Here is a 72,089-nt window from a genome sequence, read left to right as displayed (position 1 = left end):
ATGTACTAAACAGGTGTCCCACCAAAGCATTACAGGTTGTCACTCCATATGAGGCATGGCATGGCCGCAAGCCATCTGTTGGCCATTTACGTGTTTTTGGTTGCCTGGCATATGCATTAGTGCCTGTGCAACATCGCAGAAAATTGGATGACAAAGCTGTCAAATGTATTTTTGTTGGATATAGTGCTGAGAGCAAAGGCTATCGTTTGTATCATCCACAGACAAAGCGCATTTTGGTTAGCCGTGATGTTGTATTTGTGGAAGATGCAGTTCAGCTGGTATCAGAGCACGTGATGTCTATGATACATTGTTGCCTCTTTTCAGTGGTGCACAGTCAAGTGCAATACCTCATGAGGCAGTTTTTCAGCCTATGCAGGTTTTAAATGATGGCACAGATCAGCCTATATCTGATGCAGATGTGCATGATGCACTTGAGGATGAGAGACAAGAGATTCAGGGCTCTAGGAATATGCCTAGATGGCTGGTGCAGACTTTGCGTGACAGCAAGTTGGATGCCCCTTTGTCTAGTCGCACTCGTTCTGGCTCTCATGGTGCCTCTTATGCGTCAGATTGTTATGCATTGGCTGTTTCTAGTATGTGCGATGAAAGTGAGCCTGTTTCATTTGATGAGGCACAAAGTTCAGAAAATTGGATGGCTGCTATGCAAGCAGAATACGATGCTATTATGAAGAATGGTACATGGTCTTTATGTGACTTGCCCCCTGGCAAGAAGGCCATTGGCACTAAGTGGGTATACAAATTGAAGCGTAAGCCTGATGGCACAGTGGATCGCCATAAGGCTAGGCTTGTTGCAAAAGGTTATGCTCAAGAGAAGGGCATTGATTTTGATGAGACTTTTGCTCCCACATGTCGTATGACCACTGTTCGTAGCATCTGTGCATTAGCAGCTCATAATGGTTGGAATGTACATCAGCTGGACATAAAGACTGCGTTCTTAAATGGAGATTTGCATGAGGAGGTGTATGTATCGCAGCCTCGTGGTTTTGTTCAAAGAGGGCAAAAAAACAAAGTGTGCAGGTTAAAAAAGGCTTTATATGGTTTAAAGCAAGCTCCACGAGCTTGGTATGAAAAAATACATGCATATTTAACTGCACATGGGTTTCAGAATAGTCCAACAGAAAGCACTTTGTATGCTAAACGTGTGGATGGTGTACATCTAATCATTACTCTCTATGTCGATGACATGCTGCTCACAGGACCAAATGAGAGTCATATTGCTGATTTTAAGGCTGATTTGAATGCCTCTTTTGAGATGTCAGATTTGGGGCATTTGCATCATTATTTGGGGATACAATTTAAGCAGTGTGATGGAGGTATTGCTTTGTGTCAGACAAAGTATATTGAAACATTGTTGCGGAGATTTGGCCTTGAAGACTGCAAGCCTATTGCTACTCCAATGGAGACAGGTTTGAAGTTGAGTCTTCATGATGCTGGAGATCACTTTGATGTCACACTCTATCAGACAGCTGTTGGTTGCCTCATTTATGTATGCATTACGAGGCCAGACATTCAGTTTGCAGTCTCACAGGTGAGCAGATTTATGCATAGCCCAGGCATTAAGCATTGGCAGGCAGTGAAGCGTATCTTTCGCTATTTGAGTGGTACTCGGCATCTTGGGTTGTTTTATCCCAAGGGGGGATCATTGCCGCCAGATTTACATGCTTTTTCAGATTCTGACTGGGCTGGTTGTTATGACACACGCGTGTCCACGAGTGGTTTTTGCTTCATGCTTGGAAGCTCATGCATATCATGGTTGAGCAAGAAGCAGCCTACTGTGGCCACTTCTAGTTGTGAAGCTGAGTACAGGGCAGCTTTCACAGCTACGGTTGAGTGTGTGTGGCTCAGACGCCTTATGGCTGATTTGGGTGCTGGGCAGCCATCTGCCACCACCATCTTCACTGACAGTCAGAGCGCATTGGCAGTTGCGCGGAACCCAGTGTTCCATGCTCGTACGAAGCACATTGAGGTGCACTACCATTATGTCAGGGAGAGACTCTCTGCAGGAGAGATCAGTTTGGCTTATGTGCCAACACAGGATAACCTTGCAGACCTTTTCACAAAGGCTCTGCCTCGTGAGAAGTTCGAAGCTTTTCGCAAAGCTTTGGGCTTACTCCCTTTTGTGGATTCGTCCACATAGCTAGACACTTCCCTATACATGAGTGCTAGCTCTTGTTCACCGCATCACTCCAGGGGGGATTTGTTACCATATTATAGTAGTGATGTGTGTGAACACACTTAGGACCGCCGGGGCACTTTTTCCCTCACTAGGAGGTTTTTTCCCCCGTGCATTGTATATACGCCCATTATCTTCTAGGGCTTGTTATCTTTCATTTTTGGCACTCATAATACACTACTGTGTTGTGCTCAAGCTTCCTCATCTTCTTGAAGTTGTGTGTGCATTCCTGCAACCCTAATTCCAACACATACTTGGCCAAGATATTTCTCCTTGCTCTGGTGAATGGAGGACTCCAATGCTTGACTTTAGTGGGCTCCTCTGGGTTTGCGAGGCTTTCTTGAATGGACCACCACACCATCCAAACCTTCTCGATATTTGGCAATCTAGAATCCAACTGGCGCAAAGCAAGCATAACTGGCATCATAACATGATAACAATCTGCTGCTTCCTCCCATAAACTACGATCCGATATCAAAGATCGCATGTACCTCACCTTTTCTTTAACCTTTTCGGACTGGTCAGCCTACTCAGAGAAGCCAGCACACACAAAGGTTTCCATGACTGCATTCCTATTTCTTAGGAGAGATTGAAGCATATAAAAATTAGTGCAAAATCTGGTTTCACAAGGCAACTTTAGCATAGTTTCCATGCGTTGACGATACATATCTAAAACACGTTGCCGTTTGAGCACAAATTTGACAATCTTACTTGCACTATCGATAATCTCCTTGAACCACTCTGTATCAGCATTTTTGTACCAATCTTGTAACACCAAGTTAAGGCTATGAGTGTTACAACCAAATGTATAGATATTGGAAAATCGAGATTCCAACATACGACCTGCTGCTCGACAATTAGCTGCATTATCCATAATCACTTGAAGCACATTTTCAGACCCAACTTGGTCGATAGCATCACCAATGATATCGGCGATAAATTGACCAGATTTAATTTCCCCGGAGCTATCAACAGCTTTAATAAAGCATTCCCCACGAGGACATACCAACATTACATTTATCAATGGACGTCTTTGGGCATTCGACCAACCATCACTGACAATTGTGCATCCAGACTGATTTGTGGTGTCAATTATGTGTCTTTGAACGCTTTCCCGTGTGTTGTCATAGCACTTGTCAAGTAATTGATTTCGCATGTGGTGATAAGTTGGTGGACAAAACCCAGGTCCATATTCTCCAATCTTCTTCCAAGCCATCTTCCATGAATCTTTCGTGACCATAGACAATGAAGAACCAGTAAAGAAGATCGCTTTCGCTAAAGCAAGTTGAGCATCCTCTAAAGCAGTGGCACGAAAGCTGTCAACTAGATTAGTTTGTCTGGTACGAGACATACCCACCTGAAACTCAGGAGATGCATCCATCGGTATTGAGACATCTGGACCTTGGGTGTCATTTTGGCAAGTAGTATGTGTTGGAGTCACTCCTTGGTTGGAGATCCCTCCACTTGATGCTGCCAAATTCGGCGATTGGTGATTTCTTGCACAGAGATTGGGCCTCTTGTTTTGTGATGCTTGTTTACTCATCAAAGCTCTAAGGCGCTTTGCAGCATCATCAGCTCCTGCACCCTTGCATTTACCTCCGGGATTTTTTGTGCTAGTGCCAAGCAAATGCTCCCTTATTCTGGGAGCACCCCCAGATTTTACCAAGCCACAAAAATTACACTTCCATTCGACAAATCTAGAAAGATTGGAAGCAAATTGCCATTCAGGTCCCGGTGATTTTCCTCCGCTCCTCCTCTCTTGCCACTTTGAGACGCAACATTCAAAGTTTGTGCTGTCATATCTCGTTGCAAGGAAACTCCACTAGTTTCTAATGGTCTGTTGCTTCGTTGGGTTGATGTGCCGCAATTAGAAGCAACCATTGTAACACCTAAACAACAATCATGCAAGATTTGAGATCCAAAACAGCCTGAGTAAAACTAAAATATGCAATTATAAAGTCTAAAACCCACTTCTTGCCAATGCAACCGAACGTTTGGTGAGATGCATTTGAGGCAATCCATCCCTAAATAGAGATGATGTCCCGAACATCTCACCACCTATATCCTCCTCTAGAGAAGCTCCTACCCAGACCAAATGGCACTCGAGTAGACCACCCAAGAGGAGGTATTGCTAGTCGACCTAAAGAAACCAAACGTTTGGTGAGATGCATTTGAGACAATCCATCCCTAAATAGAGATGATGTCCCGAACATCTCACCACCTATATCCTCCTCTAGAGAAGCTTCTACCCAGACCAAATGGCACTCGAGTAGACCACCCAAGAGGAGGTATTGCTAGTCGACCTAAAGAAACCAAACGTTTGGTGAGATGCATTTGAGGCAATCCATCCCTAGCTAGAGATGATGTCCCGAACATCTCACCACCTATACCCTCCTCTAGGGAAGCTCCTACCCAGACCAATTGGCACTCGAGTAGACCACCCAAGAGGAGACATTGCTAGTCCACGTAACAAATACGATAAACCATTTACAATCAAAATCTTATAAAATACAAAATATTATTAACAAGCTTCAAACAAAAATCCAGAATATTTATACTCACATCTTGTGTCTTTTAGCCTGAGGTGAGCCACCCAAGTGCTTTGGTAAAGCACATTTGGAAGTGAGGGGAAACCCTTTATATAGGTCCCTCCAAAACAGCCAAGTTTTTGGCGCAAAAAAAAAGGCCCCGGGGCCCGCCGGGCTAGATAAGTAACCCGCCGGGCTAAACAGTGGCCCGCCGGGCCAAGCTAGTAGCCCGCCGGGAAAACCGGGATAGCAAGTTTCTCCCGGTTGTGTGAATATCTATGATATTAACAAGTGTGTGAGAGTGTTATTAACTAGTGTTATTACCACTTCGCGATTAACGTGATCACGTGAATGAAATCCCTGGATGGTGATAATGATTCAGAAAACCTGCCCTCCAAGAGGGTGGGTTGATGCACCCTCATGGAGGGTAGTTTTTTATATATAATGTTGATCATGGTCCACACATAGGAAGAGGATATAGGTGATAACAATTAAAAAAACCCTCCAGAAGGGTGCGCCGATGCACCCTCAGGGGTGTAATTTTTATATATAACATTAATCATGGTCCACACATAGGAAGAGGGTTTAGGTGATAATGATTCAAAAAAAAAACTACCCTCTTGAAGGGTGTGCTAGCGGAACCTGTTTTTTTTAAAGGCATTATCACCATCTCCCTCTTCCTATGTGTGGACCATGATAATATTTATGAAAAAAAAAAACTACCCTCTAGGAGGATGCGCCAATGCACCTTCCCGAAGGGTAGTTTTTTTTATAACATTTAATGTTGTTGTGCGAGAGACGGTGGTGTGAGTATTGTTATGGTGGGATGGTGAGCTTGATCATGATGGTGATTGTCTGCGGTCTTGCTTCCAGAGGGGGAGTAGAGTCCATGATACTGAATTGCAATAGCAAGAGGAATTGGGTGATGAGGTAAATAGCTAGACATTTGATACTAGCGTGACAGGTACTATGCATGAGATTGATGAAGAGCTAGCTCCAAGAGAAGCTTGTATGCAGATTGTTTGCGATCTTGCTTCCAGAGGGGGAATAGAGTCCATGATATTGAATTGCAATAGCAAGAGGAATTGGGTGATGAGGTAAATAGCTAGACATTTGATACTGCAGATTGTCCCCTATGTTATGAGATCAGAGGTACCCCCCCCTTGAGGAGAAACACCATCTATATGGATCATGGTGTGGACATAATGCAACGAATCAGAATATATAGTTGCTATGAATGTCCTAGGATTCCTCTTTGGAGATTAATTCCCTGCACAAAAGTACACGGATTAAGGGATGACATCTCAAGATTGAAGATTGCTTTTGGTAAAGAGGGATATGTGCCCAAGAAGGGGGACTTCATCATATCTATGTGGACCTATGATAAAGAGAGCACTATGGTGAATGAAGAGATAATGGCACAATGGGATCCCATTTGGGTGGACATCAACAAAGATTTAAGGTGAAGATTCAAAGAAGGCCAGATATCCACATGCTCCTTAGTCATATGTTTTACATGTGGGAGGGTAATCATTGCATAGTGGCATGGACTGTAGCCACATGAAAGAAAGATTATCGAACAAAAGGGTTTATAAAGCATCACCGTGTTTTATGTACCTAACCCGACTAGGGTTAGTGAAATTGCCCTACTGTCGAGCTTACAGAAGATGAACTAATAAGTGTGTTTTTGGCTTTTCTTCATTTATTATTTATAGTTCTCAATGTTCAATTATTTGGTGCATTCTATTTCTAAGTTATTTTTGGGATTTCATGCACAAACCAAATAGACTATAACAATTTTTTTCAGATTCCTATAGTTGTGGTTTTGATTTTCCTTCATTAAGTGTTTTCTAGTTCTCAATGGTCAATTTTTTAGTGCATTGTATTCCCAAGTTATTTTGAGAATTTCATGCACACACAAACAAAACTATGGTAAATTTTCCAGATGTCTAATTGTTTTTGACTTGTTTGTTGCTTTTGGTAGTTTGAATACTCATGCTCTTGTAAGCAATACACTGCGTGATGAGATAGTGAACTGTGCCAACATAAGTGCGGCTAATCATGAGGATTACATGAAAGATCTACAAGAGAAGGACAGAAGGCTGCTGTGACTGTGCAAATTAGAAAGAAGTACACGAAGGGTATGGAGCAATGGTGCCCTCTTACATGGTGATACTTGTGAAAGATTATGTACAATGTGAGTTTCTTTATTCTTTCTTTGTTAATAGTATTGAAGGCCTTATTGGATTGAAAGGTTGCTTATGCTTTTCACTTTACATTTTGCAAGGTGCAAATCACTCAGACACTTAACAAGAAGATGGAGAAGGCCCGTTTGACTTTGTAAGAGGAGGAGCTGCGAGTCTTAGAGGAGAAGGAGACCACTGATTTGGCATAGAATTGGAAAGGTTGGGTAAATGGATTGTGGTTTCTTCCTTTTTGGTCTTGTCAATGTTTTTTGATGGATGCATATGATGACTATATGTTTTAGATCCTCAACATCGTTGACCCCAAGCATGGTGATGCTTGGTAGTCTAAGGTTTGGTCTCTCAAATAGGGAGTTAAAAGATATGCTACCTTAGAGAATATTAATTCAATTGCTCTTTGTGATGTCCCAAAGGAGTCAAAAATCTATTGGTTGTCTTTGTTGGAGGCAAACAAGACAACTAAGGCCATGTTTAGCCTTTCACAAAGAGACCACCTCTGCAGACATTACATTCTGTCGTTCTTTTAATATTTCCTTGCTCCTATGGAATAAAGTGATATCTTCAATAGGGCTATCATGAAATCTTTGATTGATGTAGGTTATGCATGTTTTCAATTTGTAGTTAGCTAAGAAGAGAAGTAGCACTCAAGAAAATATATCACAAAGTGAAGGATGTGCTTCGTGATTTTTTGGATGCTCCTAGTGGCATTGTTGTCCCGAGGATTACACATTGTTTGCTTACTTTGATGAGGTGAGGTTTGAGAAAAGGAAACACTTGTTTCCTTTAGAGACATGTCGAGAGCTAAAGGAGAAGAGAAGTGAAGTCAAGGCACAGAAGAAGGTTGATTTGACCCAGCTCTCGTATACAGGTTTACTTCGAGTACATAAAATTCATTGATGTGACATAAATTGTGTTGTTTTTTCCAAATGATTTGTTTTTTTAATATCATTATGTTCATTTGCAGATACTTTATTTGCTTGAGGGACAGGGGTATTTTACATTTTATGCCTTTGATAGCAAAGCAATGGCTAGTGACTACAAAGGATGATACTTGCATGTATCCTCCACAAATGCATTGATGTTCAAAATGGGAAATGGATAATTATGCATGGTGGATAGACCTTGAAGGAGGCCATGTGTTGGAGAGAGAGAAGGAGCTCCATGTGCAGGTCTCTTGGGATACTCCCGTGGTGACTAAGAAGGAAGTGGAGAAAGCAGATGTTGAACGAGGACAAGGTTTGAAGCACTTATATTTCAATGGTTCCTTTTTTAGGTCTTTGAGGTTCGATTATGTCTAACATCCCGATTGTTGTGTTGACAAAGTGCATCATGGGGAGGATAATGCAACGATTCACAAGAGGAAACAATAGGCTGTCATGGTAAGTGCCATCTATGGCCTTTCTGAACTGTTTCAACATTGTTTGTTTTGCATGGTAATGTAGGGGGTGGTGTGAATAATGCGAAGGTCCTTAAAAAACGGACGGCAATCTTTGTATACAACCACAATCTACACTTGGAGAGGTTTTCCTTGGGGATGAGCTGGAGTGTCTGGCTAAGGAGGAGTACATAGCTATTGGGAGGCTTTTTTCTGATGAGAAGCAACATCCAATATTCATGACCATTTATGAGCACATGCAAGGATCTACACCACATGGTCGGGAGTACACTAGGAAGGCAAAGTCAGTGTATTGGGTAGCTGACTTTGTGTTTTTAGACCTTTCATTTAGAGGTGTGCTACACAGTCTCATCCCTAGGCCCCTTGATGGGATTCTACCTCTGAGGAGCATGTGTGGTATGGAGTTTCTTTGGTGGCATCGACACTCTTAGATTCAGGTTGGTTGCTAGTTATGGCATCCATGGGAGGTAATCCAAAACTAAAACAAGCCTCTTTAGAGTTTCTAACAATTTGTCTTCTTGCAGAGACACGATTGGTTGGGTGGATCGTTACTATCGTGTCTCAGATTTAGAGATCCATTGGCGGATTATTGTCTTGCATCACTCCCCTTTTGGTTTCTTTGAGAGTGGGGGGGCTCCAGGATCGAGGTATTATTGTCAAGCTTTTTGTTGGGTAGTAGTGATGCTATTAGATAGGGCAATATCCAAAGTCTGCTATGCTTGTTGTTTCTTTACCATAATACTCTACGTCCATATTCATTATGGTCCGAAGGCATGGGTTTTACTATACACTCAATGCCCGCCTCTCAGCATGTATCTCACTTTGATGTATAATGCACATTTGTTAGGCCCCCATTATGCAGAGTAGCCATGGTGCATATGTCTTTAGTGGGAACCCTGGCTTAGACGACACCGATGGAGTCATTATTGTGACCATTGATGATGGTTAGGAGATGGTTAGGGGTAGAGGCATTAGCTCGGGCTTGGGGGGACTAGCAGCCCCCTTTGGTGGGGGTTCGTGGGCGGAAGCCCCCTCATGCGAAGGTATGAGGAATATTCCCTATAATATTCCCTTCGATACCAGGTCCATCATTAGTGGGTGGTGGTCAATGGGCCGCGTTTTAATACGCGAGCGGTGACCGTGTCTATGCAGTGTAACCGCCCTTGTTGTATATGCATCTATCACACTGCCTATAGTACTATATATGGACATGGTTGCCATGAGCTAAGACAGTGCTTGTGAGTATCCACCCCCTTCTACACTTTGTACATGTTCCATCTAGAGTCTGTCTAGATCGCTATCTAAGCTCTACTTGAGAGCACACGGGTAGACAACACCATCACTTGCACCTCTTTGGTATAATCAAAATTTCTGATTTCTCTCCATTGTGTATCTATTGCATTGTCTATTGTCTTTTGTCTTGATATCTCTTTCCGTTTATCTCTTTCCGTTGTGCCATATTCTTATAGTAGCAGGATGGTGCCTCTTATATTTTACTTGGAGAGTGCACCTCTATTTGAGGTTCTCTGTATGCGCCCTACAGATTTGATAGCTTACCATCACTTGGCGGAGGTTTCACGTGCCAGGTCACCTATAGGGGATGAGATTCGTGGTGGTATGTAGTGTAGCCAGACATTTATAGCTTGCTTTGTGCAGTTGCTGTGTTTGAGGGATGCCATTTGCCTTGAGTTAGAGTGTGGTACTCTCCCTATTCTCAAGGAATGTATGAGGATAGGACACATATGTGCATCAGGACAGTGAGACGAGAGACTGTTGTCCTTGTACATGCAGCCCTTCCTTCTAGATAGGAAGCAGGGAAGATAAGGAGAGACCAATTCTTCACAGGTTATTGACGAGATGAGATTGATACACATGCGGGAGAGAATCCGTACAAGTGAGCAACCACACCTTCTATTCTATATGCTTACATTGTTGTTGACTATACATTTGGGTTGTTTTTTGCACTTGCGTGACACTACTATGTTATTGGTTCTTATTTCGCGATGGTTTGTTTTGTTTATAGGCGATAGTCTAGTACTACTTTGATTATGGTTTTGGTGGTGCCATAAATGTCTTATTAATGAGGATAATATGTTTTTCATTGGAGTTTATGTAGTGAAGGAGAGACAATCCTATGTGATGGATTTTTTCTGGATACAATGCATAAGTGTGGTTGTGGGAGGTGTGGATTGGAAAGTGCATGTATGATTGTTGGGCCTAAAAAGCTATTCTTGTTTTTTGTTCCATCATGCAAGTAGGTTGCCCATGTATGCCAAAGTGATGGCAATGGCTAGAGACTTATGATTTGATGTGGGACCGACTTCGTGCTGGGACACTTGTTTATAGATGATGAATGTGACTCTGTATGACTTATTGTATGTTTTTTGGTTTGTTGTGGACTCTATCAAGTAAATTTTTTTGCTTATTCACAATCTTGAGAGGCCCTTTTAGAGTGGCTTCATATTCTTGTGAATCTCTTTCATGATCGTGATGTCCTTTTCATTTAATATGTGAATATCTTTCAGGATAGTGATGTCCTTTTCATTTATGTATTGATGTTTGAAGAGGGTCTTTGTGTTTATGTGTCCATGGTGATGTCAATGATGATGGTAATGATGATGTCTATGTGTGTATGGATGCCCTTTGTGTATGCTATGTGTCCTTGAATGGGCATTAAACTTAGTGTTCTCATTTGAAAATCTAGCAAAAGTTTTGTTTCTTTTCTCACTAGCACTTGTTTTATTTTAAGCCAGGACTCGTAGCACATGGTAAGTGCCTTCTTTTAAGGACGCCATATGGCACGCACTACTCGGGGGCATCATGCTCTCACAGAGAAGATACATTGAGGACTCTTCTGAGCCTTTTGATGTTGTCACTTATCAGCAAACTATTGTGGGTGCCATATATATCTATGCACTACCTGTCTTGACATTCAATATGCAGTGTCACGGTTGAGCAGATTTATGCATTGCCCCAGCACTCAGCATTGGCAAGCAGTGAAACGTGTCTTTTATTACATTGAAGGCACTTAGAACTTTGCATTGTTTTATAGCAATGCGTCTTCTTTTATGCTTGTTTGCCTACACTGACAGTGATTGGGCATGATGTTATGCCACTAGGGTGTCAACCAGTGGTAACTGTTTGCTTCTTGGCAATTCATGTATTTCATGGCTCAGCACAAGAAGCAGCCAATAGTGGCCACTTAAAGTTGTGAAGCTGAGTATAGGGTAGCATTCACAACTACTATGGAGTGTGTATGGCTTCGTTGTCTATTGGCAAATCTTGGTGTTAGACAACCGTCTTCTACCACCATTTTCACTGACAGTCTGAGCACATTAGCAGTAGCACGGAATTTGGTATTTCATGTGTGAACAAGGCACATTGAGGTGCATTATCAAAATGTTAGGGAAAGGCTCCATGCAGGAGAGATTACCTTGACTTATATGCCTACATAAGCCAATGTGGTAGATGGGTTTACCAAGTCCCTTTCTAGGGAAAAGTTTGAGGCTTTGAACTTATTACCTCTACCAGGCTAGTTTGCTACACCTTGTACATGTTTACACCATTCACTTCAGGGGGGTTTGTTAGCCTTAGAAGTCTTGATGTGAACAACCCTACATACGGGCACTTTTTGCATGGGTTTTTTCCTTGTGTGAACACACTTTAGTGTGTTAGCCATGTCAGCCCTAGGGCTAGGGCTACTAGTACTTTGTACTACATATATTCATGATCTATCTCTATCGAGTACGTCTAGCTATCGCTTCTGATCTCTCTCTTGCACTCTGTGCTTGATATGTATGTGTATGTCTCCGTGTGTGCAAAGCATCTACTCCCCCATCCAACAGTCTTCATGGGGACACCTTCATAGGACATTTATGACGAGAGTGTTCAGATATCTGATAGTTCTATGGTTCTCAGAGAGGGAAGGTATTTTTTATATCCCCTAGGTGGTACGAGGAATTATCCAATCTTGATAGGATAGATAATATGATTGGCTACGATAATTATCTCTGTGATGCTAGATTATCTGATTTCTTGGGAGTTGGATTGAGGGATTGTTGTGTTCCTCATGACTCTGGTTTGAGTTGGTCTAGTTTTAGTTCCACTAAGATAGTTGTAGGAACAATGATTGCATATTTAGTTAGTTCATATTGTTGAGTTATAAGTGGAAAGTGCATAAGGGAGACAATTGCTAGTTTACAACATAGGTTTCCCAATTTTCTTTCTTAGATAGATTTTCTTTCCAAGAGTGGAAACAACTGAGGAGGGGAAGTGTGTTATGTATCTAGTGCTGAGATTAATGGCCTAATTCGACAGGGTTAGGGGAGCCCTGGAGAAAGCACGCTAATGTGGTTGGCCAAGGTTATTGTTAATAAATCCATGTGTACTAGCTATTTATAATAGAATGGTTATTTATAGCGATAGTGGGCAACATGGGTTATTGTTGTCATAGAGTTCGACCAAGACTCCAGTTATGTGTGTGGCAGAGTATAGATTGGTATAATGAAGGATTGGCATGGAACAGTGGGAGTCAGACCTTAGTCCCTAGCTTGGGGGTTGTTTGAAGCATAGAACCTATGGTTGGGAGGTGAGCTATGTGTGTGCTAGAATATAGATTGGTATGCTGAAGTACTGGCATGGATCTGTGGGAGTTAGACCTTAGCCCCTGGCTTGGGGGTGGTTCGAAGCATAGAAGCTACGGTCAGGAGGTGAGCTAGCCTGCACCCCTTTCAACAGGGGGTTGTGTTATGCATTTAGGAGATCCACGAGGTTGTAACATCTACCTAGCCGCTTCATCAAGTCATCTTGAAGGTCATTCAACAGTGCATGGCTCCTCCTCCATACCCTCCCAAAACCACCTTAAAACCCATGCTTCCCCATGCCTTAGAGAGCATGAACCCTAAAAGGATAAAGACAAGCACATGTTGGTACATACTGTGAAGGATTTAAAGAAATTGAGATGTGTCTTTGGAGATTATGGAAGCGAGGCATCGATGCTTCTCGAATGAATGACATATTCTCACCCGTACTTTCTTTGATTCCTTTCCATTCGAAAGCAGGATGACGGACTTGTGATTTTCTTGCTTTCGAAGTATGATGGCTTTCCTTCTATTTTCTTATCAACAAAAATTATGAAAAAATATAATTAAACAAAACGAAATTGGTCATGGATAGCCCCCGAACCACAAATTTACGATCTTCCATTTAAGGGCACATTTCTTCTTTTTGGAGAGGAAGTGTGCCGACTCTCCATCCACATGAAAGTGTGGTGGTTATAATATGCATATTTGTACATGTACACTTATACTAAATGCATGTTTACAAGAGTGTGTGGGCACTTTTGCTACTCATTAATCAAATCCATATATTACAAAGCTCTGAAATCAATTTGCTAGAACTAAACAATACATGCAGATTACAAAATGTTTGGAGACTTGTTTTATTGAAGGGTCTTCTCTTGAAGTGGGAAATATGATCCACGCAGTCTTGGTGTTGAACACCCAAGGAAAGCCTCGCCTCACCAAATTCTACGACCCTATCGTAAGTGCTCAGTTCACCTCCTTTTCGTATCTGCTTTCATCGCCCTCTGTCTGTCTAACGGACCACCGATGCTACCTTGAATGGCAGCGTGTGGACAAGCAGCAAGAAATAATTCGAAGTGTTTACACAGGTCTCACCCGCTCAATCTTTGACATGTTTTCCCTCATATCTAGATGTATGCTTAGATGATAAATCTGATGTAGAATGCTTTAGGGTCTTTATTGACATCTCTCCTGCCCCCGCCTGTTGGATGGGAGGGTCGAGGGGGGAGGGGGGGGGACAGGGACGGGGGGTCTCTGCCCCCACCATGAGGGGAGGGTGTCTCTCCCCACCCCTGCCTATGAGGGACGGTGGGGCCACCATGAGGGGAGGGTGTCTCTCCCCTGCCCGCGAGGGACGGTGGGTCTCCCCACCCACCAGGAGGGATGGGCAGGTGAGATTCTATCCTTTTCACGGGGCGGGGATTATGTCTTAACGTGGTTCAATTTGGAGAGAGTATCTCTATGCACCTAAGGGCTTTTTTTTTTTGTTTTTTGTTTTTTTGTTTGTTTGTTTGTTTGTTGGTGTTGGCAGTTCTGGCTAGCAGGGCTGAGCACCTGTGCAGTTTTGTAGAAGCTGATGACATTTTTGGTCCCGTGAGTACATGCCCCTTCGTGAATTTTCCTAACACAAATCATGGTGATTTTAGTGGATCCAATCATGGGGCGCAAATTTCACCTTTGCTGCCATTGATTTGCAATAAAGAAGATTATAATTTTCTAGGGCTTTTTGATGTTTAACAGGAGACAAAACTGGTGTATAAACATTATGCCACATTATACTTTGTATTTGTTATCGACAATGCTGAAAGCGAGCTGGGCATTCTTGACCTAATCCAAGGTGAATTCTTCATATTAGTGCTTTGAAGCATTTGATATTTGGAAGACAGCCGCTGATGTGTGATAATTTGTTCAGTTTTTGTGGAGTCATTGGACACGTGCTTCAAGAATGTGTGTGAACTGGATATAGTGTACAACTTCAATAAGGTTTGTCTACCATATGCACGTGGTCTCATATTGTGTGTAAAACCTTGTGGGTCGTGTATGTGCACAAGAAATTGAGCTTTTTTGAGTAAATGTGACTTCTTAACCAAAAAAATCTAAAATCCCCCCCACCCCCCCAACACACACATCTGTATGGGCAGGCTAAAATGCTTGATACATATTATAGGTGAATGCACTTGAGTACCTTGTAGTACTAGGAATCCAAATAAAGTTTCTTGCAGTCATAAACTAGTGAAGATTCTAGCATGAAGTCTCAAGATAGGATGTGCCCTTGATCTTGTCTGTAAGGACGATGGGAAGGGAGAAACACCCACATTAGTTGCCCAACTCATGGCCTCCACGACCAAAATATGAGAAAGGGGCAAGGGGCAGCCCTATCTTGCTGACGTAGACATTTGATAACTTTCGCTTTTGCTCCCTGTGCAAGCACTTGCTTGTGAGCGGTACAATGTGAACTACCTTATATGCATTGGAGATTTGGTGAAGAGCAACACAAGTGAACTCTATGTGAAAGAACCCCTGCGTGTGGAGACAAGTAATGCTATGTCTCGCGGGATAAAGTCTTATGTGCACAAAGATGAGGCTTCTGTGACTTCCAAGCAAGCCTCCATCCCGCATGGGTCGGGAAAAGAAAGGGATGTACATGGCAAAGAGGGTGATAAACATGATATAAATGTACATGTGATGTAGGCTTCCCATGGGGAAAGTGATAGACATGTTAGCTGCCATGCTTTGTTTATGGAATCGGCTAGAGATAAGATCTGTCATGGGTTGAAAGTTGTGCGTTGGGACAGCCAAAGCTGATTATGTATCACCTGCCACTCATGCCACCGAGTACACCCATGATGAATGAGTCTCATGCAAGGATCCTTGTAGGGTCTTATACATGCACCTACTGCTGTCCCATTGGATAAGGGGAAGAGAAAGCTGGAAGATGAGGGTCACCATGCTAAGACGCTTAAGGAATTCAATGCAGGTGGTAAGTCTATAAAGTTTGAAACTTATCATGGTGATTATGATGCAAGCAAGGCAATGGCTTTTATAGCCCAGTTTGACCTTGCCTTCGGTAGGAATTTCAAAGATTCGCCATGTGAGCATATTTCTAATGGGCTTGGCTGCCCATTGGTGGATCACAAAAAAGTTCTCTAGTAGCCTCGTTCGGACATGGGAGGACTTTAAAGAGAGATTTTATGTACAATTTTTGCCTCCCAATGTCGTGGAGAAGATCATGAGTAAGTGAGATAAGACAATGAGTTCGTGCAAATAAGTAAACAAGTTGTGGAAGATCTACTTGGAGGTCTCACCATTCTTGTTGTGGAGGTGAATCCAAGAAGAAAAGGAAGTTCAAGTTTGGACTTCAACCAATCTACAAGTCTGGTCTTGATACTCACCATGATGCTACCTTGCCGGACTATATAGCAGCCGCTTTTGCCACTGAGCAATTGGATCATGAATTACAGACTTTTCTCAAAGGAGACTGTTAAAACCCTAAGATCTCTCTAGATAATTGTCATGCATAAACATGCATAAACCAGGCATAACTCATCCACCCAACCACCCTCGAGCCCAAGGGATGCACGCATGAATATAATGAAGTACCTCATACCTTAACCTTGATGTTCCATTCCACCAAAAGGTATGACTCCAATCCAGCAGCATGTAGCTGTAGTGTGAAATGGCATGAGAGTAGATATAATCCTCTACACAAGAGAACATAACATAACCTAGCCTCCCTTTAGTGTGTCCCATGTCCCTATTATATAAGAGGGTCCTCAAGTGACTCTTGACTCTCCATTTTCCATGTGTGATCCTTGGATTCTTAATCCTAACCTCAACTCTTAAGATTAGTCCTAACCCATGCTTCACTAGAGCTTGTTTCCATGCTTCCATGCTCACAAGCCTGGTTAGCCTCGGAATGTGAAAGGTTAAAAGTTTCCAGAATCCGAAAGGTCAAAAGATCCCTGGAATTCGGAAGGTCAATAGATTTTCTGGAAATTGGAAAGCCAAAAGGCTTCAAGAGAAAAAAAAATTCAGAAAATTTTAGAGAAGATTTTTTATAAACTTTATTAAGCTTATCCTTCAAAGCTTAAAAAAAAAACGATTTTATGGGAGAGGAGGGGAGCGATTTTCGCTCGGTAGGCTGCAGCGCAGTCCCTCTTCCGCGCGTTACGAAATAACATGGAGATGGAGGAGCCCTCTCCTCTCTTCTTTACTATTTCATCTTTTCTTCTCTCTTCATCCCCTTCTTCTTTGTTAACTGAGAGAAAGATGATTAAAATCTTAATTAAATCATAATTATAATTTAATTATGATTAAAGCTTAATTAAACTGTTTCTATTAAGAGGCATTCCCACACGTGAGAGAGAAAAAGAAGAAAATTTCAGTTTTGAGAGAAAAAGAGAATCCCATGCACACGGGAGAGCATTCAATGCATCAATTGACTGTCCCATATTGCATTTCAGCAGAAATTTACAGAAAATTGATAGCATCTCTACGAAAAATCCGTCAAAATGTATAATTTTTTTAAATAAAAATACTCTAAATTTTTTAAATAATTAGGAAGAATTCTAAAAAATTATAGAAATTCAGGGAATTCACTCTACCACAAATATCCACAGTAAAATGTGTGGTATTTTGGTAAAAGTTTTATAAATGCTTATTTTAAATCAATTTTTTTTGAAAAAAATAGCATTGAACTCACGAAATTCCCCCCAACGTCGATTTGTCCATTGAATAGAAGAAACACGCATTTCAACTGCCATATCGACGATCTACGTGCGTAATCACCAAAACGAACCAACAAAATAACATTTTTATTTAGTAAATATTAAAATTTATCTTAAAAAAATGCTAAAAATTGAAATAAGAAAGCAAAAAACAACAACAATTAACTAGAGATTGCTCTGATACCACTGTTAAAACCCTAAGATCTCTCTAGATAATTGTCATGCATAAACATGCATAAACTAGGCATAACTCATCCACCCAATCACCCCCAAGCCCAAGGGATACGCACATGATTATAATGAAGTACCTTATATCTTAACCTTGATGTCCCATACCACATTGTTGCTTTGTGGATTTCCGCAAGGCATTTGATACTGTGCCTAGAGAGCGCCTCTTTCGACGACTACAGACACTAGGCATACCCTCAGACATGATGTGGGGCATATACAGGCTATATGAGCAGGTCTTTGGGAGAGTCCGATGCCTAAGAGGCTTGTCCGACACAGTTGCTAGCACCATTGGTGTGAAGCAGGGGTGTCCGCTCTCCCCCTGCTCTTTGGGCTCTATATTGATGAGGTGGTCGACTACATCACACAGGGAGGAGGCTCTGGGGTTGAGCTATTAGGTATTACTGTCCATGTTATGCTTTATGCTGATGACATCGCCTTGGTATCCGACACGCAGGTTGGGCTTCAAAGACACCTTGTGGCTCTTGATGACTTCTGCGCACAGCAGGGTCTCACAGTGAACCTTGGGAAAACCAAGGTTATAATCTTCCACACCTCACCCGCAGTCAGGAGCCACACTACTCTCAGATTAGCAGGAGGGCGGGTCGAGGTGGTGAGCTCTTATGTTTACCTTGGCATCACATTTACTAGCTAAGCTGGACGCTTCTCCATGGCTCAGGCAGTCCGAGACAGAGTGACTTGGGGGTATGTAGCTCTTGCTGGCCTTGAGTGTCAGTGTCATCAGGCACATTTTCAGGAACCCCGTACGAAGGGGTGGCTCTTTGATACATTAGTGACACCAGCCTTGATGTATGCAGCAGCGGTTTGGGCACCAGGTCTTGCAGCCTCCACATGGGTACAGCTAGAGAGAGCACAGATCTTGATGCTCTCGAGGATGATACGCAGCAAACCATCCATCCGCACGACATTGTTCGAGCTGAGTTTGCTGCACCACCTATGGCAGTGGAGGCATTGTTCCAGACGATCTCCTTTATATACAGGATGAGGGAGATGCCCATGGAGAGATTATCCCGCGGAGCTTTTGAGGCATCTAGACAGCTGGCCGAGGCTGGACACACTGGATCTTGGTATGCACAGATGCTACAGTGGTTCTCACATCATGGGATAGACATTGAGCGGTTGCCACCTTTTCAGTATGATCAGTCTGCTCCACGGGGTCACCTCTCTCTCAATGAGAGGAACAGAGTGACGAGACAGGACATATGACAGCGCTACATATAGGAGACATGGACAGCACCAGAGAGCACACTACCACCGAAGATGCTGTATTACAGAGACCACTTTATGAGCATCTCAGGGGATGGGTTTATACAGCGACCGTGGTATATGGATGTATACATGCCACACAGCTCTCGCGTTGCTATTGGACAGCTACGAGTCTCATCACGTCAGCTAGAGATAGAGGCCGGGAGAGCGGCACGGGTTCCCAGAGCCGAGCGGATATGCAGATTGTGCCGCGAGGAGGTGGAGACTGAGGATCACTTTGTATGTAGATGTAGAGGCCACCAAGGGGTCAGAGATAGATATGCAGGATTGTTTGAGGAGCACTCTTCACTACATCAGTTGATGGATGCCTTGGACCAGCGAGACAGCTTGGCAGACTACTAGAGCTTCATAGTTCTCGAGAGAGACTCCTCCAGACACCCGCTCCCACTAGGAGTGGGAGACAGTCCCAGCTCACAGATTTCTTCCAGAGAGCTATGCCAGTGCCAGCTGATGTACCACGTGGGGTGACCGCACAAAGAGCAGAGGAATTGAGAGCTAGGAGGAGACCTAGACAGACTGGACACAGAGCACCCCGACTCCGTCTCACTGAGAGATAGTAGCTATCCGGATGAGACACCAGAGGGAGACATAGGAGAGGCTAGATCGCTTTCATCCAGACTCAGGGTACATGTTCACGCTACTCACAGCCTCAGCATCGGCGATGTATGATATCTTATATCCCTCTTATGGCACTGGATGGAGTTAGACATAGATCTGCATAGCATGCTTGTACTACCCCTTCAGCATATAGAGATGCATCTTGCCTTAGCACTCCATCCACATCCCCACCCCCCTTTATATTGTTTGTATATGGGCTCCACCGATCCATGATGATTCACAGTTGTATCCAGACACATGCACACTTTTTCTTTTCTCTCTTTCTTTTCTTCCGATGACCGGAAGAACACAGTTGTATTATTTTTTTGTCTCATAGGCCGACTTTGGCCTCTCGTAGACGTTAATATATCTTTCTTTCTTTCTCTCATCGCTAACAAGCATAGGATGATGTTGACGGCTATGGAGACTCTGAATTCATGTATTTGAGCATCCCTTCGTGAGCAAGCAAGCTGAAGGGCTCGAAGCTCTTCTTTCTTCTAGTTTGTGGGCTGTTCGGGGGTTCTTCACTCGGTTCCTTGTGAGAGGAGGGATTTGCAGACCAAGAGGGCAGAAACAGGAGCAAATCTGGAATGCTTATGGAGGAGTTTGTGGGCTGTTTTATGGCTGTGCCCATGGGCCAATTGGCTGCGTTTTCAAGGCCTCGTGGATGTATCTTCTTGGCAAATTAGAGGTGCAGAACAATGTGGTGTTTTGAGCACAGGGCTATGTGAAACCTCTATGCTAAGAGGACCAGAGGACTGGCAGTTTGGACATGCATATGTTTCAGCCATGTATGGCTGTTGTATTCAGCTGAACTCTTGTACTGGAAGGGGCACCAAGGTTTGGGGCCAATCGGTGTTCATGTACTATTTGCAGGAGCACTTTAGCTCCCTCTTTGTTTGTTTTCTTTGCTGATTTACAGCCGTGTTAGTGCGATAGTTAGTCTACCGCACTTTGGTTTTAACTGAAGGCCGGTTTCAAGGTTCCGTTGTCGGGACCATCACCAACTTTTCCAAGGGGTTGAGCTTGTGGTTGTCTCGTGATCAAGAGGAAGACTATGACTATGAGGAAGAGGAAGAGCAGGAGACCACTCCTGAGAGGACCGAATTTGAGGATATACATGCAGAAGAACATGCTACATGTCACTAGCCTGGACATTTCCCAGTATGAAAGGGGTCTGGTGGACTCCAGGATGTCTAAATATTTGGAAAGTACAAGCTTTGGGAATGGGGGATTATCCTAGAATACAAAGGACCACACTCCTGAAATTTAGGAGAGTTGCTATTTTTGGCCCGACTCCGATGGAAATTCTGCTCGCGTCATTACATCTAGAATTGAGCAGATACCAAGAGTTGGCAAAGTGCCTATGACAAAATGTTTACTAGTTGGGATATTTTTAGAGGTAAAGATTACGGGAGAACCCATCTCTTAGATTGGGACATGTGACAAGAAAGTGGATCAAAGTGAGACAAGTAGCCTCACACTTGTTAGAAAGTGAATCAAAGTGAGACAAGTGGCCTCACACTTGTCACTTCAGCTTTTGTGTGGCTCTCCACTTGTCATCACAGCCTTCTCTTTCCATTTTCACTCATGGGAGCCCCAAATCTATAAATTGGAGTCCTCTCTCTTCATTAAAAAAGAGGCTCTCTTGTTGCACACTAGCCTCTACCACCGTTACAAGCTGCCCTAATGATGGCTACTCTCTTTCTCTCTCCCTTGAAGGTTGCCCATGAAGAATATCGACTATTGGGGACTGTTTTGGAGGCTTCCATCGCGAAGAAATACTGAAGGCAAGGGTATTTAATCATTTATTATGATTTCTAGCCATTGTACTTGTTGTACCAGCCCTTGTACTTGTTGTACCAACCATTGTACTGGTCGTACAAGCCCTTGTACCTACTATACCAGCCACTGTACTGGCTGTACCAGCCCTTGTACTTGCTATACCAGCCACTACCTATTGTAGCGGCTAAAGGGAGAGCTGAACTTGTTGTACCAGCTTTATTGCATGAAGACCCGTGGTGTTTGGGGAAGAATCAGTACCCACACAGAGGTATATGGATTATATTGTTGGCTTGGCATTTCTACAGAATGTGTTCCGGCTCAGTAGCCTCGTGTTGGGCTGTGTTATGGCATTTGTATATGGATAATCCGGCATATCCCGTGGGGAGAGTAAGGCCCTGAAAGCTTGTACATCATATTATTCTCCTTGGGTAATAAAATACTCCAAGAGGGGGGGGGGGGTCAGCCCATTCCGGCCTCTATGCGGTGTCACATGTGCAAGCTCCATTTTCAGCATTTGTGGATGTTTTGTCCAGCTTTATGTTTTATGTAAAGTGATGATGGATATGTGTTAAGGCTGTCGCCATGTTTAAATGTTTTAATATGCACTGATGGTATCAACAAGTGTGTCAAAGGCCCTAGTCCCTCGGGCACCGCCGTGAGTTACATTGCAGCAGATGCACGTTATGAGGATGTAACGCAGCCAAAAGAGATGCCAAGTAAAGATGAAGAGGATGTCCAATTCAAAGCCTGATTGGTAGGTGCAGTGGATGTGCTCATGCAGCTCATGCAAAGTGAGAAGTTTGCTGAATTTATGAGGGTCCCTTCTGAACCTAGAAAGAAGAAGTAGCAGGTGCATTTTAAGAACCGACCTCAGGTCAACAATAGTGTTACCCCATAGGATCCTGCTTTTGGACAGTTTTCCAACATGCAAAACACTTATGGTGCTAACCCATGTAATTCCTTTTTTGGGCAGCCACCTATTTCGTAGCAATCTTTGCATCCATGCTATTTTGGCGGATGTTCCGTGTTCCAATCTATGAATGGGGGTTATTCTCATGGAGGCATCGGAATGCAAGGAAATTTTGGTGCTAGTTTTTAGCCATGAATGCAAGGTAGTATGTATGTGTTGGAATTAGGGTTGCAGGAATGCACACACAACTTCAAGAAGATGAGGAAGCTTGAGCACAACACAGTAGTGTATTATGAGTGCCAAAAATGAAAGATAACAAGCCCTAGAAGATGATGGGCGTATATACAATGCACGGGGGAAAAAACCTCCTAGTGAGGGAAAAAGTGCCCCGGCGGTCCTAAGTGTGTTCACACACATCACTACTATAATATGGTAACAAATCCCCCCTGGAGTGATGCGGTGAACAAGAGCTAGCACTCATGTATAGGGAAGTGTCTAGCTATGTGGACGAATCCACAAAAGGGAGTAAGCCCAAAGCTTTGCGAAAAGCTTCGAACTTCTCACGAGGCAGAGCCTTTGTGAAAAGGTCTGCAAGGTTATCCTGTGTTGGCACATAAGCCAAACTGATCTCTCCTGCAGAGAGTCTCTCCCTGACATAATGGTAGTGCACCTCAATGTGCTTCGTACGAGCATGGAACACTGGGTTCCGCGCAACTGCCAATGCGCTCTGACTGTCAGTGAAGATGGTGGTGGCAGATGGCTGCCCAACACCCAAATCAGCCATAAGGCGTCTGAGCCACACACACTCAACCGTAGCTGTGAAAGCTGCCCTGTACTCAGCTTCACAACTAGAAGTGGCCACAGTAGGCTGCTTCTTGCTCAACCATGATATGCATGAGCTTCCAAGCATGAAGCAAAAACCACTCGTGGACACGCGTGTGTCATAACAACCAGCCCAGTCAGAATCTGAAAAAACATGTAAATCTGGCGGCAATGATCCCCCCTTGGGATAAAACAACCCAAGATGCCGAGTACCACTCAAATAGCGAAAGATACGCTTCACTGCCTGCCAATGCTTAATGCCTGGGCTATGCATAAATCTGCTCACCTGTGAGACTGCAAACTGAATGTCTGGCCTCGTAATGCATACATAAATGAGGCAACCAACAGCTGTCTGATAGAGTGTGACATCAAAGTGATCTCCAGCATCATGAAGACTCAACTTCAAACCTGTCTCCATTGGAGTAGCAATAGGCTTGCAGTCTTCAAGGCCAAATCTCCGCAACAATGTTTCAATATACTTTGTCTGACACAAAGCAATACCTCCATCACACTGCTTAAATTGTATCCCCAAATAATGATGCAAATGCCCCAAATCTGACATCTCAAAAGAGGCATTCAAATCAGCCTTAAAATCAGCAATATGACTCTCATTTGGTCCTGTGAGCAGCATGTCATCGACATAGAGAGCAATGATTAGATGTACACCATCCACACGTTTAACATACAAAGTGCTTTCTGTTGGACTATTCTGAAACCCATGTGCAGTCAAATATGCATGTATTTTTTCATACCAAGCTCGTGGAGCTTGCTTTAAACCATATAAAGCCTTTTTTAACCTGCACACTTTGTTTTCCTGCCCTCTTTGAACAAAACCACGAGGCTGCGATACATACACCTCCTCATGCAAATCTCCATTTAAGAACGCAGTCTTTATGTCCAGCTGATGTACATTCCAACCATTATGAGCTGCTAATGCACAGATGCTACGAACAGTGGTCATACGACATGTGGGAGCAAAAGTCTCATCAAAATCAATGCCCTTCTCTTGAGCATAACCTTTTGCAACAAGCCTAGCCTTATGGCGATCCACTGTGCCATCAGGCTTACGCTTCAATTTGTATACCCACTTAGTGCCAATGGCCTTCTTGCCAGGGGGCAAGTCACATAAAGACCATGTACCATTCTTCATAATAGCATCGTATTCTGCTTGCATAGCAGCCATCCAATTTTCTGAACTTTGTGCCTCATCAAATGAAACAGGCTCACTTTCATCGCACATACTAGAAACAGCCAATGCATAACAATCTGACGCATAAGAGGCACCATGAGAGCCAGAACGAGTGCGACTAGACAAAGGGGCATCCAACTTGCTGTCACGCAAAGTCTGCACCAGCCATCTAGGCATATTCCTAGAGCCCTCAATCTCTTGTCTCTCATCCTCAAGTGCATCATGCACATCTGCATCAGATATAGGCTGATCTGTGCCATCATTTAAAACCTGCATAGGCTGAAAAACTGCCTCATGAGGTATTGCACTTGACTGTGCACCACTGAAAAGAGGCAACAATGTATCATAGACATCACGTGAGCTGATATCTGTCTCCTTAGTACATGAAACCAAGGGCTGAACTGCATCTTCCACAAATACAACATCACGGCTAACCAAAATGCGCTTTGTTTGTGGATGATACAAACGATAGCCTTTGCTCTCAGGCTTCAGCACTATATCCAACAAAAATACATTTGACAGCTTTGTCATCCAATTTTCTGCGATGTTGCACAGGCACTAATGCATATGCCAGGCAACCAAAAACACGTAAATGGCCAACAGATGGCTTGCGGCTATGCCAAGCCTCATATGGAGTGACAACCTGTAATGCTTTGGTGGGACACCTGTTTAGTACATAAGTGGCACACATGACAGCCTCAAGCCAAAAACCATGTGGTAGACTTTGACTCTTAACCATACATCTTGCCATTTCCATGAGAGACCTGTTTTTTCTCTCAGCCACACCATTTTGCTGTGGTGTATACGGCACTGTACATTGGTGTTTTATCCCACGCTCAGCCAGAAATGCATTAAATTCTGAAGACATATACTCCCCCCCCGATCTGAACGGAGGGTGCCCATCTTACTTTCTGACACATTTTCAGCCATAACCAAAAACTGTTTGAAGCACAAAAACACTTCGGACTTTGCCTTCAAAGGATATACCCATGCATGCCTGGTAAAATCATCAATGAAAGTCACGAAGTAAAGGTAGTTTCCAAATGATGGAGTTTGCATGGGACCACAAACATCACTGTGAACAAGCTGCAATCTGCGTTCAGCTCTCACTGATCCATCTTTGGGAAAGGAAGCACGCTGCATTTTACCCAATATGCAGCCCTCACAAACATGCTTGACAGGTGCCTCAAGCTTAGGCAAAGAAGACACCATTTCAGATTTCTGCAGGCGCAGCAAACTTGCAAAATTCAGATGACCAAAACGTGCATGCCACAGTTTTGCATTTGAAATAGCCTGCGTATCCATAATAGCACATGCTGAATCCTCTACACATTTGCCATCCATATTGAGCTTATACAGCCCTCGACATAGTGAACCAGATGCTACAATGATGTCACCACAAGAGAGATCATGAACAGTACATCTGTCATCCACAAATTTTACAACCAAACCTGTTTTGGCAAATGCGGAGACTGACAGCAGATTCTTTTTGATCCCTGGCACATACAATGCATCAAAAAGTGTAAAGGTGTTGCCATTTGCAACATTCAGCACAATCTGTCCAACTCCTTCAACGGGATAAGAGGAGTTATTGGCACAAGTGACAGTATTCCCTGTGGGAGCAGACTCAAGGAAAGTGAATAAACTGCGCTGCGAGGTGATATGCTTAGTGGCACCACTGTCAAAGTACCATACATCTGAATCTACTGCTGCAGACATACATGTGTCATGCAAAGATGGGTCATAACTGCACTGCGCATTGAATGCCCATTCTGTATCTAGCACAACATTAGCAGATTCATTGTTAGAAGGAGAGGCATCTGCAACAGCCATACCAGCCTCTTTCTTCTTAGCCTCTTTCGCAGCCAGCTTAGGACACGCTTTGATGACATGATCATTTCCCTTACAGTACTTGCAAAATGTCTTCTGTTTGTCACCCTTCTTCTCATCTTTGTCTTCCTTCTTTGGTTGCGCAGCATTTGCAGATTTCTGCTTACTAGAAGAAAAGCCTGCTTTACCTTTCCCGCTTCTCTGACTAGCAACGAAAGCTTGATCTGCGACACGCATAATATTCCTGTTTTGCCTTGACTGGTCTTCTTGCAGCAAAACAGAAACTAACTCCTCAAATGATAAGGCATTGGGATTGCCTTTCATCATCAAGCGAAGAGTGGAAGCAAAACCCTGATAAGAATCTGGTAGACCATTCAAAACAGTCTGCACAAGTGAACTGTCTGACAGGATTTCATCTGCAGAAATGAGCTGCTCTTTGAAATCCTTGATCTTTGTCAAAAAGCTATCCATAGAATCACCTTTGTTCATATGCTCACTCTCCAACTGTTTTCGGAGATAAGCAACACGAGCCTCATTTCTTGCCTGATACAATGTGGCAAGTACATCCCAAGCATCCTTAGAAGTCCTGCAAGAGCGAATATGTGGGATAATGGTACGTTTGACAGACAGCGCAATCAAGGCATGAGCCTGCGCATCTCTACCATCCCAACGAATCTGCTCTGCTGAAAGTGGTGGTTCTCGAACAGCTGCTACAGCACTTGTGCCTGCACCATCATCAACAGTACCTGTTTCTGATGTGTTTGCAGCATTCCCAGCCACAATAGGACGTGCATCAATACCCTGCACAATGTTCCATAACCCCTTTGCTACCAATACATGTCGCATCATATATGCCCACAATGGATAGTTGGTGCCATCCAACTTATCCTCAGCAGCCAACATGCGGAATACATCATTGTTGTCAGCCATGGCCAATGACTGTACTACTAGATGTAAATGCTGTCTGTAAGAGGTAAACCTGTATAAAATCGACCTGTGCTATGTAGCACAGCCCAAAACAGATGAATGGGCACCTGTCCTGCAGATTTTAATCTTGACAGAAAATCTGCACAGTAGGACGATTTTGCCTGCGCAGTACTTGGAATGCAAAAACGGAGGGCGAAATGACTTCAGATCAAAATTCTGAAATGACCAAGCCCTTTGGGCTTTCCCACGGCATATACTAACCTGCAGACGCTCGTGAAACCTCGTCGCAATCGGAGGAGATAAAGCGGCAGGTGCCGGTGATGCTGCCCGGGAGGAGGAAGCCTGCTCTGATACCAATTGTTGGAATTAGGGTTGCAGGAATGCACACACAACTTCAAGAAGATGAGGAAGCTTGAGCACAACACAGTAGTGTATTATGAGTGCCAAAAATGAAAGATAACAAGCCCTAGAAGATGATGGGCGTATATACAATGCACGGGGGAAAAAACCTCCTAGTGAGGGAAAAAGTGCCCCGGCGGTCCTAAGTGTGTTCACACACATCACTACTATAATATGGTAACAGTATGGTGGTATGCAGCCCGGAATGCAAGGAAACATGTATGGGGGCATGCAGCCCGGAATGCACAGTGGCATGTTTGGAAACCTGGGAGGGTCAGCAAGACTGCATGGTATGCAGGGTGTGGGAACTTGCAGTGTTGACCCAGTATGGGCATGAATGCAGGGGGTAGCAATCTTGTAAAGCCACTTCCTTACGATAATCTAATGCCTTTGGGTAAGGTGAAGGATTATAAGGAAGGGGGAGCTGCAGTGAAATTTGACACATTCAGTGGGGCAAAAGACAGGCTCAAGGCTCTTACCTTTTTACAGCAGTTTGATGCTGCTTTTTCTGGTGGCAATTACACTAAGTCCTCGAAAGTGAGAAAAGCTGACACTTTTCTCAAGGGCAATGCATTGCAGTGGTGGTCCACTCTTCTCTTGCAGGGCATAGCACCATCTACTTGGGTATAGTTTAAACAAGTGTTCTCTTCTGTGTGGCTCACATCTACATTTGAGGTGGATGTAAAGACAGCGTGGTATAAGTTGGATGAGAATCTGGAGGATTATAACAAGAAGTTTTGGGAAGCTTTACTCCCTGTTACTTCTTATTGTGTAGTGCCACTGTCTAAGCAGGTAGAGAAGTATTGTTGTGGGTTGCCCAGGGAAGTGCGTGACACTTGCATTAAGACCCGAGTAACAAATATGTCACAAATGATAGAGAATGCCATGATAGCAAATATGTTACTCACTGGGGTTTCAACAAGATTTGTAAATTTTCGATGTCGTCGGAAAATTCGGTCCATCATTCTATTGAATGTTGTAGGGACATTTATAAGACCGAAAGGCATGGATGCAGGGGGTAGCAATCTTGTAAAGTCACTTCCTTACGATAATCTAACGCCTTTGGGTAAGGCGAAGGATTATAAGGAAGGGGGAGCTGCAGTGAAATTTGACACATTCAGTGGGGCAAAAGACAGGCTCAAGGCTCTTACCTTTTTACAGCAGTTTGATGCTGCTTTTTCTGGTGGCAATTACACCAAGTCCTCGAAAGTGAGAAAAGCTACGACTTTTCTCAAGGGCAATGCATTGCAGTGGTGGTCCACTCTTCTCTTGCAAGGCATAGCACCATCTACTTGGGTATAGTTTAAACAATTGTTCTCTTCTGTGTGGCTCACATCTACATTTGAGGTGGATGTAAAGACAGCGTGGTATAAGTTGGATGAGAATCTGGGGGATTATAACAAGAAGTTTTGGGAAGCTTTACCCCTTGTTACTTCTTATCGTGTAGTGCCACTGTCTAAGCAGGTTGAGAAGTATTGTTGTGGGTTGCCCAAGGAAGTGCGTGACACTTGCATTAAGACCCGAGTAACAAATATGTCATAGATGAAAGAGAATGCCATGATAGCAAATATGTTACTCATTGGGGTTTCAATAAGATTTGTAAATTTCCGATGTCGTCAGAAAATTCGGTCCATCATTCTATTGAATGTTGCGGGGACATTTGTAAGACCGAAAGGCATGAATGCAAGGGGTAGCAATCTTGTAAAGCCACTTTCTTACGATAATCTAACGCCTTTGGGTAAGGCGAAGGATTATAAGGAAGGGGGAGCTGCAGTGAAATTTGACACATTCAGTGGGACAAAAGACAGGCTCAAGGCTCTTACCTTTTTACAGAAGTTTGATGCTGCTTTTTCTGGTGGCAATTACACTAAGTCCTCGAAAGTGAGAAAAGCTACGACTTTTCTCAAGGGCAATGAATTGCAGTGGTGGTCCACTCTTCTCTTGCAAGGCATAGCACCATCTACTTGGGTATAGTTTAAACAAGTGTTCTCTTCTGTGTGGCTCACATCTACATTTGAGGTGGATGTAAAGACAACGTGGTATAAGTTGGATGCATCGAAGTATGAGAATATGGAGGATTATAACAAGAAGTTTTGGGAAGCTTTACTCCCTGTTACTTCTTATCGTGTAGTGCCATTGTCTAAGCAAGTTGAGAAGTATTGTTGTGGGCTGCCCAAGGAAGTGCGTGACACTTGCATTAAGACCCAAGTAACAAATATGTCACAGATGATAGAGAATGCCATGATAGCAAATATGTTACTCACTGGGGTTTCAACAGGATTTGTAAATTTCCGATGTCGTCGGAAAATTCGGTCCATCATATTATTGAATGTTTCGGGGACATTTATAAGACCGAAAGGCATGACCAAGTACTCATACAAACCAAAAGCTGTATGGAATGCGGTCTTATGTACATCTTGGGATACTACACACACTTGGTGATACCCACTCTTCAAATCAATATGGTTAAAGCATGCCGATCCATCCAATTTATCAAGGATATCATCAATATGTGGAATAGGAAACTTGTTCTTGATTTGAGCTTGTTTAAAGCCCTGTAATCCACACATTCGGAAAGATCCATCCTTCTTTTGTACTAGAAGCACGAGAGAATAGAATGGTGAAGAGCTCGACTAAATCAAACACTTCTCCAAAAGCTCATTTACTTGCTTCATAATCTCCTCTTGCTATGCGGCACTTATACGATATGCGGGTCTGTTAGGTGGAGAACTACCTGGCACAAGGTCTATGTGATGATCCTCCAGTTTTTCTGGAGGTAGCTTTGTGGGCAATGTGTCAGCAAAACAATATTTAAAGCCATTTAGGAATTTCAGCCTATCTTGTGTTAGAGTATCCACATGAACATATCTATGTTTTACATTATCTCGAACAAAAACCAAGTACGTGGAAAGGCTCTTTTTCATTGCTTTATTAATTTGGATGTGGAATACAATTGGGATTGAATCCCTTTCCTTGCCAGCATCAATAACATGCTTATGGCCCTTATGCATGAAAGTAATCTTATTAGTCTTGTAGTCCTTGAAAGGCTCAAGACGGTGATGCGATGGTTTGCCAAGTAACACATCACATCCATTTAGTGGAGCAACCAAGAAATGCTCATGATCGAGATATCCCTGAATATGCACACGTAACTTTCCAATAAGTGGAGTAACCTGCACCTCCTTTCCCACAAAGGCAGATTCTGCTTCAATTTGGGGTTCCAATGTCCCCAACCTCAATGCCCAATGTGGCTGCCATATGTGTAGAGATGAAGTTATGAGTGGCACAATCATCAAACATAAAAAGAGCGGGCTGATTCTTAATTTGGCCCCATGCTTTGCATACTGAATATTTCTCTTGGGGGCGGAAAGAGCACACTTCTCTCCAGGATCCATGGAAGGATGGGGTGACGTGACTAAATATTCTTCACCATGAATTGTAGATTGAACCCTCTTTGCTGGTTTCTCATGAATTGGTGATCGTGACGGCTTCTTGAAATACCGATTCCTCATCTCGCTTTCTCATTACATCACCACTCTTAAGTAAATAGTCTGAGGTTAGCTCTCAAGATCTTGTTCCCACATTTTCAGCATGAGAAACAAGCTTTTCTTTCTGCAAAGCAACAATCTTCAAAACTGAAGCATAAAAGAATATATGTTGAATTTACCTCTTTCCCATGCTTGTGTATTGGTAGGGCATCCTCATAGCTTCAAAACAGTCCGGACAGCATTATCAGCATAGCTGCAATGAAACGCGTTTCATTTAGTTTGAATGAAATGAAACGCGTTTCATTCGTGTCCACCTGGAAACTGTACAATTTAAGTGTTTTTTTCCCAGATTCTTTAGTTTTAACTTGTAAACATGTTTTAATTTGTAAATGATGCATGTTCAATATTGTTTTGCAAGGAAGGCAACATATTTTTTTACATATTATAAACTTATATATAAATTTTGGGGCTTGTACCCCTCGTATGAAACGTTTTTGAAACTTTTGGGATTTGAAAGAAATGTTTATGAAACACGTTTCATGAAACACTTGGCAACTATGGCATTATGGAACCTTCAAATCAGCCCTGAAATGGGCCAACCAATAGTAGAGTATCTCCGGGGCATGTATATGGAATGATACAACTCAAGAAAGAGGCCAGAAACCAGTCCCAACAACTAGGTAAGGAGGTAGAGAGCAAAGACAAGTAGAATCAATTTGTGTGTCCAAACATGCTATTTGACAAGTGTCCCTCTTATTTGTCCAACTATGTAGTTGACATGTGGTGGGTTGTCCACACTTACACACATGCGAGTGTTTGGGACAACCTACACTTCATTAATGAAGGGGTGCCGAACGTCAGATTAAAAAACCTGTACCCTAGTTGAAAGAAGTTAAAGTGAAATATTGCAGGCAAGTATTGTCTTTTTGTTGAGGTGGGTGGGCTCTACCCGTGGCAGAGCACAGAATGCTTGCAAGGCTGAGGGGGGTAGGAACATTATAAGGTGGGATAAAGAAGAAGGGGGAAGGGGGGTGTTAGTTTTCATCACTTTGATGCCTTACTTGGGAGAAAATAAGATGTTTGTGTTTGCAAACTTCAAGCATCACATTTTGCTCCTCTATAATGAGGAACCATGTGGAACTAGTCTCCACCCTAGTTATGATGGTGGGCAAGGTGGTGTCTATGTCTTGGAGGGCCCATGAGGTGGGAAAAATGGATGTGTGATGTGAGGAAGGAGGGTTTGTGTCACGTGTGATGAGTAAGAGACTGTGAGGAGTTCACATTCTAGCTTTATCATGTTGATTTTCCTTCTGCTATCTAATTTTGCATGTTAAGTCCTGCACATGCATTTCTGTTTCATCTAAAATGTTATGCTCTTTTTTTCTGCAGGTACACACCATGTTAGATGAGATTATAATAGGTGGCCAAGTTGTGGAGACCAACCCCATCGAAGTAGTCAAGGCAGCAGAAGAAGTTTTTAAGTAAGAGGAATTTCTCTGGTCACGTGCATCTTCTTGACATTTGGTTGTGGCAAAGGACATCGAACAGTTGTTGGATATGATCTTGTGCTCATTCCCTTGTGAATAATGTGTTCAAACTAAAGCATTTCAAAATCTTGCGGAACCCAGTGTCAAAGCCCAGCAATTCAGTGCTGCCTTGTGCTGGGAGGGATTGATCTGCCAGGTGCAGCCATGACTGAAGGCTCTAAGGTCCAACCTGGTGGGCATCGTGTGACAGGCGCAATCGAGAGGACCATTGGAGGAAGGTCTTCCTGTGGACTCACAAAGGGATGCCATGAGGAGGAGAAGATCACCTAGAAGAGGTATCGACCACTCACCTGGGATGGCTGAATTGATGTTGTCATTGAGATCTTGCACGCCTACCAGCAGTCCTGCTATGTGCTGTACTCCGTCCTACTCCAAAATGCTACGGATTTGCATCCTGGGCTGCTCTGTGATCTCTACTGCTGTGTTTGCTCATGAACAGGGGAGGCAAGAGTGAAATATGAATGAAGAATGGGGGCCCTTCAAAAAGGTGCAATCAGCTCTGTGGTGGCCCTTATTGAAATCGAGCAAGAGTAACGGCAGATCGTCTGAGCCTCCAGCTGAAATATGATGCCCTTGGCCTGGATTTTGCATGCTCAGCCGAGAAGGTGTAAGAGAATACAACGTGTGTTGTATACAACAGAACACTACACTCACAAGATGTTGGATCTTTCACGGCACAAATCTACAAAACTCAAATTGCACAATAAGAGAGATAGAGAAGGATATTGTATTACTGAAGTGATACAATAGATGGCAAAGTCCCGCACCTGCGTGAAGTGAGCTTCGATGGCTGATTTGGAACTACGAAGACAGTGGTTGTTGGGAGTAAACTCACAGTGATGATTGATGAACTGTGTGGAGAAGGGGTTGGCCGTGTATCCATATAGGCTTGTATATGCAGGGCGTGTATAGCATTGCTTCAGAATACACCATTTGGGATGGGTGGTTGTACTATAAGGATTGACTTTGTGTTGTCAAGGTCTGTGATTTCCGCCAAGTGCTTCTACACGAGACACATGTTCCCGTTTTAGGACACCGTGGTGAGGGCCTGACAATGGAGAAGTTATTTTGTCTTTTGTTTTGGCCTCACATGAAGCAAGATGGTCATCGGTATGTACGGTTCTGCTAGGTTTGTCAGAAGTCAAAGCTAGACACCAAGAAAGCTGCCGGTAAGCTTCACCCCTTGCTAGTTCCAGAGTTGCCATGGGAGGACATTTCTATGGACTTTGTGGTTGGATTGTCGAAGAGCCGGACATTCTAGTGTCATGTGCACAGAGTGTATCTATCGTGTGCTACACGCACACAAGACTAGCTTCGAGGCTTGGGGAAGCTTGGAGCTAGGCAGGCTGGTTGGCGAGCTGGGCTAGGGATAGACTGACAAGAGGGCACCCAAGTATGGATGGCAGGTGCCCAAGTGTGGACGCCCAGTGATTGGCCAAGAGCCTATAAAAGGGTGGCCAAGGTTAGTCAATTGTTCATAGAGTCTCACTAGTCTTTGTGAGAGCTCTATGGTCAGGAGCCTGGATCTAGTGCAGACGTGCACCTGCTTCATGCAGCCGAGGCTTGCAACAGTCTTGAGGCCCGCGAGGGTAGCTCCTTGGCGGTATGGGATGTCATGGGGTAGAGATTGGTCGGTGCGTCTTGCTAGTTAGCTCAGCTTGTGGCTCGGTGGGGATAGCCAAGACTTGTTGGTTTTGCCCACGGCTGTCATGGTTGGGTGGTGGGTTAGGCTTGCACCTCCTTCACGTTATTTGGCTTTGTTTTGCAGGTTTCGAGTCATGTTCAAAGGTCGTTCTACGAGGAGATCCGTGGGGATTTGACAATGGTATCAGAGCATGCCTCAAGGAGCGTGTAAGTCGGTAGGTAGAGAAGAACGAGGTCAAAGGAAGAGGTATAAGTTAGAGATGAGTGTTGTTTTTTCGTGTATACTGCTGTTTTTTCAGAATTCAGTGTATTGTATTATGTTTGCATCGTTGGAACCCGTGTTGGGGTTTTGGTCTTGCAAAGGGTCGATTTGAACTGTATTTGAAGAGAGTTCTTTATTGGCAAGGTGAGAAGCAAGAGGCTGCTGTGAATCAGTAAGAGAAAGAGAAAAGCAAGAACTAGTCGACTGTGTGACTCAACAAGCAATAGCTTGTTGGCTAAGCGATTCAGAAAAAAAGAGATGGAGAAACAGCTTGTTGGCTGTCGGCAGTTTGTGGAAAACTCAGGGGATTTTCGACGTAGAGAGCGACTGGTTGACGATTTTTTTTTCCGGGGGGCGACGTTGCTGTTGCGCGAAGAAGTCGACGTGTTTTTCCTTTAGTCGATAGGTGGCGGGCAGCGGATAGCCGCCTTCGCCGTTTTTTTTAAAGTCTCCCTCGTTGCTTTCTGTATTTTTTTTAAAGCACCTTACGTTTTTTTAAACGCAGCTAGTGTTTTTAATACAAAACTGCCTATAGTGTGTGTTTCGAAACCACCAAAAAGCACCATATTTTTTTTACACACCTTACGTGGTTTTTTTTAATTAAAAAAAAACAATCATGGTTTTTATGTGTGACCTATGTGTTTTTTAGAGTGGTTTTTATAAGCCTTATGTGTGGCTTTTAAAAGTCCTCTAGCATGTAAAAAAAAAAACACAAAAGCAACACAAACACACATGCTTTTGGGGGAGAACACACATGCTTTTGGGGGAGGCCTATAAAATACACCTAAAGTGGGCTTCTTGCCACACATCTCCTCAAGCTTTATAACACTTTTCCTTGCTTCTAGCCAAGATTTTTTTTTCTCACTTGCCCTCTTCAAGATGTCAACCCAAGAATCAGAGATGGAACCCATTCGTGAACGTGAAGACTTGTCAGGTACCGGGGTTGTTGATGGCAATCTTTTTGAAGATTTTGTAACTAAATCTGATTTCCAGGAGTTTAAAGTTACTTTCGAAGCTTCTTTCTCAGGCACAAGTTGCCGCATAGATGCAGGCTTTACAGAATTCCATCTCTTTATTAACTACTACCTTGTCTACCTTGGCATTTGCTTTAGGCCCGAACATTAGTCCGGAACAGTTTGGGGGCGAGCAAAAGCAGCGTACCAAGAAGATTGTGGACAAATGGCTACATAAGTGGCAGGTCCACTTCTAGTTTCACCCATATGACGATGGCAAAAAGATTTAGCTAGCAGCAGGTTTCCTCTCGGGCAAAGCTTTGCTCTGGTGGAAAGAACTCAAACCTATGGGCACAGTTTGAAGAAGTTTTTAAGAAAGAATTCCTCAAGAAGGAGGATGACTACGATATCGTTGCTCAGTTTGTCAGTTTGACCATGACCTCGTAGAACCTCACTTATGAGGTCTACCTCTAGAAATTTAGAGACTTGCAGAAGAAAGCTACGAAGATGGATTCTACTACTCTTTTGGGTTTCTTCGTAGTAGGTTTACCCGACTCCTACCGTTTACAGGTCAAAAACAACAAATGCAAAACTTTGGACGAGGCCATTCATTCTGCTCGTATTTATGACGATACAATGGTCTCTTTCAAAACCAAACCCGTGACCGAGTAGGGGAACAAGCACAAAAGAAAGTTCTCCGTGCCGATGGCTTGTACGACCGAAGGAAATTCTTCGGACCAATCTTCGAAGAATTCTACTTCGACTCCAGTAAAGAAAAACCTTCTCTTCAAGGCTTTGAAGCTCAAGGAGGAGGGACGTTGCTTCATCTGCGAAGAAAAAGGACATATGTGTAACGAGTGCCCGAAGAAGAAGGGTGCTAAGACCAATGCTGAACCCAAGACGCAGGCAGCCAACCATTTGTCTTTGAGAGATACTTCCGTTACTGTACTTTCTGGCCCTAGTTCATGTTCTGATTCTATGTTCAACTAGCTTGCATGATCTTCTCCGAGTTTATGGAGAAGTGAATAGCCATAGGATCTACATTTTTCTGGACCCTGGAAGCTCACACAACTTTGTTAATTACGAGCTTGTGCAGAAATTGGGTCTAGACACAACACCTAGCGATCATACCTATGAGGTACGCCTACCTTCGGGTCGGCAATATGGGATTGAAAGGTGGAGAAGCTACCGATCCGGATTCAGGACCATGAAGATATTTTGGAGTGTTATTGGAGTGCTATGTTATGCGTCTAGAGCATGTAGACTTGTTATTAGGGATTGAGTGGTTTAAGACCCTCCAAGTCCAGATAGATTGGTCTAGTCATACTTTTTCTTTCGTATTGTATCTTAGGTGATTGTATATAGTCCTCTCAGGGACCTCTTGTAAATAACGTTGATTCTGGAAATATAATGGATTCTTCTTTGTATAATGCTTTCCATTGTGTCTTGATTCCACTTTCTTTATTTCTCCTACTATGGATGTCAATGAATTAAGTATGTTTGAAAGCAAAGAATTAAAGAAGTTACTTGATTCGTTTCAAGATGTATTTCCTAAGGAGTTGCCATCGGGTTTACCACCCGAAATGGCAGTGGATTATCGTATTGATTTGGTTCCTGGTGCTCAACCTGTTAGCATTCCACCTTACAGGATGAGCCAAGCTGAGGAAGATGAATTGGCCAAATAACTTGCAGATTATTTGAGGATGGGTTAGATCCGTCCAAGTAAATTACCTTAGGGTGCGCCTATGTTACTTAGGAGAAAAAAGGATAACACGTGGAGAATGTGTGTAGATTACAAGAGATTGAATAAACTGACAATCAAGAACTGCTATCCTCTCTAGATTAGATCACCTGATTGAGCGTTTAGTCGAAGCGAATTATTTCACAAAGATAGATTTACGTACTGGCTATCACCGGATACGTATTCACGAAAGGCACGTCGAAAGAACCGCCTTTCGGACTAGGTATGGGCATTACGAGTTTCTCGTATTACCTTTTGGATTAACCAATGCTCCAGTTACTTTTCAATAAATGATGAACGATCTTTTTCGTGAACATTTGGGAAAGTTCTTGGTTGTGTTCTTGGATGATATTTTGGTATATAGTTATACTCTTGAGGATCACAATAGACATCTTACGATTGTCTTGACTATTTTAAGACAGAATCGACTTTATGCTAAATTAAGTAAATGTGAGTTTTTTATGACAGAAATCATTTACTTGGGACACAAGATCATAAGAGACGGGTTGAGCATTGACTATGACCGAATTCATAAGGTTTTGGCTTGGCCGATACCGCAGACAGTGAGACAACTTCGTTCTTTTCTCGGTTTTGTAGTTTTTCTTCAGAAATCTGTGCGGGAGTACTCTCAGCTCACACTACCGATGACCGACTTGTTGAAAGGTGTGAACGTAAGTTGAATCAGCCTATCTCTTGGAATAATGATTTGGATATGGTCTTTAGACTTTTGAAAGATAAAGTCAAGGAAGCACCTACCTTAGCACTACCCGATCCTAGTCAGTCTTATGTTCTTGAGACTGACGTGAGTGACTATGCGATCGGGGTTGCTCTATTCCAAGATGGTAGACCTGTTGCTTGCGAGAGTCGAAAGTTGGACGATATTTAATCTTGTTGGCCAACCCTTGAGAAGGAGCTTTATGCTGTTATTCTTGTTGGCCAACCCTTGAGAAGGAGCTTTATGCTGTTATTAACGCTCTCAAGGTTTGGAGGCATTATTTATATGGCTCCAAGTTTGTGGTATTGACTGATCATTAGTCAATGAAGTATGTGTGTGATGTCGATGATTTGAGAGGAATAAAAGCTCGATGGGCTGGGTTAATGCAAGATTTTGATTTTGAAATTCGTTATCGAAAAGGGTCCATGAATAGTGTAGCAGATGCGCTTAGTTGAATCAGGGAGGTGAATACTTTGTCGTTCACCGAGATTTCTACTGACTTATTTCAGTCATTGAGAGGGCTTTGCAAGATTGATAGTTATTTTGATCCATATTGGCAGAGGATCTAGGACGGGAGCTCATTGATTGACCAAGACTCAGTGACTGAGCAGCCTACAATTCAGGTTGTGGGAGGCCAGTGGATGATTCAGAATGGTTTATTGTTGCGTAATGACAAAATTTGTGTATCCCAAGTCTCGAACATTAGGTCCAAGATTCTTAAAGAGTGTCACGATGCTTCTTCTGCTGGACACCCTGGGGTACACAGGACATTAGCTTTAGTAAAACACACTTTTTATTGGCCAAAGATAAAAGGATATGTAGAAGATTATGTCCTCAAGTGTCAGGTTTGTCAAATAAATAAAGCTGAACGCTTTAGACATGCTGGGATGTTGCATCCTTTGCAAATCCCAGGTAATAAGTGGGAAAGTATTTCCATGGATTTTATTACCGGATTATTAAGAACACGTCAAGGCCATGATTTTATTTGGGTTGTGGTGGACCGCTTGACACAAATGGCTAGATTTTTATCTACACGAAGGACTGTTTAGAGCTACGCAATTAGCAAGGTTTTAGTCCTTTTATGCTTATGTACGGTTTTTAACCTAGATCACCTACTACCGTGGGACTTTCAGGACTTTAGCATGATGCAGCACGTAATTTTTTGCAAGATATGCAAGAAATGTTACAAGTTGCAAAGAAATCTATTAGAAGTGCTCAAGACAGAGACAGATTTTATTCTAATAGACATCGTTCACTCAGAGAGTTCTGTGAAGGAACGATGGTGTATTTACGAGTTCCGAAAGATTCCGAGACTTTACGGACGGGTCGATCTCTAAAATTATCCCCTAGATACTGTGGATCATTTCCGGTTACATGCTGGATTGGTTCAGTTGTATATGATTTGGACTTGCCTTCTCACGTGAAAGTTCATCCCATATTTCATGTCAGTAGACTTACGGAAGTACTGGGTGGAACAGACCAATTAGTTACTCCTCAAGAAATCATAGATGTCGAGGATATGGCATTTGTGACCTCTTAGAGGAAGGGGAGTATGTCATGTGCATAGAGTGTATCTACCGTGTGCTACACGCACACAAGACTAGCTTTGAGGCTCGGGGAAGCTTGGAGCTAGGCAGGCTGATTGGCGAGCTGGGCTAGGGAAAGACTGATAGGCGGGCGCCCAAGTATGGACGAGAGGCGTCCAATTGTGGACGCCCAGTGACCAGCCAAGAGCATATAAAAGGGTGGCCGAGGTTAGTCAATTGTTTATAGAGTCTCGCTAGTCTTTGTGAGAGCTCTATGGTCAGGAGCTTGGATCTAGTGCAGACGTGCACCTGCTTCATGTAGCCGAGGCCGACAGTAGTCTCAAGGCCCGTGAGGGTAGCTCCTTGGCGGTTTGGGACATCATGGGATAGAGATTGGTCAGTCCGTCTTGCCCAGCTCGTGTCTCAGTGGGGACAACCAAGACACCCCCCTTCACGTTATTTGGCTTGTTTTGCAGCTTTCGAGTCATGTTCAAAGAGTGTTCTACGAGGAGATCTGTGGGGATTTGACATCTAGAATGGTTGTATTCTTATAGTTGTTGATCGGTTGACTAAGCAGACCCACCTTATTCCTTGCAAGTCAGATGTGGAGCTCAAGAGGTGGCTAGGCTTTGCAACTGAGAGGTGTTCCGCTTACATGGACTTTTGAAGAGGATTGTCTCAGATAGGGATCCAAAATTTGTTGGAGGTTTTTGGAGGGCCTTATTCCGTGGTTTGGGGATGAAGTTATAGTTCAGTACCACCTTTCCTCCGCGTACAGACGGCCAGACCGAGAGTATGAACAAGACTATGATCACGATGTTGCGGTGTTATTGTTAGAAGCATCAAACTCTTTGGGAGGATTTCTTCCCATTGGTGGAGCATGCCATCAATGATACAGTGCATGCATCGACCAAGAAGACTCCCTTTGAGATGGTGTATGGTAGTTCGGTTATTAACCTGATCACCTGAGCTCTCGAAACTTACATAGGGAACTATGGTTCAGACTAGTGGTTTGGGATTTGGACTAGCTATTGCGACAAGCTTGGGAAGAAATATGGAAGGCGTCGACAAAGCAAGTCCGCGGGGTTGACAAGCATCGTCGGGATGGTACCTTCAAAGAAGGAGATTGGGTTTATTTAAGGCTCAAACAGACCGGAGAAGTTTCTTCCAAGCTAGCTTCGAAGAAGAACGACCTATTCAAGATTATCAAGACGCTCAGTGATGTAGTCTTCAAGCTGGAGTTACCAAGCCATTGGAGAATGCATCCGGTGTTTCACTCGAGCAACCTTGTAGAGTATCATGGGCCCAAGCTGAGGGCTCTGCCACATGAGGATGAACCTGAGCTAGTGGATGACGGAGGATTACAGGAGGTCTTAGTACTAGAGCATGTTGTTTTACACTAGTACAAGCATGGTTCTCGGCAAGGTTCTCGTCCAAAGTACCTCCAGTATCTCCTTAAGTTCAAGGGCTACCCAATCCAGCAAGTTGTTTGGTTTGATGAGGATCGGATCAGCTCACGGGCGAGTCTCATCCATTGTTGAGAGCTTATCAAGAGGCCATGCAGCTGAGGACAACTATGATACAAGTAGGGGAGAATGTGTCACACCTATGAGTATGCAAGGCACAACCGGACATAAAATAGGAGCTGACAAGCAGAGTCGGACAGTGTAGAAGACACGTGGCATTGCCATGTGGCAATGATCATGTGGTGGCGATAACGTGGCAATCGTGTACAGGTGACAGACAATAGTATTGTTGGCCGACTAGGAGCATTGATGCATATATATACATAGGTAGCCAAATTGTCATATGCATTTGCTTTCCTTAGCGTTGTACTTCACAGAGTGTTTCTCTGTAGGCGAAGTGCTAGCTAGGAGTGAACAATAGGTCATAGGTTGTGATTTGACGTCTTCATTCTTAGCCACATCTTGTGTTTAGCACTAGGACTCTTGTGTGTGCTGTATGTGTGATTCCGTTGCACTTTTCTTTCCATCTCTGGAAAACCCTAGCACATAAGCTCAAGTGTTTTGTAGTTGGTATCGGAGCCTAGGGAAATTGCAAATTTCTTTTTTTTTCTGGCACCGTCCGTGCGCATTCCGTGGGGAAAGTGAATATTTGGGTTCTCCTCATTGCACCTGGGTTATTTGGGTATAGTGTGCTTCCGTCCCCCACCAAACCCTTACCTCATCGCGATCACTAGATATTTGTCATGGATTCACAACTCACTGATTTGCTTCTTAGCATGAAGGCATCCATGGACGCGCAAGCAGCTAAAGTAGAGGCTATATTTGCTCATCTTGCTAGGATGAAGTTGGTACCTCGAGCACCTACTATTCCCGATCTAGAATCTACAAGGGCCCATGCTTCATAGCAAGTGTTGGACGATTCTGAGGACATGGAATGAGCTCAATTAAAATTAATGAAGCTTTTGAAGCCTCCCAAGTTCAATGAGAAGATAGACGGAGAAGTTGTAACCAATTGGACCTGCGAGATGGTGCCACGTTGGCAGCAACAGGTGGTTCAACGCTGTTATGTGGTGGGAAGACTGCCTTAGGCACCTGATGCCCCCGCCCCCCCCCCCCTCCCCCCGCCCTAGGAACTGCTTTATTATGAAGAAGCTTTACAAAGAATCCAAGGTGAGGGTGCATACAACACTAGTTTTTCCACAGTTCCTGAGCAACTTTCCACCAAAAGCATAAACGAGACTCTGGCCAAGCTCTCTTCCTAGAGCCAAGACAAAACTGTCCCAAAACTGTCTCAAAACAGTCCCAAAACAGCTCACTGTTGAAAACCTGTTTGCTGCTGTACAGTCTCCTCCTTGCAAAGGAAAACAAGAGAACAACTCGCTGCTGAATGTCCAGCACTGGAGCAACCAATCAAGGGAGAGAACGCAGCCAGTAGAGAGAGAAAAACAGCTTCTGCTGCAACCAGTCGACCAAGACAGAGAGAGAGAAGAGTAGCCACTGTATGGCCAGCTGCAGTCGGCCAGTTTGTAAGCAACAAACGCAACGCTGCTGTCAACCAGTCAAAGACGGGAGAAGAAACGAAAAAAGGCCTTGTACGGCAACCGCAGAGCAGAGAGAAAGAGAGAGTCCAACAGCTCCTGCACGCTTGTAGGTCTATGCGGATAAGAGAGAGAGAGATCCAGCTGCAGTTGGCATGTGCTCTCATGTGCATGCTCCAGCCCCCGCCCCCCCCCCCCCCCCCCCCCCCCCTCCTTTTAATGAATCAGCCCTGCCTTCTATAGATGGGGTTGATCAGCTAAAGATATGGCTCAAGCCTCCAAAAGCAAGTCGACCAGCTATAAATGCCTGTGGAAGTCACTTTTAGCATCATCAAACTTCTTGCCCAAGTTTTGTATGCCCTCAACCCTAGAAGCCTAATTGTGTAAATCCATGCCCAAACAATCAAATGTCCGGTCAAACTTTAATGATGTTTGAACATATTGACTTATAAACATTATAAGTTACATAAATGATTAACCATCTTTCAGGCCAATTCATGTCAGTGAATGCTTCAACTTGCTCCTCCTCCTGTGGAAAATCCCCGTTCTCACCTTGGTTCCGTCGTGTGGGCTTGCCCCAAAACACTGATCATAGGTGAGAGGACCAAATGGTGACATCCCCTCCGCCTTATAAGTGGTGACATTCTGTCCAGTAAGATTGTAACATAGGTGCAGATCTGCGATTCGAAGTCCGATACGGGCAAAAAAGGCAACCATATCGAGAAACAAACTTTGGCCAGCTCCACTGGCCATATGAAAAGTTAGACATAGGCACAAGAGCCAACTGTGTCCCAAATATCCATAAATCCATAAGTAGCTATGTGTTCTTGTAAACCGGCCTTCAGAAAACAAAGGGCGGTGGAACAAACATTTGCACATAAAACACTTCAACACCATTGAGGACCTAGAAAAGGAAAACAAACAGGGGGAGCTAGAGTGCTCCTGCAAATAGTACATGGACACCGATTGGCCCCAAATCGCAGTGGCGCCCCTTGCGGTATTTCTTTAATTAATTATAAGAGCTTTGATTACAATATAAGGCTGGTAACTTAGCCGTCCCAGTAAAACTCCTGAAGCCTGCAAAGAACCTGCATCTGGCTTCTAATCCACACGGCATCTACAAACAAGTCCAGCCATTGTTCACATCGAAAGACTCTCTCACAATGAGTCTGCATACAGAAGCTTTCTCCCATGATCAGGGCTGCCACAACCATCCATAGCCTCTCACACTATGAACAGCATCACACCCTGACACATCCAGTGCTTCTGCATCTCAACACAGACTCCCAAATTGTCTCTCAAAAGAGAACTCACATCACAGCACAGCATACCATACAGTTGACACACCTGTACAAACCCTCTCTACCTTCCAAGGGTACTATCCATCTCTGTCATGGATTTCCTGTCCCCTGTCCTATTAGTAGCAAGGCTGTACCATACATGTGTCCACTCCTGTACCTTCTGCCTGCATGTGACCTGTCTCCTGGAGAAACCCAAAAACATGTTTCTTCGAGAAACCTACGACCTGTTTCCACATGAAACCCTTAGGCCTGTTTCCCTTTGAAACTTTTGTCCTGTTTCCCATACATCTAGTTACCTGTTCCCACATGAAACATCTGGCAACATAGAGATGCCCATAACTGTAGGTCCCTCTGTTCCTTTCTAGCAGGAAGAAAGCAATCTGCTCCATGAGCACGCAGCCATGCGAGCTTGCATCACTCCCATGCCAAGAAACATAATCACAAGACCTGTACTTGCAGTCAAAAACCCAAGCACATAGCTGAATTTGCGACCAAACAAAAACAGCCCGTAATCAGTCCATAAACTGACCCAAAACAACCTTGTTGCAAGAGGGATTAGCACCATGTGCACCTCTGTAGTCCTGGCCACCTGAGCACCAAGCGAGAGAGAGAGAGAGAGAGAGAAAAAGCGCTGCAGTCTGCCTGCTTTCCACGAGCCAAAAAGCACACGCATGGCCTTATGGCCTAGCTTTCTATGTGCCATCTGTACCCTGGAGATGTGCTGCCTGCGGCTGTACAAGACTGAACTGTCCCGCCTATACCTGCTGGACAGAACTGTCCTTATCTGCCTGTATGTACCTGTTCGTACAAGTTTACACCTGCACAGTAGGCGCCTGCACCTGCAGCACCCGTACCAGCCTGTACCAGCCTTCTCACAGCTGCTGTACTGTACGGCTATTCTCCACGTAGTCAACCGGCATGCTTTCTCCTCTCTTCCACGCAGCCAACTTCTACGCAGCCACTCCAAAAAGCACATGCGCCTCCTCTAGGGAAAGGCGCCTCTTTTGCCTGCTAGCCCTCCTTTTACCCCAAAAAGCACACGTGGCCCCAATATAGCTTATGGGCCACGTTTTCTTCAATGAAGGGCTTAATAAATGATTTTAAAGGTTTTTAAACCTTTTAAACTAAAATCTCTTTGCCCCCTTTCACACATGGGGTTATCCACACATGGGCTCCCTTTTTGACTCCAACCTGATGCCATTCACACTGTCCACCATGTCCCCGTGCACATCTGCATCTTGTCCCGAGAAAAACATAGGGTCGTGACATAACCCCCCTCTTGAAAAATGGCAAGCGTCCTCGATTGCACTCAATGGCACAATAAAGCATCTCATGAGCAAAGATACCCCATATGGCAAAAACAATGGCCTTCCAATGCATCTGGATGATAGAACAATCATCCTGCACAATAAGCCACACTGTCCTCTTGCTTGTTCCTTCAGAACCTACAGCAAAAGTCTAAAACCAAATGGAAACACGTTAACTGTGTTAGCCAAAAACAAAACCATGCATCATTCTACATATGGCGCACATATGCATGACACACATATGCATTCGCAAACAATATGCTCCTCAAAATGCTCTACCTACTCCAAAGTAACAGTCCAAGGGCTGCTCGCAAGCCTTACGCCCATGGGCATCCCGCAGGACCCACGACTGAAGGTAAAACATGAGCATATGCAAGCACTCAATGCATCCAAACACTACATCTACCAAGTACTTTCCCACATATGTCTCATGGCCATCCCGCAGGAGTTACACCCATGAACATAATAAAGCACTTGATGTATCATACCAACATACATGCAGCACTCGACACAATGCAGAGTATTTCCCAATGTATTCTCAATGGTACCAAGATCCAATGGCACCAGAATACAAAAATACCTCTACCTCAAAAAGTGTATGCATACATGCACAAATAGAGTTCGATCCATATTTCCATGAACCAAACCAACTCTAGGACTGCTCGCAAGACTTATGTCCTCCATAGAGTTATCCATAGTTGCAGTTATAGTTCCAGGTGCGCGCGATTGTGAACCATACCCAACTTTTCCATCATCTGTGACTAGTACACAATATCATAGAAGTCCCATAAGCAGATGTACTGTCAGCCTCAGTACCTTCGGGTAAATACAAAGATGTCACCAAGCGACTTCTAGATAACAAATGAGCCTGTCTGTAACAAGGGAGCGGAGGTGCTACCCCCCTCTTGAGCATCAGGCAATGCTCCAGACCTATGCTCTGCTGAACCTGAATGAGCCGTAACAAGAGTCAACTCCAACTCATAGGCATCAAGATAAAGCTGCAACTCCTGAGGTGAATCTGCTAAGTCACCCTCCTCCATCCACTTCGCATCCATCAGTGAACCTCCTCCATCCACTTCGTATCCATCAGTGAACAGCTGTTGAACTTCACAGGATAGCGACGGGAAACCTTACCCTGTACCTTTCTTTCCTTATGTGCCAGTATATGCTCAGGAATAAGAACCTCGTCAAGTTCCTCCACTTCCATCTGAGCCTCATCTGATACATCCTCAGGCACGCAAAACCTGCTTGCACTCCACCCAAGTGGTAAGCACAAGTCCCCGATGAAGCATAGTAGATCACCACAAAGAAACTGTCTTCCGAACCCATGAAGCCTCTATGAAGATACCACCGGTGACAAACTGTCGAAAGCCATAGCCTTCAACGCATCTCCTGCACCATAACACTTCAACTGCTTCTTGTTCCTGGCCGACTACTTCTTGTCCTTGGTGTCTTTTCTCCTGAACTTCATCTTCAGCTCTTGCTCTTCACCTCAAATAGGCAAAGACACAAAATCTTGTACTGTGTCCTGCACTTCCTTTTTACTTTCCTCATGTTGAAGCTTTTAATGTGACAACCACGGGCTCGCCTCCTTGAGAAAGTCGACGATGTGTCCCGGCAACGGAACCTTGTAAACCGGCCTTCAGAAAACAAAGGGCGGTGGAACAAACATTTGCACATAAAACACTTCAACACCATTGAGGACCTAGAAAAGGAAAACAAACAGGGGGAGCTAGAGTGCTCCTGCAAATAGTACACGGACACCCATTGGCCCCAAATCGCAGTGGCGCCCCTTGCGGTATTTCTTTAATTAATTATAAGAGCTTTGATTACAATATAAGGCTGGTAACTTAGCCGTCCCAGTAAAACTCCTGAAGCCTGCAAAGAACCTGCATCTGGCTTCTAATCCACACGGCATCCACAAACAAGTCCAGCCATTGTTCACATCGAAAGACTCTCTCACAATGAGTCTGCATACAGAAGCTTTCTCCCATGATCAGGGCTGCCACAACCATCCATAGCCTCTCACACTATGAACAGCATCACACCCTGACACATCCAGTGCTTCTGCATCTCAACACAGACTCCCAAATTGTCTCTCAAAAGAGAACTCACATCACAGCACAGCATACCATACAGTTGACACACCTGGACAAACCCTCTCTACCTTCCAAGGGTACTATCCATCTCTGTCATGGATTTCCTGTCCCCTGTCCTATCAGTAGCAAGGCTGTACCATACATGTGTCCACTTCTGTACCTTCTGCCTGCATGTGACCTGTCTCCTGGAGAAACCCAAAAACATGTTTCTTCGAGAAACCTACGACCACATGAAACCCTTAGGCCTGTTTCCCTTTGAAACTTTTGTCCTGTTTCCCATACATCTAGTTACCTGTTCCCACATGAAACATCTGGCAACATAGAGATGCCCATAACTGTAGGTCCCTCTGTTCCTTTCTAGCAGGAAGAAAGCAATCTGCTCCATGAGCATGCAGCCATGCGAGCTTGCATCACTCCCATGCCAAGAAACATAATCACAAGACCTGTACTTGCAGTCAAAAACCCAAGCACATAGCTGAATTTGCGACCAAACAAAAACAGCCCATAATCAGTCCATAAACTGACCCAAAACAACCTTGTTGCAAGAGGGATTAGCACCATGTGCACCTCTGTAGTCCTGGCCACCTGAGCACCAAGCGAGAGAGAGAGAGAGAGAGAGAGAGAGAAAAAGCGCTGCAGTCTGCCTGCTTTCCACGAGCCAAAAAGCACACGCATGGCCTTATGGCCTAGCTTTCTATGTGCCATCTGTACCCTGGAGATGTGCTGCCTGCGGCTGTACAAGACTGAACTGTCCCGCCTATACCTGCTGGACAGAACTGTCCTTATCTGCCTGTATGTACCTGTTCGTACAAGTTTACACCTGCACAGTAGGCGCCTGCACCTGCAGCACCCGTACCAGCCTGTACCAGCCTTCTCACAGCTGCTGTACTGTACGGCTATTCTCCACGCAGTCAACCGGCATGCTTTCTCCTCTCTTCCACGCAGCCAACTTCTACGCAGCCACTCCAAAAAGCACATGCGCCTCCTCTAGGGAAAGGCGCCTCTTTTGCCTGCTAGCCCTCCTTTTACCCCAAAAAGCACACGTGGCCCCAATATAGCTTATGGGCCACGTTTTCTTCAATGAAGGGCTTAATAAATGATTTTAAAGGTTTTTAAACCTTTTAAACTAAAATCTCTTTGCCCCCTTTCACACATGGGGTTATCCACACATGGGCTCCCTTTTTGACTCCAACCTGATGCCATTCACACTGTCCACCATGTCCCCGTGCACATCTGCATCTTGTCCCGAGAAAAACATAGGGTCGTGACAGTTCTTGCAAAACTGGCAGAATACATAGCCACAAAACATCTTGCCATGCCATTGGATTGCATAAGGGTACCACCCCTATGATCCATACGCATGCCCAACCCTAACATGCTCCACATGTCCACCTCTTCACAGGTACCTCCACCCTGCACAAGAGTACAACTAGTTCACCAAGGCAACTACCCTTCCATGAAGCCAAACATGCTCGCTAGGGTTCCCCCTTCCATGAGACTTCACTCACCAAGGCTACCACCCTTCCATGAGTGCTGAGTATACTCACCAGGGTTAATATCCCTCCATGAGTTTATTCGAGACTCACTAGGGCTACGACCCTTTCATGAGTTCACAGAGTCACTCACCAAGGCGACCACCCTTCCATGAGTGAACTCATCCACAGTTGGCGTAGACACAGTCCCCTGCCAACGAGATGTTAATCCAGATGACCTTTGGCGTAGACATAAGTCCCCTGCCAACGAGGCATCATATGTCCACTCTTTCGTGTCAGTATTTAGAACGTACACTTTGGAGGAGAGATGGGCTCAAGTTCACTCTACCACATACACTCCATGTTGGTACGTTGAGCGCACACCTTGGAGGAGAGGGGGGCTCAAGCTTACTCTACCACGTGCACTACGTGGTGGTATTTTGATCACAGACCTTGAAGGAGAGGTGGACTCAAGTGTATAGCATAAGATAAGAACGAGTCAAAGGCATAGAGATCATAGTGCTCCATAAACATTCTTGCTACATATAGTTTTACAGGCATTTCGGTTGCAAATAGTTTTATAGGCATTTCGGCCACCAATAGAAATCCATAAGAAAATCCTCAATCCATGAGATATCGATGAGTTCCATAAGTCGAATGCATCCCAAATAAAGGGAGTCAAAAATATAGTCCATCCCAGTAAAGGGAGTCATAGAGTTGTATATATAAAGCCCAAGAATCACTTAGCCAATGATAATCATATAGATGCGCCAAACCATCATATATGTATAAATCCTCAAGCAAAGATATGCCAAAAACTTAGTCGATAATCGTTGGACATATCCGTATGAAAATCATATAAACCAGGCTTTTCAACCATTAACATTGTTTACCTGAAATAGTTCAAGGCAAACAACACACAATTCTCCTTGTTTGGGTATATACAAGGGTTAAGTGTCCAAAAACACTCACAATAAATTGCTAAAAAGCATCAACTTTGCAAAACTCAAAGTATACTCAACTTTTCTTTGCCAGGTTCGTCATGAAGCCAAAAGAAATATCTTGTCACCATATCCATAAGATATCCTAAAGAGAGAGAGAGAAAGAAAGAAAGAAAGAAAGATATATTAACGTCTACGAGAGGCCAAAGTCGGCCTATGAGACAAAAAAATAATACAACTGTGTTCTTCCGGTCATCGAAAGAAAAGGAAAAGAAAGAAAAGGAAAAGAAAGAAAAGAAAAAGTGTGCACGTGTCTGGATACAACCATGAATCATCATGGATCGGTGGAGCCCATATACAAACAATATAAAGGGGGGTGGGGATGTGGATGGAGTGCTAAGGCAAGATGCATCTCTATATGCTGAAGGGGTAGTACAAGCATGCTATGCAGATCAAATGGCAGGCCGAGGAAAAAACAAAAGCAGAGGCTCCAGAGCTCTGATGCTATTTAGGGTTAAAGGGGGGACAATGCTAAGCTATGGTGGCTCAAAGATCTCCACGACTTGTGTGTGTGCAGAAGGATAGAGCGAGCGAGAGAGAGAGAGAGAGAGAGAGAGAGAGAGAGAGAGAGAGAGAGAGATTTTATTAACGTCTTCCAAAAGACCGAACTTGGCCTATGAGACAAATTGGTGTATGTGAGCACACTCTTAGAAGGGAGAAGATGGGCGGTACTGTCTCTGGTGAGGAAATGCTGATGTGAAGTGAAGGGTCCCAGCCACACGTGCCAACATTGACATCACTGTCGCTGGGTGGCAACACTTGTCCTATCGTTCTCCCAATGAGAGGGAGAACTCCTTCCTGAGACCTGGAAAACAAACTGTGACGGGGAATCTGGATACTCCAGCAAGAGGGTCGAAGGTGGGATCTTGGCAGTGTGCGAAAAACGCCTGGGCTGTGTGCAATGCAATAGGGCTCAGCTGAAGCATGCAATCTGAAGCTGCTGGGGTGTCGAACTCCACGTGGTAGTAGCTGCACCTGAGGGTATGGATATCTATGATCTTGTCCGGATCACGAAGGAGGCTGGCTTGGAGCAAGTACCGAAGCTGGCTGTGTGCTGGGGCGGCCTTGGTCAGGGCGGTTGCCAACCTACAATCTTGCATTTAAGTGTCCACGCTTTGAGGGAAGCTAGTGTTGATGCTAGGAGCTGGAGGTCTTCTTCGGACAAAAGGCAGGGGGCAGCGGCCTGGGTCGGGGATGACGGAGTGGCTGCCATGGAGTCCTCCTCGAAGGGTGGAGACCAGAGAAAGCCGACTGATGCCAATACACCAAGGTCCGAAACCCACGGGAAACCTGAAGGTGAAGAGGCGAAAGGGCTGGAGAAGAAGGGGTGAGGATAAGGGGAGGAGGGGCAACAAAGGAAACAAAGAGGAAAAAGAGGAGGGGGGGCACACAGAGGGTGGCGCTGAGGGGAAGGCGGATGCGGAGGGAATGTGAATGAGAAGGATGGGGCGTGTGAGGTAGGATGGAGGTCCAAGGAGGGGGGGCAGGTGGGCGAAGGTGATGGGAGGGATGCAGCATGCAAGAGGAGGGGAAGGCGATGGGAGGAAGGCAGCACATGCGGGGGAAGCACGAAGGAGGATGGGGAAGAGGGGAGACGGGTGATGGCTGGGAAGAGCAGGCGCACAGGAGGGGCTCTTGGAGGCCGGCCAGCACGGCTCATGACTATGCTGTCCGGGGCTATCCAAAGGGAGGACAACTAATAGGTGGTCAGAGCGCTTGCAAGGATGCTGACTGTTCCTCCTCGGTAATTCGCCCACCCATATCTCCAATGGAAATGATTGCCATGCTGGGAAGCCGCTACGTGGCTCTAGTCCAAGCACCCTGCAGGTTGCAACATCACTTTCCCTACCTTATTAGAAAAAGTGTGGGAGGAGAGATTTGAATCCTGGATGTCATTTTCACCATGCAAGTGCCTTACCACTAGGCTATTGGGTCCATGTTGATTTGCCTAGAAAATATTTATATGGTTTTATGGTATTTATGAGGTTCCCCTTGTGCATGCAAAATCATTTATTCTTTTGTAAAACCACCCAAGAAGCAATCATGAGCCTACGTGCTAGAGCATATATCCGTTTTGAGAATCCTGATCTTTTTTTTTTTTCTGGGAAACTAACCCTTCCTTTGGGGCACAAAAAATATTCAGTTGTACTTCATGAATTCATGGGACTGCACACGCATGCAGAGGGAGACAGGCAGCTTTTAACGACTTTGGGCCAACTCATTTGCACACGCATGCGAGAGGCAGACATCCAGTTTTTAATGACTTTTGGCCAACCCAATTGCACACATGCTTGCAATCGGGCAAACGGAAGTCAACTAACTTTCATCAAGTGTCCAAAGAAATTCTATATTGAAGTTTGACTTTGTGAATGCATGTCATTTTCACAAGGAGTTGACTAGCAGTTCTGCCGTGAGCCATTTTTGCAAACTTTCTAACCTCCTTTCGGTTCATATGATCAAACTATGTATGTTTTTATATTCACAGTGAATCTAGATGTTCTTAAACATTACTTCAGTGCTGCTTGAGTGTAAGCAAAGTCATTGTAGTGTTTTTTAAGAAAAAGCAAACTCTTATGAGGTAAGTTTTGCATTGCAGGCTGGAGCGATTCACCGACATGATTGCGATCGCCCTCAAATCCACTGGAAAGCGATAGGGACAATTTCTTAATGTTACTTGGCCAAGCCTTTCATGGTGTAGGGCCTTGAACACCCTCAAACAAGAGGTTTCTTTTTTTTTTTGTCTTGAGAGAAGAAAAGAAGAGGGAGAGGAAGGGAAGGGGGGGGGGGGGGTGCGGCGGGGGCAGCACAAATCATACAAGGAGCACAAATGGCTCTTTACTTTGCATTAGTCACCTTGAAATGGCTATATATGATTGAAAATGGATGCCGTATAAGTTCTTCTTGTATTTGTGGAGAAGATTATAGTGTTGATAGTATGTTAAGTGTTTGGTGTTAATGAGTTGTCTTTAATATCATAAGCCCAACCTCTTTCTGGAATCAAACATACCCTGAACGTCTTCTTAATAACAAGTGAAGTTCGGAATGGCCACTTAAGTAGAGAATGGGTGTGGTTTAATGTCTAGTTAAGTTAGTACCTTAAAGTCAACTAGCGGCATCATGTGCTCTCTCAGGCGCAAAGAGAAGCAGTCATAACCAAGTAAACATCCAGATAAAGTAGCTAGTAGTTTCTTCTTCAGATAAAAGAGGACATTGTGTATTTGTAGGAACTAGGTGGACTACATCTCCTCAAGAAACATCTTTAGAAATCATAATGGCCTGTATTATGTGCCGCATTGCATTCAAATTACTTTGGTATTAGTTCACATCAATTCTCAAAAACGGCCCTCACATGTGTGTCACACTAGTTCACAAAAATGCTGAAGAATTCAAACCTTGGTGGATATAGAGTTTGGTCCTATGGACATTGAGAAACATACCTCCAGCCTGAAAAGAGAAGAAGGGCTCTAGAGGCCCAAACATGAAGATTGTAGAGGAGGGGGAGAGAGAGAGAGAGACTCTTACATCTTCAAAAGGCCTAGAGGAATCTATGAGACCAAAAAGGTAGTACAATGTATCCATGATGAATTTTGAACCATGGAAAAGGGAAAAAAAATTGTATGAAACTAGCAACGAGACGAAGTGTCCATGTGACGCTACATGATAATGTGTGGTCGTACGTTGATTTTGTGATGGGATCTTGCCATATCGCCTCGAAGGATATCTTCGATTTGCGGTTGTCTTACACATCTTATAAAATATTGTAAGGGTATGTGAGACTTCCGTGATATATGGAAAGTATCGCTACCATGTCTTTGACGTAAAGGCTCATACATGAGAGAGAGAGAGAGAGGAGAGAGAGACTTACATTAAACATCTTTGAAGGACCATAAGGCTAATGTTTAAATGATCAAATCAATGCTTGAACAATTTATATCATTTTTGCTTATTTTCAACAATTAGATTGAAGACAAAGAGAAACTACCATATATTTCATTGATTGAATGTCGATTACAAAATGTATGTGTTAAAGAGGTTGATCTACGAACCTCTTCATGGTTAGAAAATAATAGAAGTGTTTACATCTAGTAAAATGTCATGAAGTCACTTATAATGTCTATATGTTGAAAACTTTGAATAAAACACTAATAACTAAAAAAATTGTACATCTTATATATCGTCTTGAACTTCCAGAGTGTCACGCAACTCTTTATAGTTGATCTGTAAATTTGTGAATGTGATCATTATATCAACTAGATCTGTCTTTTAATCATCATCTTATTTTTTGACACCCATCAAATCTATGAAATATTGGACTTCACTTTTCCAAGAGGTTTGGTAAGTATATATGTAGCTTGATCATTTGTGAAGTCAATTTCACCTCCTTTGCTTGTACTTTCTCATGAACAAAATAATAATAAATTTTAATTTGCTTTGTTTGAGCATGAAACATTGGATTCTTTGCGATCAGGATGCAACTTTGCTTGTCACTATATGAATAGATGTAGGTTCATTCTAAGTAAACATTAAAATTTTTCAAGTAATCTCATCACATACATTGTATTCTTTATTGAATTACATTAAGCTTTTGTAGAAAATAATACCATTATGGATTGCCTTTTATTCTTCCATGAAATAGCACTTGAACCAAGAGAAAAGATATAGGTTGAGATAGACTTTCTATCATGCGCATTTGTTGCCCAATCAGCATCACAATATCCTTACAAAAATTATCACATATGGATCCCTTTTTTTCGGCATAACCTTTTGCCATGGGTCTTGCTTTATGTTTGCCAATGTATTAATGCAAAATTCACATACCTCTTGGGCTTACTTTCTCTCAATATATGCTTAAAGGCTTGCTTGTTACTCTCAATTTGATCCACATTTTTTGCTACTTTAAGTATCACCTTGGAGGCTTCTTTATCACTTTTTGGGATGTTTTATCTTTCAAATCATTAATGTCTTTCCTTGGATTTTTTTGAGATGTGTTTTGATGTGATAACACATCCTCATCATGGGCTAGATTGTTAATGCAATTGTCATGCCGAAAATTTTTCGTTTCTTTATAATCCTCATTCTCAAACAAAGAGGATGTGTTGTGTTTATTTTTTTTTGAGAAAAAATAGCACTCATTCTCATAAAAAATGATATCACAGCTTTCCTTACAACGGAATCAAACAAGGTGTATGTATTTTCATTTGAAGCATAGACAAAGAAGATGTATTTGTTTAATTTTACCAACTTTCATATCTAGTAATTTTTACTATCCACTAACTTGCGTTCTTAGAAAACACTAGGGCTTCCAACTTCTCACCCATCTTTGTATTGGTGTTCACTTGAGGAATGGAGCACATTGAAGTATCTTATCGAAAATATACTCATGCATCCCTCTTCGTTGCTCTCCTACATTGTGAGGCCATTTTGCTAATCTCCACAAATCTCCATCAATGGTTATGCCTTCTCGGATCTCGAGTTGTCTTGACTCTCAAACACAAGAAAAACAAGTACACAACATGACCAATGATGAACTAAGCACTACCATACACAGGTGAAACGCGTCTCTACCCATGAAGAGAGCTAATCTGGTGTTCAATATATAGACATAATCACATGAGCACTGAGTGGTGCTGACATCTGGGACACAGATAAATACTCTATCGTGCTCATTGCATGCGTTTTAGGAATCATGATACCACCATGTGTAGGTTCCCACAACCAATAGCTCAATTGCCTGCACGAGGCACCATTTAGATGTACCCATACCATCTCTTGATGATAATATGGCTATACTGACCACCCTATACAACAAAATGTGTAAAACTATCCAAGGGGTATGTATAGAGTATCTAATGTATCTATACCACTACCCGATTAGTCACTTGTGTATAAGTCAATTTTGACAATAAGCAATACGCATTCATTCCCTTGCGATAGAATATTTGTGAGCTCTTCTCTCCTCTACTCTTCCTTGCACACATGTTATTGAATCTTGTTGGTAGGATGCCTACTAGATAGGTTTGTTTGTATGTTTTCCTCTTCTAGTTTCTTCTTCCCTATCCACCTTTTGTGAGAGAGAACTACTACGAAGGTTATCTCCTTCTTGTCTCCATCTAGGCAAGGGAAGCTCTACCTTCACCCCCTTAGCAAAGGAGCATTCCGGTGATAAACACGAAGTGAGGATACGAGATGGCTATCTCCTTCTTGCCTCCATCTAGGCATGGGAAGCCCTACTTTCATCCCCTTAGCAAAGGAGTAATCAAAGTGACAATGAAGTGAGAATGCAAGATGGCTCTCTCCTTCTTGCCTTCATCTACGCAAGGAAAGCTCTACCTTCATTCTAGTGTGATAATGGAGCGAGGATGCGAGACGACTATCTCTTTCTTGCCTTCATCCAGGCAAGGGAAGCTCTACCTTCACCCCCTTAGAAAAGGTGCATTTCAGTGCAACGAGAGAGAGGGTACAACAAACGAGATGGTGCTCCCACATTAGGGAGTTTCATTACCACACAAAGGCAAGGGAAGCTCTGCCTTCACCTCTTTAGCAAAGGAGCATTCCAGTGTGACAAGAGAGTGAAGATGCAAGATGGATATCTTCTTCTTGCCTCCATCTAGGAAAGGGAAGCTCTATCTTAGTAAAGGAGCATTTTGGTGTGACGAGAGTGAGGCTACAACAGAAGAGCTTCACCTCCTTAGCAAAGGAGCATTCTGGTGTGATGAGAGTGAGGGTGTAACACACAAGCTAGCGCATCCAAATGTGGAGTTGCATTGCGGCACAAAGGTAAGACCCAATGATAGCACATGGTTTAGTAAGACTAAGATAAGCTCTTGACTTGAAGATATTTGGCATCGCTCTGTTGGGGACTAGTCTAAGTCTTAGCTCCATTCTTCCATCCATTCCTAGTGATTAGGATATTGCCCAATATTACCAAGTGTTGATTTAGGAGGTTAGTTTCTAAAAGGTATATGGTTTTGAGCCTTGGATGAGTTTACTTTATTGTTTTTTATTTGGATTTTAGTTTGTTATTTTTGATTTGGTTTTGAAGTTTGTTTTCATTCCATTTTCATACCTTAGAAGGGTTCATTGGTCTATTGCATGATCTTGAAGTCCATAAGGTTTTGATCTCAATAAATTATTGAGCCAAAGGAATAGATTAGAAATTGTGATTAGGAGTGGAATACACTATAAAAACAAAAGCATTGAGCTCCATCAGGTTTAGATTAGAGTGTGAAGTTAATTTTACTTCATGCATTTTTTCATGTATTTTTAGTTTTGGAAGATTAGGATTAAACAAATTAATCACCTCCCACCATCAAGTCTTAAAAATCCTAAAAAGTCTACAAGCTAGGACAACCCATCTCCCAAGCTGGGAGACATTAGCCCATTACGCATTGTCTTATGTGAAAAGATGACATGAGTCTAGCAAATGTGAGCCTAGAGATATGAGACATGAGCTATGAGTCGTCTCTAGAGACATGAGTTATGAGTTTTAAGACGTGAGCCATGGGTTTGGAGGCATGCGACAACATAAATGAGTAAATAGGCATGAGTAAAGGTAAATAAACATAATATTATACCATACATGAGTATAGAGATAGGTAAACCAAATATTGTATCAAGTCATTAAAACAACCTTGAAGATCTATAAGAACATACCTACTCATGTCCTACGTAGTTGTGTGGCTAGCCTCGATTGACATTGTGACTAGTCACAAGATTTTGTCTTAAGAGATGTGGACCTCATCATCCGTATAGCTACATCATTGGGATAAATGATTCCCAATCTATAACCGTCAATTGTTTTCAAGGAGAATTTCACATTGGAACTAAACATGCATCTTACACGTTTCTGTGACTATTATGAAATATTTCATTATCCTCGAGAGGAGATGGATTGCATCCACTAATTATGTAGTTGATTGGTGGAAAATGAATTTTAACACTCAAGCTTCCCTATAGCACTAATTACGTAGTCGATTAGTGGAAAAGGAATTTCAACACTCGAGCTTCCCTATGGGATGGTTACCTTACCGTTGGTGGATAAGGAGATGGATTGCAACATCTAATTATGTAGTCAATTAGTGGAAAAGGAATTGTAACACTCGAGCTTCCCTACAGGATGGTTACCTTACCCTTGGCAGACAAAAACACCTCGAACCTTCCAACATCCCAAGTCTCGTCATCCAATTTTAAGCCATTACCTCACCTAACCCCTACACTCAACACTCATCTAGCCTCATCACATTGACTACCCCTCAAACCATTATGGGGATCCAAGACCTTGCAGTCAAAGATGATGGTGGCCACCCCCTAAATGATAATGCCTCTTACTGCATTGACTACCCTCTCAAACCATTATGGGGATCCAAGACCTTGTCGGCAAGGATGATGACCACCCCCTAAATGATAACCCCAAGAACATTTCAAAAGGAGGTCACCAAGGATTGGGTACCCAAGTGCCCAAGGATCCAAGACCTTGTTGGCAAAGATGAACATTTCAAGGAGGTCATCAAGAAGGAGCGGGTACCCCTAGAGTAACAAAGGTACCCAAGAGCACTCTGGCTAGCTAAGATAGGTACAATGCTAAAGGAAAGTCATGGTAGCCACTATAATCATAAGCCTACCCTTGAGCGGTAAGTGGGAGTCCCAAGCAGCATAGTTCTACCCAAAAACCCAAGACCCATGCTGAATCTCTATCAAAGGATCCTTGTCAAAGGATCCTTATCAAGATGTTAGAAGCTAAATGCTTCTATGATGGAAACCCTTCTATTTATGTCCTAAAGGCCTCATAGTAATCCTCACTCCAATCCCCTAAGCCTGAGAAAATCAAATGGTAGCCACACAAACCTCATTTTGCACCCAATATAGATGACATTCCGTTGGGTTAAATCCAAGCTAATAGAAGCACATGGCTTTTATAAAGGAGACCGCTACATTCCATTTGGTCCAACCAAATTGTTAGAAGCACAAGGCTTCTAAAAAGGGGACCCCTACATTTTGTTGGGTCCCAACCAAGCTGTTAGAAATGCAAGGATTCTACAAAGGGGACCCCTCCATTATGTTTTGAGTCCCAACTAAGTTATTAGAAGCGCAAGGCTTGCACCAAGGGAACCCCTACATTTGGGTTCCAAAGTCAAGAAATCCCATATCACAAGTCTCTAAAATCGCACCATTAAATGCTAAACCAAAGATGGAGTGGAGACATAAAGCCATGCCTTTGCTGATCCCTAATCTTAAGAAAGAATGGAGAGCAGTGCTACTACCTTGACTGAAGAGCCGTGGCTACTACCACCTCGACTCACAAGTTGATACCACCTTCAAAGGAATCAAAAGAGTATGTGGACACTTATCCCACGTATGTAGTGGGCCTACCTAACCCCATTCCCATCAAAGAAGATCCACACATGGTGTGAAACTCTAAAGAGAGCTGCATACACATTTCCTTAGTGCTACCAAGGAAATGTATATATATTCCTTGGGAATGCTTGGTACTGCCAAGAATTCCCAAGGCCCAAGGGGAGGATCGCGATGGGCCCAAAACACCCCCATGCACCGTGTTGCTAATAATAACAACTTGCCAACTAGAAGTGGAAGGACAAAGCTCAATTAAGCGCACTAGCAAAAAGCTGGTGATAATGATGTCCAAGATTTCATCGTGGTTAGGCAACAAGCAGTTCACTTAGTGATCCACTTAGTCAGCCACCTTAAACCCTCAAACCCCCATTGTTAACATAGCACCTCCTACCAATTGTTGTGTATGTGTAATGTAGCATGTCCTACCAATTGTTATATGTACACGTATACGCGGGAATGATACATAAAAACAAAATAAAATATGAAAACAAGAAAAAACTAAAACAATCACTTATGCTCACATACAAAACATTCACACCCACATGCACATTCTTTAAACACACGCATGCATACATGTTCACATCCACACACATGTGCACAAACATACATGTGCACATCCCCTCTATCCACACACATGCACACACACATACACAAACCCTCCATCTATCTACTCTCACTACATGTGCACAACACTTGTTCACTCTCATACACTCACAAACATGTTCACATGCACAATCCATCTTCACACACACGTGCATACACACACATACAATAGAAACACTTGCACATGCACACTCCTCAAAAACACACTTGTACAAAAGTGCACACCCCCCACAACATCACACAATCACCCACATATGCACACCCACATGTCTCTATGCACACATGTGCACACTTGTTTAAGAAATCCCATCCTCCCCTTATTTTTGTCTTTTTTAATATTTTCTAACACATTTTTAAAAAAACATAAAATAGTCAATATAGGACATTGGATGCTTAGGAGCAGGATGATCTTCTAGAGGTCCAAAATTGCATGAAATGCAATGATGCCAAGAAACTTCAAAAATGGCAAATTAAGGCAAGATAAAAACTTTCTAGGATAAAGGTTTCTCTTCAAAGGCCTTCTTTAAGAATCTAAATATTCCATTTGTAGACTCAAAAAGGACAACGGGTAGTGGAATCAAAACAAACATCAACTAGAGGTAGAAGTATTGAACCATTTTACTGCTCTTTTTGCTGCCCGTACATAGCCAAACCTTACATGCACGTCGTCACACTCTTTTGCTGCCAGCAGGTTAACCAAATTGTTACACCTCAGAAATGAATGGAAATGGAAGCATCTTTTATAGAGGAAGAGTTGCATGACGCCTCACATGGTTTAGAAAAATGGAAATCTATTGGGGCTGCTATGGATTTATAGTAGAGTTATTTCTTGTTCTGCACCCTTGCCCAAGTAGATCGACATTGGCATCACATGAAGAAGGAGAGGAGCAACAAGAAGCAAGATGGAGAAAGAGCAAGAGGAAATGAGAATTGAGAGAGAGAAAGAGCAAGAGGCAATGAGAATTGAGAGAGAGAAAGAGCAAGATACAACAAGAGAGTCAAGAGAGAGAAAAAGGAGAGAGAGAGAGAGAGAGAGAGAGAGAGAGAGAGAGAGAGAGAGAGAGAGAGAGAGAGAGAGAGAGAGAGAGAGAGAGAGAGAGAACAATTAGTGCTGCCAAACTCAAAGATCAAGGCAAGAAAGCCAAAACAAATGGAAAGCCCACACACACAAGAATTGGAATAGGCGCAAAGAAGAAGTAAGAGAGAGAGAGAGAGAGAGAGAGAGAGAGAGAGAGAGAGAGAGAGAGAGAGAGAGAGAGAGAGAGAGAGAGAACATTTAGTGTTGCCAAACCCAAAGATCAAGGTAAGAAAGCCAAAACAAATGGAAAGCCCACACACATAAGAATTGGTATAGGCGCCAAGAAGAAGTAGAAGCCAGGATGAATAAAAGAAAAACCAAACCAACAAGCATTCAAGTACGACTACGATAAGCAAGATCTGGGACCTAAAACCAGTAAACCAAAAGAATCCAGCAAAAAAGGGAGAAGGTCGAGCACAAGTATAGTCGGTATCATCCAACAATTTGTAATTTTAGCCCCTAGTAAAGAGAGTTGAAGAAAGCAGTTAAGTTGGAGAAAGTTTTCAGATTGGAGTACACACATTGGGCACACATTTTTGCCCATCACTGATGCATATCACTTGCATATTTTCACTAAGGGCATCCATTTGTTTTGGTCACATCTTGTATATTTTATGTGACCGGCATATTTCACGTAAGGGCATCCAATTTTTGCTATGTTGTCACATCTTTGTACCTCATGGCACACAGGGACACATGCACATATAGTTAACCTCATCAACGACAACCCTCCAGGTAAATTTTTGCATGGGAGGACCATGGCAAGTGTAAGTGTGGTAAATGGAGGACCCATCACCTTGATAACCATGGATGATCTTATAGCTACCTCTAAAGAGCTTTAAGGAATACAACCTCTACTTTGACCCAATTTAACACAAATAACACTTCGCCCTAGCCAACGTATTAAACCACAAATAAGTCCGATACCTAAGCATCATGCTGTGAATAATATCCTATTATGTCAAGAAGGTTTGAACCACCATCTTCCCATGCAAAGCATTCATGCTCCTAGCACTAATTTGGCTAATCATGAGGTGCAAGCCCAACCACCTGATTTTGAAGGGTCTAAGGTGATTCCAAAATCAAAGGAGGCCTCACATGAAGAACTTCTACATTGCATATAATTTGCAAGGTACCTCTACCACCAAGGCTATCTTCAATATGTCTTGCATCTGACTCTATGAAGTTTTTCTTGAATCTACCACTTAATCTCTCGCACACCAACTTTACGGTGTATCTTGAATCATCCACGCCTCTTTAATCCAACATAACTTCACCGCCAACCTAGGTTACTCGACACAAGGATAGAGTCACACCATTAGAAAGGAGGGTATGTTAACCACTTTTCTAGTTAACATGGTTTCACTCACCTATACTTGGCCCTGTGCCATCTTATCTGTTGAATGTGCAACACCTATCTTTTGTAAGGTGGTGCTAGACATTGTACAACGACCTTACCGCATAAGCTTAATGAAAAATAAGGAAAGCCTAAGGGCTTCATGTATATACTTGCTTAAGATTAGTAATAGTAGCCAAACCAGTGTAAATACTAGTCACATGTATATAAATCAATTTCTACAATAAGAAATATACATTCATTTCGTTGAAATAAAATGTTTATGAGCTCTTCTATTCTCTACTCTTTCTTGCATCATGTATGTTATTGAATCTTTTTTGCTTGATGGATTCATGCTAGATAGTTTTGTTTATAGGTTTCCCTCTTACATTAGCTCTTCCCTACTCACCTTTTGTAAGAGAGAACCATCATGAAGTCTATCTATTCCATTAGCTTCTTCCCTACTCACCTTTTGTAAGAGAGAACCACCACAATGGCTATCTCTTTCTTGCCTCCATCTAGGTAAGGGAAGCTCTACCTTCACTCCCTTAGCAAAGGAGCATTCCAATGTGACAATGGAGTGAGGATGCATTGGATGAGCTAGGGCTAAAGAACACATAGTCTAGCTTATACATGTTCTAAATATGAAGTGGATCACCTGATCAAAGATTGACCATACAAATCAAGGGATGTGTACCTTTTATGAGCAGAAACATCTGAGCAAAATTTTTCACTAGATGTAGATTCACAAAGCTTGAATTTGTTGTTGGATTGATGAGATTTTATGATATGGAGTTATATTTGTGTTATTTTGGTTTTGTAGAGATAGAAAAACTATGGGTGTATGTCTGATGTCCTAGGAGTCAAAGCTAACTCATAACCAAATTAGTTACCTTGAGTTGAGGATCCAGAGTCAGATAGGGTTAAATGAACATCAGAAACTATTAGGTGAGTGTGAAGAAGAGTAGATCTTATCTGTCTGAGGTATAGGGAAGTGTTTTAGTGTTTGGTGTGATAGCCAGAGGACTATTAGTTGTGTTTTAGACTAATTATGAGCTGAAAGGTGATTCAGGTATCAGGTTTGAGCCAGCTGTAGTCAGTAGATAGTCGATAATGTTATATCTTTATGAAATTTGAGTTGTCTAAGAGTCAGGGAGTGTCAGAGAACACATAAGTGAAGATATCTGATTTAGCTGAGGTAGCTGAATCAACTGGGTCTATTTCAGTTAGATCCCATTAGATAGGTGTCAGCAACAGAAGGTCAGCAACATGTTAGTAAGATTCTGGGGTTAGAGTTTTAAGGTTAGCTGATGCTAGAGGATAATTAGAGATCCTGGAGGACTCATATAAGACTGGGGTCAACATCTATGTTCTAAATCAGCTTGCAGTCAGTTGTGTGTCAACTAGGAAGGATTCAAGTAGCTGATTGTCAGAGGAGGTCAGTTGTGTCATATAGGTTGAAGATCAGAGGTGTTGGAGGTTAGGTCTGACATACATGGGAGGATAGCTTGAGGAGTCAACCGAGTCAGATTGAAGTGGGTTGAGGTGTCAAATTATCACCTTCAATTGAGAGGATTCAGAGTCAGATAGGGTCAAATGAACATAAGAAACTATTAGCTGAGTGTGAAGAAGAGTATATCTTATCAGTCTGAGTTGAAGGGAAGTGTTTTAGTATTTGGTCTAATAGCTAGAGGATTGTTAGTTGTGTTTCAGACTGATTATGGGCTGACAGGTGATTCAGGTATCATGTTTGAGTCAGCTGCAATCACTAGAGAGTCTACAATGTTATATATTTATGAAATTTGAGTTGTCTCTGAGTCAGGGAGTGTCAGAGGACACATAAGTGAAGATATCTAATTCAACTGAGATAGCTGAATCAGCTGGGTTTGTTTCAGCTAGATCTCGTTAGACAGTTGTCAGCAGAAGGTCAACAATGTGTTCACATAAATAAAAAGAGAGAAATAGACTCTCACCTATATACTAGTCGCCACGGCTAGCATTGGTGAGATCAACTTATTTAGATGGCAAAGCAACAACAATCATACGTGGAACCCAGTGGCTTAAAGAAGTGCTCTCTATGTCTCACCACAATGTCATTGAAGTACTCCTCTAGTGTAGGATGGTATGGAAGTTGTGTTGGCCCTTCATTGGTAGAGGCTTTGATAACTTGGTCCAAAAGTCTCCTTGAATCTATCAACACATGATCCATCCACACTTCTTTTGCAAGCCATGCAATAAAAGGATGGTTAGATAGCTTTATGCCATAGCTCTGTTTCAAATTCTCATCTGTCCCCAAAAGTGAAAGGATAGATGCTTTCTTTTCCTTGAAGCATGTTGCTATAGAGATTTGATAAAAATTATCTAAGGTAATCTTCATATGGCAGACTCCATAAGATATCGAACCACTCTTTTCCATGAGAGGGATTCACAATGGATAACATCTACACATATCACAATTATCACATATACACTTTAACGATAGTATCTTTCCAATGAAAATTTTGAAAGGGTATTATAACTCACCCGATGTATCTTCCTACAATACATAGCACTGACTGTATTTTTTATTACCTCCACTTTAGAATCACATTCATCCTTTGGTATTGTGAAGGGAATCTTTTTGCACGCAACATCAAAGTCTGCCTTCCACTTTCCCTATATTTCAATCACACAATGAAAGAAAAACATACTATGAATGAAAATTAAGAAATATTACATAATCTTGATATGCTAAGATTCTATTAAAAACACTCACCAAGAATACCATTTGACCAAGAATGGCTTGTGTGGGTGGGTACCATACTCTCTTTTCATTTGCCACTTCCTTTTGTCTTGCTTGCTCAATTGCTTTCTTCTCTTCTTCACTAAAACCCTCTATGAAGTGACTAGCATCACAAGTGGCAAGTGTGCTAGTATGGTAAAGATAGTATTTAAGATTTGTGACCACAATGACATCCTTATTTAGCCTATCAATTGAGTAGAATTTAAATGTCATGGAAGATGTATCCCACAGCAAACATATTCATGATACCAAATCAATAGAGAGATTATATTTATCCCATGTAGCCCTTATGTTATCGTCCACATCCTTTGAGGTTTCATTTGGCATTGTGAGACTGAAAGAATGAAAGAGCCCTTTGTGCTAATATACCCCTCTTCTTGGACAGCCCTCTTTAGAGTGGTAAGTTCACTTCTTAATTGCCTCACAATTGGATTAACAAGACATCTGTACAAGGGAATGCGAGGGGATACAAGGCCTTTATGATGAATAGTAATGTCCTCTAGGATATCCCCACCTTCAGGCTTTTTAATGCTAGCTGAAAATAAGATCCTCCACATCATCTTTCTGGCTCTCTTGTTTAGCTTCTCCATTATTGTTCCCTTGATCATATTTCTTATCTCCTTGGCCCGCAGTTAGGGCATCATCAAGAGATTGGCCTTCCATGTATTGAGAATATCACTCCCTTTTTTGCTGAGCATCCTCATGCTCTTTGGCTAGCCTCCTTCTCTTCTTGCTTCTTCTTCTTCTTGCCACCTCCTTTGGATGTGCTACCAGAAGCTCTCTTCCCTCTCTAAAGAGATCAAAGACACAAGGTAGATGCAAATCAATATACACAATCCTAAACTAAAATATTTGTGAAAGCTGATTTATAGAGAGCTAAACTTAGGAGAGGCATTGTTGCAAGTGCTATATCTGCAAAATGAACAATAAGCATCAAAATAAAAATGTAAATAAGCCACATATAAGCATCACTCCCGTTAAAAAAAAAATTGTTGGAAAAACAGATTGGGAGGGAGTTTATTTATATCCACAATATCAAACCAAGACGGGCGACTGCTCACATACATGCGACCCACTGCTAGCGCTGGGTGCCAGACCCACAAGCAGCCCGATAAGCCACCACAAGCACAACCGACAAGAGCCCCCCCCCCCCCCCCCAAACCAAAAAAAAAAAAAAACAAACAAACCTACCTAAGAAAGATCCTCCAATGCTAAGAAAAATCGTGAAAGGCCAGCATAAGAATGCTAGGTCACCATATTTCGCCAGTAAGTAAAATGCTGAGAAGAGAAGGGAAAAAAATTAAGAGACGGGCAAGCTTACCTTGTCACATTTGGAATGAGTAGATAATGTAGGATAGGTGTAACCCTTCGCTTTCTATCCTCTTTGAAGGCTTATAATAATATTTTCAAAGTTTGAAACACATTTTAGTTTTATTTTAAAAACAATGCTAAAAAAAAACCCACATTTAGTGTAAATCCAACTTCAAATTTTGAAAGTTACCTTTTGAAATTTGAGTTGAAGGTTCATATGAATACCTTCAAAATTTCAAGGGTTGTGCATTTAATTTTTAAAATTTTCTCAAGTGATAGTTTTCAAATTTTTAGATTGCGGGTTTTCTACGTTTTCTAGAAATCGTTTTTTTCGAGCACTGGTGGGCAAGTGACAATAGGGGAAAGAATACGTGTGAGTTATTTAGGTAAAGATTTATAATCTGGAAAAGTGGCCAAATCATGAGAAATTTATTGTCATTAAATATTTTGTATGATTGAACTCATCAGTTATTTGCATGGCTGTGTTGCAAGTTGTTAGTGGTAAAAACATTGTGAGGATGGTAGGTGATGGCCTCTATAACACCACCAGCTGCCACACAAGAAGAAAATGTAAAGGGATCAGAACTACGAGACACTAAAAAATCCTAGCTCCAAGGGCACCAATTAACTTTGCACCTATCCTCAATCCTTTGATTGACGCAATCTGACACCTCAACCCACTTCAATCTGACTCAACTGACTCCTCCAGTTCTCCTCCCATGTTAGATTTGACCTCCAACACCTGTGATCTTCAACCTATATGCCACCACTTATAACCCCAAGATCTTACTGAACATGTTGCTGACCTTCTACTGACACCTGTCTGATAGGATCTAACTGAAATAGACCTAGTTGATTTAGTTGAATCAGATATCTTCACTTATGTGTCCTTTGACACTCCATGACTCTCAGAAAACTCAAATTTCATAAAGATATAACACTATAGAGAGTCTCTACTGACCGTACAACTGACTTAAACCTGATACCTGAATCACCTTTCCGCCCACAATCAGCTAAAACACAACTGACGGTCCTCTGGCTGCTGTCAAGTCAAACACTAAAACACTTCCCTTTAACTTAGATAGATAAGATCTACTTCTTCACACTCAACTGATAGTTTTTGATGTTGATTTGACCCTATCTTACTTCGAATCCTCTCAAGTAAAGGTGATTGATTTAGTTATGAGTCAGCTCTGACTCCTAGGACATCAAACATACACCCATAGTTGTTCTATCTCTACAAACTCAATCAAAATAACATAAATATAACTCATATCATAAAATCTCATCAATCCAACAACAAATTCAAGCTCTAAACACTCAGTCTTCTTTATATAAACAAAACCATACCTTGTCTCAACATCTATGAGTCATGGGCTCAAACAAAAGAGAAGAAGAAGAAGAAGAAGGAAAAACAACCTAAGGGATCCTCCATAGATGGACCCTAACATCAACTCTTCATGACATTATCTTCATACCCACCACGGCTTCAATCCTCTCAGTGAATCTACAGCCACAATCTGCATGTCTTCAAACACACAAACTAGTCTTCAAAGTTGAATTAAGTCTCTATTAGGTTGAATCTATACCCACAGTTGAGCATGTATTAGGTTGAACCAAGTCTCTATCAGAGATGTCACACAGAGATCCTAGGGAAACCACATCCTAGCTAATTTTCTTTTAGAATGTTGTGCACCGCCCCGACTCCCTCGATTTCCCATACTTGTTCCTTTTCCTTCATGCCTGTGCATATCTTCTTCTAGGAGGCCACACATCGCTTTTTCCACCAAGGGTCCACTCCATAGTATCATATATACATTACATTTACCTTTACATCATGTTTGGATTGGGCTTGAGATTCTTCTCACAATGTATTAAAATCAGTGCTATTAAAGAATCTTGATTCTAAATCTTTATCATTAATTCGTTCATGTTGTGTTCACAAAATCCATCCTCATTGAAAGAAAAGATAAGATTTGTGTTTTTTGCTTAAATAAAGTGTAATCATTTTAAGTTATGTAAAAACATATCTCTTAACTGTCTATTATGAAAATATATGCGGGCCAATTTACAACTTAACTATTTCAATAGTCATCTAACTCTTATTCCATCATTCACTCCACCCATTTTCATATTAACCATCACTCTTGTCTCTCCACATACAAAAGGGAGTAATGGAATTGGCAACCTTGACTAATGAAGATCGCATCATCAAGAATTTGCATCTTGTTAAACGAATGGAGTTCCAACTGTTACTAAGAAGCAATTATGTTCTACCTTCGATGTTTCAAAAAGTTCTTTGACACTCTACAAATACGTGGCGACTTGCAATAACGTGTCTTTTAAAGTGCCTAGTGTAAACCATGGAGAATAGTACCAAGCGAGAGAGAGAAAGAAAGAAAGAAAGAAAGAAAGATTTTATTAACGTCTTCCAAAAGACCGAACTCGGCCTATGAGACAAATCGGAGTACCTGTTTGGGGTATCCTCTGTCATCCCAACAAAATGAAAAAGTACTGAATAAAAAAAGCTGAATCTGGGTGTGCAGGGGATGGAGCTCTATTACTAGGAGAATGCAAAGCTATATGCATGGAGTATACAATCATGATATGCAACCTAGCTAGCTCCATCCTGTACCAAGCGAGAGAGAGAGAGAAAAAGCGCTGCAGTCTGCCTGCTTTCCACGAGCCAAAAAGCACACGCATGGCCTTATGGCCTAGCTTTCTATGTGCCATCTGTACCCTGGAGATGTGCTGCCTGCGGCTGTACAAGACTGAACTGTCCCGCCTATACCTGCTGGACAGAACTGTCCTTATCTGCCTGTATGTACCTGTTCGTACAAGTTTACACCTGCACAGTAGGCGCCTGCACCTGCAGCACCCGTACCAGCCTGTACCAGCCTTCTCACAGCTGCTGTACTGTACGGCTATTCTCCACGCAGTCAACCGGCCTGCTTTCTCCTCTCTTCCACGCAGCCAACTTCTACGCAGCCACTCCAAAAAGCACATGCGCCTCCTCTAGGGAAAGGCGCCTCTTTTGCCTGCTAGCCCTCCTTTTACCCCAAAAAGCACACGTGGCCCCAATATAGCTTATGGGCCACGTTTTCTTCAATGAAGGGCTTAATAAATGATTTTAAAGGTTTTTAAACCTTTTAAACTAAAATCTCTTTGCCCCCTTTCACACATGGGGTTATCCACACATGGGCTCCCTTTTTGACTCCAACCTGATGCCATTCACACTGTCCACCATGTCCCCGTGCACATCTGCATCTTGTCCCGAGAAAAACATAGGGTCGTGACAGTTCTTGCAAAACTGGTAGAATACATAGCCACAAAACATCTTGCCATGCCATTGGATTGCATAAGGGTACCACCCCTATGATCCATACGCATGCCCAACCCTAACATGCTCCACATGTCCACCTCTTCACAGGTACCTCCACCCTGCACAAGAGTACAACTAGTTCACCAAGGCAACTACCCTTCCATGAAGCCAAACATGCTCGCTAGGGTTCCCCCTTCCATGAGACTTCACTCACCAAGGCTACCACCCTTCCATGAGTGCTGAGTATACTCACCAGGGTTAATATCCCTCCATGAGTTTATTCGAGACTCACTAGGGCTACGACCCTTTCATGAGTTCACAGAGTCACTCACCAAGGCGACCACCCTTCCATGAGTGAACTCATCCACAGTTGGCGTAGACACAGTCCCCTGCCAACGAGATGTTAATCCAGATGACCTTTGGCGTAGACATAAGTCCCCTGCCAACGAGGCATCATATGTCCACTCTTTCGTGTCAGTATTTAGAACGTACACTTTGGAGGAGAGATGGGCTCAAGTTCACTCTACCACATACACTCCATGTTGGTACGTTGAGCGCACACCTTGGAGGAGAGGGGGGCTCAAGCTTACTCTACCACGTGCACTACGTGGTGGTATTTTGATCACAGACCTTGAAGGAGAGGTGGACTCAAGTGTATAGCATAAGATAAGAACGAGTCAAAGGCATAGAGATCATAGTGCTCCATAAACATTCTTGCTACATATAGTTTTACAGGCATTTCGGTTGCAAATAGTTTTATAGGCATTTCGGCCACCAATAGAAATCCATAAGAAAATCCTCAATCCATGAGATATCGATGAGTTCCATAAGTCGAATGCATCCCAAATAAAGGGAGTCAAAAATATAGTCCATCCCAGTAAAGGGAGTCATAGAGTTGTATATATAAAGCCCAAGAATCACTTAGCCAATGATAATCATATAGATGCGCCAAACCATCATATATGTATAAATCCTCAAGCAAAGATATGCCAAAAACTTAGTCGATAATCGTTGGACATATCCGTATGAAAATCATATAAACCAGGCTTTTCAACCATTAACATTGTTTACCTGAAATAGTTCAAGGCAAACAACACACAATTCTCCTTGTTTGGGTATATACAAGGGTTAAGTGTCCAATTAAAACACTCACAATAAATTGCTAAAAAGCATCAACTTTGCAAAACTCAAAGTATACTCAACTTTTCTTTGCCAGGTTCGTCATGAAGCCAAAAGAAATATCTCGTCACCATATCCATAAGATATCCTAAAGAGAGAGAGAGAAAGAAAGAAAGAAAGAAAGATATATTAACGTCTACGAGAGGCCAAAGTCGGCCTATGAGACAAAAAAATAATACAACTGTGTTCTTCCGGTCATCGAAAGAAAAGGAAAAGAAAGAAAAGGAAAAGAAAGAAAAGAAAAAGTGTGCACGTGTCTGGATACAACCATGAATCATCATGGATCGGTGGAGCCCATATACAAACAATATAAAGGGGGGTGGGGATGTGGATGGAGTGCTAAGGCAAGATGCATCTCTATATGCTGAAGGGGTAGTACAAGCATGCTATGCAGATCAAATGGCAGGCCGAGGAAAAAACAAAAGCAGAGGCTCCAGAGCTCTGATGCTATTTAGGGTTAAAGGGGGGACAATGCTAAGCTATGGTGGCTCAAAGATCTCCACGACTTGTGTGTGTGCAGAAGGATAGAGCGAGCGAGAGAGAGAGAGAGAGAGAGAGAGAGAGAGATTTTATTAACGTCTTCCAAAAGACCGAACTTGGCCTATGAGACAAATTGGTGTATGTGAGCACACTCTTAGAAGGGAGAAGATGGGCGGTACTGTCTCTGGTGAGGAAATGCTGATGTGAAGTGAAGGGTCCCAGCCACACGTGCCAACATTGACATCACTGTCGCTGGGTGGCAACACTTGTCCTATCGTTCTCCCAATGAGAGGGAGAACTCCTTCCTGAGACCTGGAAAACAAACTGTGACGGGGAATCTGGATACTCCAGCAAGAGGGTCGAAGGTGGGATCTTGGCAGTGTGCGAAAAACGCCTGGGCTGTGTGCAATGCAATAGGGCTCAGCTGAAGCATGCAATCTGAAGCTGCTGGGGTGTCGAACTCCACGTGGTAGTAGCTGCACCTGAGGGTATGGATATCTATGATCTTGTCCGGATCACGAAGGAGGCTGGCTTGGAGCAAGTACCGAAGCTGGCTGTGTGCTGGGGCGGCCTTGGTCAGGGCGGTTGCCAACCTACAATCTTGCATTTAAGTGTCCACGCTTTGAGGGAAGCTAGTGTTGATGCTAGGAGCTGGAGGTCTTCTTCGGACAAAAGGCAGGGGGCAGCGGCCTGGGTCGGGGATGACGGAGTGGCTGCCATGGAGTCCTCCTCGAAGGGTGGAGACCAGAGAAAGCCGACTGATGCCAATACACCAAGGTCCGAAACCCACGGGAAACCTGAAGGTGAAGAGGCGAAAGGGCTGGAGAAGAAGGGGTGAGGATAAGGGGAGGAGGGGCAACAAAGGAAACAAAGAGGAAAAAGAGGAGGGGGGGCACACAGAGGGTGGCGCTGAGGGGAAGGCGGATGCGGAGGGAATGTGAATGAGAAGGATGGGGCGTGTGAGGTAGGATGGAGGTCCAA

General features: G+C 43.0%; 1 protein-coding gene across 4 annotated transcripts; it reads left to right on the top strand.

Moving 5' to 3' along the window:
- The first annotated feature begins 13,707 nt into the window (after positions 1-13,707).
- Positions 13,708-52,554, top strand: LOC147610616 (Clathrin adaptor complex small chain family protein). Of its 4 annotated transcripts, XR_015264018.1 has the most exons (8): positions 13,709-13,863; positions 13,951-13,993; positions 14,437-14,498; positions 14,646-14,742; positions 14,818-14,888; positions 32,484-32,575; positions 32,723-32,916; positions 52,263-52,554. XR_015264018.1 is itself a non-coding variant. In XM_086786109.1 (7 exons), the coding sequence occupies exons 1-7, from the start codon at positions 13,732-13,734 to the stop codon at positions 52,318-52,320; spliced, it is 555 nt and encodes a 184-aa protein (XP_086642235.1). In that variant the 5' UTR covers positions 13,710-13,731; the 3' UTR covers positions 52,321-52,554. The 4 variants fall into 4 exon arrangements, 3 of the variants coding, with proteins under 3 accessions (XP_086642237.1, XP_086642236.1, XP_086642235.1); XM_086786109.1 differs by lacking the exon at positions 32,723-32,916 and having other exon boundaries at positions 13,710-13,863; XM_086786111.1 differs by lacking the exons at positions 32,484-32,575; positions 32,723-32,916 and having other exon boundaries at positions 13,708-13,863.
- The last annotated feature ends 19,535 nt before the right edge of the window (positions 52,555-72,089 follow it).

The sequence above is a fragment of the Cibotium barometz genome, chromosome 49 (assembly GCF_041138505.1).
Source record: "Cibotium barometz isolate CiBa-2024 chromosome 49, ASM4113850v1, whole genome shotgun sequence".
In the NCBI taxonomy this organism is placed as follows: Eukaryota; Viridiplantae; Streptophyta; class Polypodiopsida; order Cyatheales; family Cibotiaceae; genus Cibotium; species Cibotium barometz.
This window is presented reverse-complemented; position numbering and strand designations above follow the sequence as displayed.

What these genes read in the sequence shown, in the direction of transcription:
- LOC147610616 (XM_086786109.1), top strand. Translation starts at nt 13,732, where the DNA reads ATGCAGATTACAAAATGTTTGGAGACTTGTTTTATTGAAGGGTCTTCT. An exon ending in CATTCTTGACCTAATCCAAG is followed by an intron (nt 14,743 to 14,817) that starts GTGAATTCTTCA and finishes TAATTTGTTCAG; the next exon opens with TTTTTGTGGAGTCATTGGAC. An exon ending in TAGTGTACAACTTCAATAAG is followed by an intron (nt 14,889 to 32,483) that starts GTTTGTCTACCA and finishes TTTTTTCTGCAG; the next exon opens with GTACACACCATGTTAGATGA.